General features: G+C 41.0%; 2 protein-coding genes across 4 annotated transcripts in view; one reads left to right on the top strand and one right to left on the bottom strand.

Moving 5' to 3' along the window:
- Positions 1–3,022, bottom strand: part of LOC139459501 (uncharacterized) — a 9,001-nt gene extending 5,979 nt beyond the window's left edge. Inside the window, exon 1 of the mRNA XM_071240956.1 lies at positions 2,893–3,022. Coding sequence (XP_071097057.1) covers positions 2,893–3,022 — 130 coding nt within the window. The remainder of the gene's footprint in view (positions 1–2,892) is intronic.
- Positions 3,023–25,372: 22,350 nt separating this feature from the next.
- LOC139459489 (protein zer-1 homolog) lies at positions 25,373–68,067 on the top strand. Of its 3 annotated transcripts, none has more exons than XM_071240937.1 (17): positions 25,373–25,444; positions 28,096–28,903; positions 31,352–31,558; positions 32,165–32,276; positions 35,798–35,941; positions 43,510–43,568; positions 45,615–45,677; positions 45,992–46,046; positions 47,757–47,810; positions 48,654–48,815; positions 51,529–51,619; positions 53,126–53,196; positions 55,458–55,505; positions 59,224–59,291; positions 60,408–60,596; positions 63,699–63,796; positions 67,488–68,067. In XM_071240937.1, exons 2-17 carry the CDS (start codon positions 28,101–28,103, stop codon positions 67,805–67,807), a joined length of 2,544 nt encoding a protein of 847 aa, XP_071097038.1. In that variant the 5' UTR covers positions 25,373–25,444; positions 28,096–28,100; the 3' UTR covers positions 67,808–68,067. The 3 variants fall into 3 exon arrangements, with proteins under 3 accessions (XP_071097038.1, XP_071097040.1, XP_071097039.1); XM_071240939.1 differs by lacking the exon at positions 25,373–25,444 and adding an exon at positions 25,458–25,516; XM_071240938.1 differs by lacking the exon at positions 25,373–25,444 and adding an exon at positions 26,202–26,497.
- The last annotated feature ends 4,022 nt before the right edge of the window (positions 68,068–72,089 follow it).

Raw genomic sequence — 72,089 nt, 5'->3', positions numbered from 1 at the left:
CCACCCTCTATCTCTACCCTCTACTATATCACGTATTCCCCAAACAGACCAACCTCTATCTCTACGCTCTACCATATCACGTATTCCCCAAACAGACCACCTCTATCTCTACAATCTACCATATCACGTATTCCTCAAACAGACCACCTCTATCTCTACAATCTAACATATCACGTATTCCTCAAACAGACCACCTCTATCTCTACAATCTAACATATCACGTATTCCCCAAACAGACCACCTCTATCTCTACGCTCTACCATATCACGTATTCCTCAAACAGACCACCTCTATCTCTACCCTCTACCATATCACGTATTCCTCAAACAGACCAACCTCTATCTCTACCCTCTACCATATCACGTATTCCCCAAACAGACCACCTCTATCTCTACGCTCTACCATATCACGTATTCCCCAAACAGACCACCTCTATCTCTACAATCTAACATATCACGTATTCCTCAAACAGACCACCTCTATCTCTACAATCTAACATATCACGTATTCCTCAAACAGATCACCCCCTATCTCTACCCTCTAACATATCAAGCATTCCAAACACAGACCACCCTCTATCTCTACACTCTACCATGCAACGTGTTCCCACATAAACCCACCGCCACCCTTGCACCCCATTACGTCACGTAAGCCCCACTTCGTCCGACATCCATCCCTACCCTCTACCATATCGCGTATTCCCCAAACAGACCACCCACTATCTCTACCCTCTACCATATCACGTATTCCCCAAAAAGACCCCCCACTATCTCTACCCTCTACCATATCACGTATTCCCCAAACAGACCACCTCTATCTCTACGCTCTACCATATCACGTATTCCTCAAACACACCACCCTCTATCTATACCCTCTACCATATTACGTATTCCTCACAGAGACCACCCTCTATATCTACCCTCTACCATATCACGTATTCCTCAAACACACCACCTCTATCTCTACCCTCTACCATATCACGTATTCCTCACAGAGACCCCCTCTATCTCTACACTCTATCACGTGATCTTTTCCCTACACAGACCCACCTCTATCTTTTTACTCTACCGTGTGATTTATTCCCCACACAGACTCACCTCTATCTATATACTCTACCGTTTGATCTATTCCCTACACAGACCCACCTCTATCTTTATACTCTACAGCGTGATCTATTCCCCACACAGACCCACCTCTTTCTTCATACTCTACCGTGTGATCTATCACCCACACAGACCCACCTCTATCTTTATACTCTACCGTGTGATTTATTCCCCACACAGACTCACCTCTATCTATATACTCTACCGTTTGATCTATTCCCTACACAGACCCACCTCTATCTTTTTACTCTACAGCGTGATCTATTCCCCACACAGGCCCATCTCTATATTTATACTCTACCGTGTGATCTATCACCCACACAGACTCACCTCTATCTATATACTCTACCGTGTGATCTATTCCTCACACAGACCCACCTCTATCTTTATACTCTACAGCGTGATCTATTCCCCACACAGACCCACCTCTTTCTTCATAATCTACCGGGTGATCTATCACCAACACAGACCCACCTCTATCTTTATACTCTACAGCGTGATCTATTCCCCACACAGACCCACCTCTATATTTATACTCTACCGTGTGATCTATTCCCAAAACAGACCCACCTCTTTCTTTATAGTCTACCGTGCGATTTATTCCCCACACAGGCTCATCTCTATATTTATCTCTACAGCGTGATTAGTTCCCTACACAGACCCACCTCTATCTTTATACTCTACAGCGTGATCTATTCCCCACACACACCCACCATTATACTCCCTTCATGTGTTTTATTCCCCACAAAGACCCACCTCTATATTTATACTCTACCGTGTGATCTATTCCTCACACAGACCCACCTCTATCTTTATACTCTACCGTGTGATCTATTCCCCACACAGACCCACCTCTATCTTTATACTCTACAGCGTGATCTATTCCCCACACAGACCCACCTCTATCTATATACTCTACAGCGTGATCTATTCCCCACACAGACCCACCTCTATCTATATACTCTACCGTGTGATTTATTCCCCACACAGACCCACCTCTATCTTTATACTCTACAGCGTGATCTATTCCCCACACAGACTCACCTCTATCTTTATACTCTACCGTGTGATCTATTCCTCACACAGACCCACCTCTATCTTTATACTCTACCGTGTGAGCTATTCCCCACACAGACTCACCTCTATCTTTATACTCTACCGTGTGATCTATTTCCCACACAGACCCACCTCTATATTTATACTCTACCGTGTGATCTATTCTCTACAGAGAACCACCTCTATCTTTATACTCTACAGCGTGATCTATTCCCCACACAGACCCACCTCTATATTTATACTCTACCGTGTGATCTATTCCTCACACAGACCCACCTCTATCTTTATACTCTACCGTGTGATCTATTCCCCACACAGACCCACCTCTATCTTTATACTCTACCGTGTGATCTATTTCCCACACAGACCCACCTCTATCTTTATACTCTACCGTGTGATCTATTCCCCACACAGACCCACCTCTATCTTTATACTCTACCGTGTGATTTATTCCCCACACAGCCCGATCTCTATATTTATACTCTAGTATGTGACGTATTTCGCAGGGCACTGGCCCTACTCACAACCATGGTAAGAAAAATATTCAGCGTATGTGTGACAATACATTTTGGTCAGAAAGCATTGACAATCGTCTGCGAGAATGTATTAGACATGTTAGAAACCTTGACGATTCTTTACCTCTTCAGTTCCGTTTTATCAAAATGCATCTCTAATCTTCATCAATCTAAGTTATCGACGGGAATGTTTAGACACCGTGTTATGAAATAATTACCATCATCACGTCCATTTTGACCTTGGTTATTGTTTCCGCCTCCATTGCGTCCATTGTCATTGTTTCCATTGCGTCCACGCTGACCGGAAGCCAGCACCAAACACGCCACAAGTATTGTACAACGGAGCATCTGAAACCAATATGGTCTTGCAGTGAATGGTCTAGCGTGGTCCCTCGGATTTTTTTGGAGGTCGTTATTTTGCGTTTTGTTATACAAACAAAGTAGAGATGGTTGCAGTGCATCAATTGTTCCCCGCCATATAATGTCACGTGAAGAGGAAGGGAGTGTAAGCTATGGGAGGGGAGGATTGGTGTAAAGTACAAATTGTTGTTATTAATGTAGTTATCTTTGGAAATCACAATAAAAGAAACAGTGTCTTTAAATGGTCAGCACAAGGAAACCCAAGACAAGGAAACATATAACTGTGCCCGACAGGCAGAACTTAGTATATACCCACTATTAGTTCCAATAATATAAAAAAAAATAATTGAGTACAAGTCCTATATAGATAACATAACAAATCTCATTCTTAAACATGTTTTGACAGCAAATATGATTCTTGCTGGTCAACATGTTGGCTGGGTTAAATAAAACAAACTTTTGAAATAGTAAAGACAAACAAAAGTAATGAATCCAATGTAAATATACTTCAGTCCAAATTCAAAAATGTGTTCACGCATTCATTCCCATTCTCATTTATCCAACAGCAAGTTAAGAACATACAAGTTGGTGAAGGTATCTATAAATATTGAGAATTTACTTACAAATTGGAAAAACAAAGCTCATAGGTCACATTTCTCCAAACTTCGTTAAGTAATCACAAACTAAAAATTATAACTGGTAGATATTCAGAAATACCAACCCCACTGGAACAATGTCTCAGTGAAACATGTGATGTCTTAGAAGATGAGCAACACTTTGTCTTGTAAAAAATACAACCAAAAACATCATTTCTACAAATTATCCTCAGTCATGATAAAGAATTTTAAAGGAACAATTCTCTATAATTTTTACCAACAGTTATCTAGAAACAATTTCCAAGATCTGTTATCATATCTACAATTATAAATAAATTCATTGTATGTGCAACATTACCATAGTTTTGCTAAATTCTCATAGTGTTTCCATATCATTATAATACACTTGTTTCGAAACAAAATTGTTCTAATGTACCTCCTTTGTATGTTGAATGAACCTGCCTGTTTTGTTACTGTGCATATATTTTGTAGTTTTTAGTAGTGTTATATTGCCACCTTTTCTTCATTGAACGTTACTCAATACACATCTCATCTCAAACATCTTTGTTGTATGATAGTTTGTTTCAGTTGTGTACGGGGGCACGGTTGGCCCAAACGCTTGTTAAAGGCGCTGCAATTCTCTATGCAAAGTTGAGTCCCTTGGGCACGTCGGAAACCTATGACAGTATGTTCGAATACCGGTTTGACGCGATTATGTTTCAAGGTTTGTCAGCACCATACCCGTGCTCGTGGGTTTCACCAAAGTGATAAACGTCTGAGACCTGCATTATTTTGGGTTTTCCTCCCACATCAAGCTGAACTGACGCTGTGATATAAGTGAAATACTATTCAAAGCGACGTTAAACCCAACTCAGTCACTCACTTAATACTCTTGTGTTCAGTTCCCTTTGGTTAACTGGGTTTGTGTTGTGAATACTTCCGTTTTAGATTTGAAGTATGTTTAGAAGAATCCTACTGCGTTTAACCCAAACTCAGCGAAAAAGTTAAAGATTGTTCGTTTCAAGATTGGCATGCATCTCTAGGTACCAAGACCCTCTCATTCTATAAACTGCATACATCTTATATCGTTTGTGAAAAATATTAAGCATTGTGAATATAGATGGCTAATAACCGAATTTAGATGTGGACAAAATACTCTTGGTATTCAACTTATTCGTAGGGGTGTTTCTAAAATTGAGGATGATGCCGTCTTATGTAAATACTGTCATGTAATTAGGAATGAACTTTATGTTATATACAGTTGTCCTCTTTATGCAAGTCGGTGGGAAATGTTTATCCCAGAGACAGTAAATCGTAATTAGTTTTGTTTAGAAAGACTCTGTCAACTTTCCAAAAACGATACAAGATAAAATTTGCAAAATGTCTAAGGTCTAACACACACAAAAAAGTATCAATTAGGTAACTCTTAGATAAATATAATGTAAATGTATTTTGTACAATGGGTCAAATGGCCTTTATACAAATAAAAATGTCTGTCTGTTAACCCAAACATCATGAATATTTCATGCAACCGCATTATCTTTTAGGAAAATAATTGCAAGCTACATACCAACCTGTTGATTTCCTATGTACCTAGAGAAGCAAAGAACATATACGGGTGTTTAATCTCTGTCGGGGGTTACAAGAACCGTTAAAGCAATAAACCATGCAGAACCGTAAACCACCGCAAGAAAGGGTATGAATAATACATTTCTTCTTAAAACAATACTGCGCTCAACTATGCACCATACGAAGACAGCTAAATACAAATTTCTCAGATCAAACCCGTTGTTTTACATGTGTTGTTTATTGGAGAAAGTCATAAGCCTGGTATTTAATCGTGTTGTACAATACATGAAAGTTGCAATAGCAGTGTGAAGGGAGACAGATTGAGTGCGTGTTACATGTTTGACCTGAATTCCTCCATGGAACTTTTCTCGCTGTCTGTCTGAATAGCATACGATACATTGCAAAGGTTGTGCGCAATAGAGCTATTCGGTGAGGGAAATAATCACTCACTATGAGTGATACGGCTTGAATAAGATACGATGTACAGCATTGACAAGAATACGAAGAATATATAATAAATAAGATATCCCATGTGTCGAGCGAAATATCATGTTTACGAGTGGCGTAGACACAAGTGAAAATATCCCCTTTTCCCCCCGTCACGAGATATCCTCTAATGTTATTCTCTACCTGGGTTGTTCCATCACCTACCATTGCTAAGGTTCCTTAGCCGTGCATCCATTTGGAAATGTTGTCTTACACATAGGAGGTTATACCTGAATACGTTAATAATTTCAAAAGGACACTCCTCTTGTACTTCGATCAGTACTTCGATCTAAGCCACATGGATTATTACAATCTGCACGTCGTCTACACAATACAATGCTATGTGTAAGGTGAGTGTGCCGAGAATTCGCTACACACAAAATACGTAATACCATGCAATTAGTACACGCAAGTTCTGGTGGTGTTCATATTGACTATTTAAGGAGGGAGCGCCTATTGTTCCGTGCTCACTCATCCATCATAATCATAAACCTATTGTTCCGTCCTCGCACATCCATCATAATCATAACCCTATTGTTCCGTCCTCGCACATCCATCATAATCATAACCCTATTGTTCCGTGCTCACTCATCCATCATAATCATAAACCTATTGTTCCGTCCTCGCACATCCATCATTATCATAAACCTATTGTTCCGTCCTCGCACATCCATCATAATCATAACCCTATTGTTCCGTCCTCACTCATCCATCATAATCATAAACCTATTGTTCCGTCCTCGCACATCCATCATAATCATAACCCTATTGTTCCGTCTTCGCACATCCATCATAATCATAACCCTATTGTTCCGTCTTCGCACATCCATCATAATCATAAACCTATTGTTCCGTCCTCGCACATCCATCATAAGCATAAACCTATTGTTCCGTCTTCGCACATCCATCATAATCATAACCCTATTGTTCCGTCCTCGCACATCCATCATAATCATAAACCTATTGTTCCGTCCTCGCACATCCATCATAATCATAACCCTATTGTTCCGTCCTCACACATCCATCATAATCATAGCCCTATTGTTCCGTCCTCGCACATCCATCATAATCATAACCCTATTGTTCCGTCCGCACACATCCATCATAATCATAACCCTATTGTTCCGTCCTCACACATCCATCATAATCATAACCCTATTGTTCCGTCCTCACACATCCTTCCAGTTGGTTACGGCCATCAATTACCAGATTCTCATCCCCGCTCAGCTTCTCGAAATATCCTGCCTCAGCACATTTCACTTCAGGTGAACGAAGAGAAGATATCAAACTTGGTTAATGAAAATGTGAAATGTGCGTTAAAGCATCACTTGATAGGATGATTTAGCACTTCAATTACGAGGGGCGATTGCATTTCATTCTGACATATATTCTAGGAATGCACAAGGTTTCTGCTCGATGGGTCCCCAAACTGTTGACAGTTGATCAGAAACGTCAAAGAGAGAATCTCTCAAGGGAGAACCTCAAGCTTTTTGAAGGTGATCCAGATAACTTTCTCAAAACAACAGTCTAAACAGTGGAAACATGCCACATCTCCTACGCCAAAGAAAGCAAAGTCTGTGCCTTCAGCTGGGAAAGTCATGGCATCCGTGTTTGGGGATTCTGAAGGTGTGATCATGGTGGACTGGCTTCCTAAAGGCCGTACTGTTACAGGGGCTTACTATGTGGAACTTCTGAGACAGTTAAGATAGAAAATCAAAGTTACGCGACGTGGAAAGTTGACGAAAGGTGTGCTTTATCATCACGACAATGCTCCAGCACACACATCACTGATAGCAATGGCCAAAATCCATGAGTGTGGCTTTGAACTTCTCCAACATCCACCTTATTCACCTGATTTGGCTTCGTCGGACTATCATCTGTTCCCACAGTTGAAACGGCATTTAGCTGGAACTCATTTCCAGTCAGATGACGACGTCATTACAGCGGTCAACAACTTTTTGAGTGACCAAGATGTCGACTTCTACAAAAGTGGCATAATGGCATTGCAACATCAGTGTGTTGACCTTAACTAGATACTCTAATGTGACTCATTTTCTTAGTTCATATCGTACCGTCAAAGCAAAAATAAAAAGCTTTGGTATCAAACTGACTTTGTTTTCTTTATCAGGCTTAGAACTTATCAATCGCCCCTCGTATATGTCCTGTTCCCGGCATTGTCGTAAATGCAGTGATTAAGGTTACTGTGTGTTTTTTCTCGTAAACTAAGCCGGAAATAGAAAACAGCTGTCCACACAGTTTCTCCAAGATCTACGGATGATTCAGTAAACATATGCAGTAATACAACTAAAACACATTTTGATGAAATTGTATCTGAGTCAAAGTATGGCATTTAGGATATATATATATCGCCGTGTTCGATTCCCAAAATGTGTGCAATGTCACTTATGCCATGTTCTTATCCTTAGTGTACAGTTAAGGGAAATATTGACGTCCATCATCAGGGCGTCTCTCTCTCTCTCTCTCTCTCTCTCTCTCTCTCTCTCTCTCTCTCTCTCTCTCTCTCTCTCTCTCTCTCTCTCTCTTCATGTATGAAACAATCTACTCATTGTGAGAGAGGAATGCAGCAGAGGGGAATCTATTCATGCATGAGACAGTCAACTCATTATATATATATATATATATATATATATATATATATATATATATATATATATATATATACAGTCTATGTCAACTAAGGTTCGTTTCAAGGCGCTTATAACGGTAATCTGATCAAGTGGTAGATAACTGTACATAACGGTGAGTTGGTGCGATCTGCCACAGACCACTTAACGGTATATGGTCACACAGTTCACACACGTTTTCGCCTATATATTGTATATTAATATATACAACATTGAACGAAATTGTGTCCAGATGGTACTTTAGTATGGATTTGTTGACATTTTATTTGCGGTGTCAGGCGGTGGAGGTAATGTCAAAACTCTTTGTATGTATGTATGTATGTATGTATGTATGTATGTATGTATGTATGTATGTATGTATGTATGTATGTATTATGTGCACCCTTCTCTACGCAGCTGCATTTTTAGGAAACATGGTGCTCACTACACACAACAAAAATGATCGTGTTCTCCATGAAAAAAATGACTCACGCCTCACTTTTTCACATCTGAGAATCTGGTCATTAATTTGTACCGGCATAAGGGAAGAAATGATACAGGTTCATAATCACGTGACAGGACGTACACCGTGACCGAATGGCCAATGTTCCGACCCGATCTGTCACTAACACACAGACATTGTCGACGTAGTCGTTGGTGATGCGGCGTCCGTAGCCAGCGCCACGACTAGACCTGCAATCCCTCTGCTCTTGTCGATGTATTGGGCCGGTCTCTCTGATTGACGATCAGTCCGCTTTAGTAGATAGGGGATATTATGTTCGTTTTCATGTGATACCATGTTATCGACACGAGTGCCTCAATTCCCCGAACGAAAATAGAACGGTTTCGGAACCAAAACCTAAAGCCCTACACACCCGAAACATTGTACGTGGACCAGCAAGATAACAATCTGTTAACGAAAGGCTTGAGGTACACCAGTATTCTGTGTTAACGAGGCAAGAGGTATACCAGTATTCTGTATTAACGGGGCAAGAGGTATACCAGTATTCTGTGTTAACGGGGCAAGAGGTATACCAGTATTCTGTGTTAACGGGGCAAGAGGTATACCAGTATTCTGTGTTAACGGGGCAAGAGGTATACCAGTATTCTGTGTTAACGGGGCAAGAGGTATACCAGTATCCTGTGTTAACAAGGCTTGAGGTACACCAGTGTTCTGCGTTAACGAGGGAAGAGGTGTACCAGTATTCTGTGTTAACGAGGCTTGAGGTATACCAGTATCCTGTGTTAATGAGGCTTCAGGTATACCAGTATTCTGTGTTAATGAGGCTTCAGGTATACCAATATTCTATGTTAACGAGGCTTGAGGTACACCACTATGATAGGGACCTGTGTTAACGAGTCTAGCGGTATACCAGTATGACAGATGGCAGTATGACGAGTCTAGCGGCGGTATACCAGTATGACAGATGCCTGTGTTAACGAGGCTAGCGATGTAACAGTATGACAGATGGCTGTATAACGAGTCTAGCGGTAAACCAGTGTGACAGATGGCTGTGTTAACGAGGCTGCGGTAAACCAGTATTACAGATGCATGTGTTAACGAGTCTAGCAGTATACCAGTATGACAGATGCATGTGTTAACGGGTCTAGCGGTATACCAGCATGACAGATGTCTGTATAACGAGTCCAGTGGTATACCAGTGTGACAGATGTCTGTATAATGAGTCTAGCGGTATACCAGTATGACAGATGGCTATAACGAGTCTAGCGGTATACCAGTATGACAGATGGCTGTATAACGAGTCTCGCGGTTCACCAGTATGACAGATGCCTGTGGTAACGAATCTAGCGGTATACCAGTATGACAGATGGCTGTATAACGAGTCTAACGGTATACCAGTATGATATATGGCTGTATAACGAGTCTAGCTGTATACCAGTATGACAGATGGCTGTATAACGAGTCTACCGGTATACCAGCATGACAGAAGCCCGTGGGGCTGCTGAGAGGGAGATAGTGAAAGCACCTACCTTGTTCCTGTAGTTTGGGCGACACCGTCAGTAGCACACTTTTATACTGCAACCATGACGGGCGCACTGTTGGAAACATCAGGAACACACAGGCTAATATTTACTTAGGATCACCGTAAAATTATCACTTTGGTTTTTACTTAAGTTGACTTTTTGAAAACCTATAGGAGTGAGAATCAAATGTCATGGTGCTGTATCAATGTAGGTACAGCTCGACGCGGGGCTCTCTTGGAGCGAGCTCTGACATTATCGACAACTGGCAGTCGGAGGTGACAAGTCGACTTCACACAGGACTTCGGCTTACAACAATGCACGTTCATAAGGCTTATCATATTGTACAAACGTGGTCTATGTCAAAGATGTTCTCCAATGTTTCGAATTACCATAATCGTCAAAGATATACTCTGCAGCATACCATATCAAACATGAGTATGAACAACACTACGCCATCGTGGAAACTGTTAAAATAAGGATAATCGTGACACCTACAGCCTTTATATAAAAAAACGATATGTATAGGACTATTTTCAAAATATATTTATCGAGTACTCTATTGCACCCTCACTTAGCAATTGTATGTAAAGAATGTATTCATGTGATTGATAGGATTATGACCTGAACCGCATGTGTATCCATGTCTTCCAGGCAAGTGCCTATTTTCCACTCTTAGTTGCAATATTATGTCTGTGAGGAAAGAGGGGAGAATCTGTGATATAATTTCATTTATATACTTCAACGCTGCTTTACATTAACATAATACAGAAAAAAAACGTTATGACGAACGCGCTTATAACGAACTGACGGATTTCTTTATTTCGAATACGATACTTACAATAGTCATAACAATATAAGAGTCAACCGCAAATTGTAAATTTGAAATTCAGAACCGAAAAGACACTGAATCATTGATTATGTAATATATGTTATGAGACAGACGATGTAAACCCTGGAATAGTTGCTACACCCGAAACATTCCTGACCACGCAACAGTCGACAGACAGTGAGAAAGAACACTACTCGGAAGTCAATATTTACTGTTATCTGACACGCCGGAGGCCCGCCGTGTTCGATTCCCAAAATGTGTGCAATGTCACTTATGCCATGTTCTTATCCTTAGTGTACAGTTAAGGGAAATATTGACGTCCATCATCAGGGCGTCTCTCTCTCTCTCTCTCTCTCTCTCTCTCTCTCTCTCTCTCTCTCTCTCTCTCTCTCTCTCTCTCTCTCTCTCTCTCTCTCTCTCTCTCTTCATGTATGAAACAATCTACTCATTGTGAGAGAGGAATGCAGCAGAGGGGAATCTATTCATGCATGAGACAGTCAACTCATTGTGAGAGAGGAATGCAGCAGAGGGGAATCTATTCATGAATGAGACAGTCAACTCATTGTGAGAGAGGAATGCAGCAGAGGGGAATCTATTCATGTATGAGACAGTCTACTCATTGTGAGAGAGGAATGCAGCAGAGGGGAATCTATTCATGCATGAGACAGTCTACTCATTGTGAGAGAGGAATGCAGTGGAGGAGAATTTATTCATGTATGAGATATTCTACTAATTGTGAGAGAGGAATGCAGTGGAGGAGAATCTATTCATGTATGAGACAATCTACTCATTGTGGGGAGGAATGCAGCGGAGGGGAATCTATTCATTCATGAGACAATCTACTCATTGTGAGACAAGAATGCAATGGAGGGGAATCTACTCATTGTGAGCTAAGAATGCAGTGGAGAGGAATCTACTCATTGAGGGACAAGAATGTAGTTGTTTGGAATTTCTCATTGAGGGACACGAATGTAGTGGAGGGGAATCTACTCATTGAGGGACAAGAATGTAGTTGTTTGGAATCTACTCATTGAGAGACAAGAATGTAGTTGTTTGGAATCTACTCATTGTGAGATAAGAATGCAGTGGAGAGGAATCTACTCATTGAGGGACAAGAATGTAGTTGTTTGGAATCTACTCATTGAGGGACAAGAATGTAGTGGAGGGTAATCTACTCATTGTGGACAAGAATGTAGTGGATGAGAATCTACTCATTGAGGGACAAGAATGTAGTGGAGGGGAATCTACTCATTGAGAGACAAGAATGTAGTGGAGGGGAATCTACTCATTGTGAGACAAGAATGTAGTGGAGGGGAATCTACTCATTGTGGACAAGTATACAGTGTATGGGAATCTACTCATTGTGAGATAAGGGTGCAGTGTATGGGAATCTACTCATAGAGGGACAAGAATGTAGTGGTGGGGAATCTACTCATTGAGAGACAAGAATGTAGTTGTTTGGAATCTACTCATTGAGAGACAAGAATGTAGTTGTTTGGAATCTACTCATTGGGAGACAAGAATGTAGTGGAGGGGAATCTACTCAATTAGGGACAAGAATGTAGTGGAGGGGAATCTACTCAATGAGAGACAAGAATGTAGTTGTTTGGAATCTACTCATTGAGAGACAAGAATGTAGTGGAGGGGAATTTACTCATTGAGAGACAATAATGTAGTGGATGGGAATCTACTCATTGAGAGACAAGAATGTAGTTGTTTGGAATCTACTCATTGAGAGACAAGAATGTAGTTGTTTGGAATCTACTCATTGAGAGACAAGAATACAGTGGATGGGAATCTACTCATTCAGGGACAAGAATGTAGTTGTTTGGAATCTACTCATTGAGGGACAAGAATGTAGAGGAGGGTAATCTACTCATTGAGAGACAAGAATGTAGTGGAGGGGAATCTACTCATTGAGAGACAAGAATACAGTGGAGGGGAATCTACTAATTGAGGAACAAGAATGTGGTGGAGGGGAATCTACTCATTGTGAGACAAGAATGTATTGAAGGGGAATCTACTCATTGAGGGACAAGAATGTAGTGGAGGGGAATCTACTCATTGAGGGACAAGAATGTAGTGGAGGGGAATCTACTCATTGAGAGACAAGAATACAGTGGAGGGGAATCTACTCATTGAGGGACAAGAATGTAGTGGAGGATAATCTACTCATTGAGAGACAAGAATGTAGTGGAGGGGAATCTACTCATTGAGGGACAAGAATGTAGTTGTTTGGAATCTACTCATTGAGAGACAAGAATGTAGTTGTTTGGAATCTACTCATTGTGAGATAAGAATGCAGTGGAGAGGAATCTACTCATTGAGGGACAAGAATGTAGTTGTTTGGAATCTACTCATTGAGGGACAAGAATGTAGTGGAGGGTAATCTACTCATTGTGGACAAGAATGTAGTGGATGAGAATCTACTCATTGAGGGACAAGAATGTAGTGGAGGGGAATCTACTCATTGAGAGACAAGAATGTAGTGGAGGGGAATCCACTCATTGAGAGACAAGAATGTAGTGGAGGGGAATCTACTCATTGAGGGACAAGAATGTAGTGTATGGGAATCTACTCATTGAGGGACAAGAATGTAGTGGAGGGGAATCTACTCATTGAGAGACAAGAATGTAGTTGTTTGGAATCTACTCATTGAGGGACAAGAATGTAGTTGTTTGGAATCTACTCATTGAGGGACAAGAATGTAGTGGAGGGTAATTTACCCATTGTGGACAAGAATGTAGTTGTTTGGAATCTACTCATTGAGGGACAAGAATGTAGTGGAGGGGAATCTACTCATTGAGAGACAAGAATACAGTGGATGGGAATCTACTCATTGAGAGACAAGAATGTATTGGAGGGGAATCTACTCATACTAACTGAGAGACAAAGTTGCAGTGGAGAGTAATCTACTCATTCAGAGAAAAGAATGCAATGGCGGGAAATGTACTCATTGTCAGAAAAGAATAAAGTAAAGCGGAATCTACTCATTGTGAGACAAGAATAAAGTGGCGGGAAATGTACTCATTCTGCAACAAGAATGCAGTCTGATGGTAAGACAAGAATGCAGCGCAGGGAAATCTACACATGGTGAGACAAAAATATAGCAGAGCGGTATCTACGACGCAGAGAGGCACTATCTACTCAACGTGATGCAAAAATTAAGTGGCAGAAAATCTACTCACGGTGAGGCACATGTAGTGCAGTGTGTAGTGTAGGGGATGTCTACAAATTGTGAGACAAGAGTGTAAAAGAGGGGATGTCTACAAATTGTGAGATAAGAGTGTTATGGAGGAGAAGTCTACAAATTGTGAGACAAGAGGGTAAAAGAGGGGATGTCTACAGTTTGTGAGACAGGAGTGTAAAAGAGGAGATGTCTACAAATTGTGAGACAAGAGCGTAGTGGAGAAGAAGTCTACAAATTGTGAGACAAGAGTGTAGTGGAGGGGACGTCTACAAATTGTGAGACAAGAGGGTAAAAGAGGGGATGTCTACAAATTGTGAGACAGGAGCGTAAAAGAGGGGATGTCTACAAATTGTGTGACAAGAGTGTAAAAGAGGGGATGTCTACAAATTGTGAGATAAGAGTGTAGTGGAGAAGAAGTCTAGAAATTGTGGGACAAGATCGTAGTGGAGAAGAAGTCTACAAATTTTGAGGCAAGAGTGTAGTGGAGAAGAAGTCTACAAATTGTGAGACAAGAGTATAGTGGAGAAGAAGTCTACAAATTTTGAGGCAAGAGTGTAGTGGAGAAGAAGTCTACAAATTGTGAGACAAGAGTATAGTGGAGAAGAAGTCTACAAATTGTGAGATAAGAGTGTAGTGGAGGGGATGTCTACAAATTGTGAGACAAGAGTGTAGTGGCGAAGAAGTCTACAAATTGTGAGATAAGAGTGTAGTGGAGGAGAAGTCTACAAATTGTGAGACAAGAGTGTAATGGCGAAGAAGTCTACAAATTGTGAGACAAGTGTGTATAAGATGGGATCTCTACAATTTGTGAGATAAGAGTGTATTGGAGGGGATGTCTACAAATTGTGAGACAAGGGTGTAGTGGAGAAGAAGTCTACAAATTGTGAGACAAGAGTGTAAAAGAGGTGATGTCTACAAATTGTGAGACAAGAGTGTGAAAGATGGGATGTCTACAATTTGTGAGATAAGAGTGTATTGGAGGAGAAGTCTACAAATTGTGAGACAAGAGTGTAGTGGCGAAGAAGTCTACAAATTGTGAGACAAGAGTGTAAAAGAGGGAATGTCTACAAATTGTGAGACAAGAGTGTAAAAGAGGGGATGTCTACAATTTGTGAGACAAGAGTGTAGTGGAGAAGAAGTCTACAAATTGTGAGACAAGAGTGTAAAAGAGGGGATGTCTACAAATTGTGAGATAAGAGTGTAAAAGAGGGAATGTCTACAAATTGTGAGACAAGGGTGTAAAAGAGGGGATGTCTACAAACTGTGAGACAAGAGTGTAAAAGAGGGGATGTCTACAAACTGTGAGACAAGAGTGTAAAAGAGGAGAAGTCTACAAATTGTGAGACAAGGTTGTAGTTATTAAGAAGTCTACAAATTGTGAGACAAGAGTGTAAAAGAGGGAATGTCTACAAATTGTGAGACAAGAGTGTAAAAGAGGGGATGTCTACAATTTGTGAGAAAAGAGTGTAGTGGAGAAGAAGTCTACAAATTGTGAGACAAGAGTGTAAAAGAGGGGATGTCTACAAATTGTGAGACAAGAGTGTAAAAGAGGGGATGTCTACAAACTGTGAGACAAGAGTGTAAAAGAGGGGATGTCTACAAACTGTGAGACAAGAGTGTAAAAGAGGAGAAGTCTACAAATTGTGAGACAAGGTTGTAGTTATTAAGAAGTCTACAAATTGTGAGACAAGAGTGTAAAAGAGGGAATGTCTACAAATTGTGAGACAAGAGTGTAAAAGAGGGGATGTCTACAATTTGTGAGACAAGAGTGTAGTGGAGAAGAAGTCTACAAACTGTGAGACAAGAGTGTAGTGGAGAAGAAGTCTACAAATTGTGAGACAGGAGCGTAAAAGAGGGGATGTCTACAAATTGTGTGACAAGAGTGTAAAAGAGGGGATGTCTACAAATTGTGAGATAAGAGTGTAGTGGAGAAGAAGTCTAGAAATTGTGGGACAAGATCGTAGTGGAGAAGAAGTCTACAAATTTTGAGGCAAGAGTGTAGTGGAGAAGAAGTCTACAAATTGTGAGACAAGAGTATAGTGGAGAAGAAGTCTACAAATTTTGAGGCAAGAGTGTAGTGGAGAAGAAGTCTACAAATTGTGAGACAAGAGTATAGTGGAGAAGAAGTCTACAAATTGTGAGATAAGAGTGTAGTGGAGGGGATGTCTACAAATTGTGAGACAAGAGTGTAGTGGCGAAGAAGTCTACAAATTGTGAGATAAGAGTGTAGTGGAGGAGAAGTCTACAAATTGTGAGACAAGAGTGTAGTGGCGAAGAAGTCTACAAATTGTGAGACAAGTGTGTATAAGATGGGATCTCTACAATTTGTGAGATAAGAGTGTATTGGAGGGGATGTCTACAAATTGTGAGACAAGGGTGTAGTGGAGAAGAAGTCTACAAATTGTGAGACAAGAGTGTAAAAGAGGTGATGTCTACAAATTGTGAGACAAGAGTGTGAAAGATGGGATGTCTACAATTTGTGAGATAAGAGTGTATTGGAGGAGAAGTCTACAAATTGTGAGACAAGAGTGTAGTGGCGAAGAAGTCCACAAATTGTGAGACTAGTGTGTAAAAAATGGGATGTCTACAATTTGTGAGATAAGAGTATAGTGGAGGAGAAGTCTACAAATTGTGAGACAAGGTTGTAGTTATTAAGAAGTCTACAAATTGTGAGACAAGAGTGTAAAAGAGGGAATGTCTACAAATTGTGAGACAAGAGTGTAAAAGAGGGGATGTCTACAATTTGTGAGACAAGAGTGTAGTGGAGAAGAAGTCTACAAATTGTGAGACAAGAGTGTAAAAGAGGGGATGTCTACAAATTGTGAGATAAGAGTGTAAAAGAGGGAATGTCTACAAATTGTGAGACAAGGGTGTAAAAGAGGGGATGTCTACAAACTGTGAGACAAGAGTGTAAAAGAGGGGATGTCTACAAACTGTGAGACAAGAGTGTAAAAGAGGAGAAGTCTACAAATTGTGAGACAAGGTTGTAGTTATTAAGAAGTCTACAAATTGTGAGACAAGAGTGTAAAAGAGGGAATGTCTACAAATTGTGAGACAAGAGTGTAAAAGAGGGGATGTCTACAATTTGTGAGAAAAGAGTGTAGTGGAGAAGAAGTCTACAAATTGTGAGACAAGAGTGTAAAAGAGGGGATGTCTACAAATTGTGAGACAAGAGTGTAAAAGAGGGGATGTCTACAAACTGTGAGACAAGAGTGTAAAAGAGGGGATGTCTACAAACTGTGAGACAAGAGTGTAAAAGAGGAGAAGTCTACAAATTGTGAGACAAGGTTGTAGTTATTAAGAAGTCTACAAATTGTGAGACAAGAGTGTAAAAGAGGGAATGTCTACAAATTGTGAGACAAGAGTGTAAAAGAGGGGATGTCTACAATTTGTGAGACAAGAGCGTAGTGGAGAAGAAGTCTACAAACTGTGAGACAAGAGTGTAGTGGAGAAGAAGTCTACAAATTGTGAGACAAGAGTGTAAAAGAGGGGATTTCTACAAACTGTGAGACAAGAGTGTAAAAGAGGGGATGTCTACAAATTGTGAGATAAGAGTGAAGTGGAGAAGAAGTCTAGAAATTGTGGGACAAGAGTGTAGTGGAGAAGAAGTCTACAAATTGTGAGACAAGAGTGTAAAAGAGGGGATGTCTACAAAGTGTGCTACAAGAGTGTAGTGGAGGGAAATCTATACTTATGCCAGGAAAAGAATGCAGATGAAAAATTGTAAGGGTATTATCTCATGGTGAGATAAGAATGTACTGGAATGGCACCCACATGCACACATGCATAATCTCCATACAGGGTCATTCAAGGCAGGTATATACGGTCATTCAACAGGCATATCAAGACATACAAAACACGTATATGAAGTCATTTAAGAAAAGAGCATAAAGTTATTCAAGACAGTTATATGAGGTCGTTCATGACAGGTATGTCAGGTCATTCATGTAATGTTGATTTGGAATAAAGGCATATGTGTTGCTTGTAATACTCGGTTTTTTCCTGGGTTCTTTTGACACACTAACTTGACCTTACAACATGGCCACACGTCTCGTGAATGACGTCATATTATGACATCATAGTCTTACAGCAATAATAACGTATTACGGGATCGCACATTGACCTATGACCTGCGACCTATGACATGACATCAATACTATTGTAAACACTACATCTCTCCTTATCTGTTGATAATAACTTTGTATATGCTGGTTGGTAATAAATGTACAATCGATTTACACTAACTTCCTGAGCCTTGTTGTAACTACTTTTACTATAAGTAGTTTTGTAAGTATATAAAATAATGAACAGTTACAATTTGAACTATTGAAAGATTCTGAAATATCATATTATACTTAAACTGTATCATAAGCAAAATACAAAGCTTAACCTTAGGAATCTTACAACATTCATAAGAGAGTCTTATGTATAAACAAGAAATAGAACATTGCAAGTTCAAGTTACTGTAGTTTGAGTCACTGTTCACTTTGCAACTGGAGCCTGTAGTCTATGAATGTCACTTGATTGAAGTTCTTTCACTAGTGGAGTCTGATCTAAATCAAAGTCACCAAACACTTTTAAACAGGTGTTAACACATTTACAATTCAAACTTTTAAATCTTCTTCTTGGAGAGTCAGTTTCAATATCACTTATCGTCTCTGAAACGAACTGGAAGTTTTTTCTTGCTATGGGATCCTCTCAAAGAGTTAGGTGATTTGAGACAAGGTTTTGGCTGAGTAACATCACTTGATTCTTCAAAATTAAGCTCAGGAAAATCGTTCTCTCTTCCTTCATCTTCTTCAATTTGTGAGTTGTCCACATACACTTTAACAGGTTTAAAATGTAAAGACTCTTGTTTTTTTCTGTATTCTCCTCGTTGTGCAGTCAGCACACTGCCTTTAGCCTCAGTTGCTGTGTAGGGGCGAGGATCATATCCTGATGTAAGCATGTTATGCTGTGGTTGTCAAACTAGAACTGTCTCAAACTTGTGTTCTTTGTGTGTCTTCTGTTCTCCGCATACCCTTTCATTTTCATTTTCTGTGTCTCACCTCTGTATTTGATTGTTTAAGACTGTGGTCTCTGAGCTTGTTGTATCTGTATATCTGGTAACTGTGTTTTCATTTTCATTCCTGGAAGGGCTTCAAATGGACTGGTATTAGGTCACAATGAGATGTAGCTCTGTATTGCCTCATGAACTTCAATACTAGTAGTTCTTGTTTCCAGTTGAGTCTCTTGCTGTGGCAATACATTTCCTCAAACTGCACATAAACCGTTCAACTTCCCCATTTGCTTCTTGCCATAACGGAGTGAGTCGCTGAGGGGAAAATCCAAGGTAACTTGCAAAGTCCATGAAATCATTACTTCTGAAAAGTGGACCATTGTCACTTCACAGTATGAGGAATGCCTTAGTCTTTACAATTTCTTAGTGTCCAAGGTGTGCAAGATCAACTGCTTGATGTCTGAATAACGATTCGATGACTGCAAAGTACTTCAGGTTAAGAGACTGTTTCAAACCAACACTGTCCCAACTACCTAATTGAATTGCTAATATCACAGATTGCAGTGTGGCATCTGCTCTGGTTGCTTGATGAATTTCCACAAATGTTACAGTCTTTGATACAGTATTCATGCACACAAAGGTAATGTATTCTTTACCAATATTCGACATGGAGTTAGCAACAGGGTGTCTACTCGTGTAGTCTGCAAGGGTGTGTTCATCTTTGTCAGTCTGATAGACTAGTTCCTAATTGTATGGAGTCATGTATATTCTCCAACGTTCTGTTCTTACCGATGCAGTTTTTCGACTCTTGAAGATGCCCAACAATGGTTTGTGATCAGTGAATATCTTGAAGTCTTCACCATATGTGTACAGGTGAAAATGTTCTGCGGCCAATACAACAGTGTCCAGCTTGTGAATAGCTGGCCTCCGTGCCAGATAATGCACGGCTAGAATAACTGAGAACCTTCCCTTCCTGTGTGAGCATGGCGCCTAGAACCTACAGTACTGGCGTCAAGAAATAATTCAATTTTCTTTCTTGGGATCAAAGTAGTCCATGACTTTCGTGGAGGTGAGTGCATCCTTAAGACCTGTGAATACTTGGATTTCAGGTTTCTTCCATTTCCTTGTAGTATTTTGACGTGGTGACTTCCGTAGGTGTTCAGTGATTGTGGCATAGTCAGGGATGAATCTAGCCACATACTGTGCCATACCCGAAGCACGGATTGTACTTCACTCGGGGTGTGTGCTGGTTTTTGATAATTGGCTTGATCTTTTCAGGATCTGGAGACATGCCACTCTTTCCGACTACATGACCAAAACATGTGCTCTCCAACTTGGAAAACTCACATTTTGACTTCAGAGTAACACCATTTCCTTCAAGTCTCTGAGACCTTTCCGCAGAATGTCATCATGTTGTTTCTCTGTTTGACCATGAACAATAATATCTGCAGATATATTCCGAATCACATTCTGAACAAGTTCTGAGGCTGTGTCCAACATGAGTACTGAAAGGGGTCATATATCAGCTATCTGGCTGCAGCTCTAACGGTTGACAACCAGCGTTAAGGTCTATCTGGCTGCAGCTCTAACGGTTGACAACCAGCGTTAAGGTCTATCTGGCTGCAGCTCTAACGGGTGACAACCAGCGTTAAGGTCTATCTTGCTGCAGCTCTAACGGGTGACAACCAGCGTTAAGGTCTATCTGGCTGCAACTCTAACGGGTGACAACCAGCGTTAAGGTCTATCTGGCTGCAGCTCTAACGGGTGACAACCAGCGTTAAGGTCTATCTGGCTAAATCCAGAAATCATCTATGGTTGGTGTGATATTTCTCTCTCTTCGGACTGCGACATTTGCCTCTCTCATGTCACACACCTTCCTGTCTTGGGGTACTACAACAAGTGGACTTTCTCCAATGTTTTTCTATACTATCAAGCTCTTCCAAACGTTGCAGTTCATTTTCAACAACCTTTCGCACATGCGATGTGATTGTCTCACTGGTTGAATATTTTCATTAACATGTAATTTTGACTTGAACATTTTTCACCTTGGCAATGTCAATGAATAATTTAGGGAATTCATCTGCAATGTCTTTTGATGTAATATGTCTTGCAATATTCAAAAGTTTCAAACTTTCTGCTGATTTAAAGCTAAGAAGTCTCCCGATTTCCCACGAATGACATGAAATTCATACTCAATTTATACATCACCATGTATCACTGGTTGTTCAACAACAACAACTACTGGCAATGGTGTGTCCGACCAATACAGGTACAATCTGCGGTTTGGAATCAGTTAGTGTTCCTCAAACGCATCCATCTGGCTTCAGCACATAATAATCCATAAAGTCACATACTGCTCAAGACTCTATAATGACCAGAATTTATTTTCTAGCAATGTCAACAGACGCCACAGGCATGTTTGTGCGACTTTTACCTGCAGCTGAATTGATTAAGAGTTCATCAACGCCAGTTCACAAATAATCTTCTTCTCCATCTGTATCATCAGAATGCGAAGCATTCGTAAAATCACTATCGACAAACTGCCATTGATGCCTGAAACGTGAACGACACACACACGTGAAGATGATTTTGAATTCCACATTCACTACATTTCTTACCTCTTGCGGGAGGACATTTACCATCATGTGGGTACTAGTATATTGAAAGCCGCAAATATAGCATGGATTGTCCACTTGAGACACATTGTTGATTCTGTGCCTGGTGTTGATTTCGTGACGCTTGTGGTTGTCTGTGGGTGGCGATAGTGATGTGATTGACAGGAATTTCTGTTGAATCTGTTCCTTGACTGATTGCAATGATTGAATCTCGGCGAACCACGACCACGTTGTCCTTGAAAATGATATCTAGTTCTACTTCTTCCACGGGAGAGAAAATTTAGAATTCGACTCCGACTTTGCCACATCAGAAGCCTGAAATTCACTAAATTGATTCAAGCGATTTTACTGCACTAATCAAGTCTTTCAAAACCAGGTTATCAGAGAGCCCTTCTCCTTAATCTCTGCGATAAGGAAATTGCTGCACAAATTGTTCTCAGTTGCATATCACATGATGTCGCAAGTTGCCAAAGACAACATACGTATATAATGCGCATCAATTTATGCTCTCTCCGTCACCTTTTTTGCATTTCGAAAATTATAGAGTCCGAATGCAGTATTTGTCGTTTTTGCCTTTATAGATAGGTATTTACGTACCTTCTCTGCACGCACATGGATAGTACTGGGATGCTAGTATTTGATTGAATAGGTGTTTGAGTGTTACTCCAACCGCCTCTCCTCCAAATATTAGGCGCTCTTTTGTGATACCATCAGATCCTGGAGATTTGTTTCTTTTAAGGTTCTTTACTGTCACCGACCTCTTATCTAAATTTTTTTTTCATCTTATTTCTGACATATTCCGTGTACAAAGTTGACTGTACCAATAACTTTAATTTAAACCATGAACAAATGCGCTTATTTCTGTCCGTGGTTTCGATATAAGGTTATGGCAGGAAATCAAAACAGTGGAAATAGAACTTTCCCGTCGACTTACTGTAAATGTACCAGTGCACCTCTTCAGTTATACAAATTACATTTTTTAGTATATCAAGTATTGCACTCAATTTGTTTTATTCATCAAAATGAATAAGAAATACTGACAAAAAACAATATTCCCCAGATTCGATCGACACATGCTTATCCTTAACTCTTTGAACTTTGGTTTTTTAAATAATATAGACAGATAGAAAGCAGAATGAGTGGTGACAGAACTGAAAGTCCATCAGCGTGCTGTTTGATTTATTTCTTAGTCACGTGACACGGCCCGCGTGTCTTTCCTAAAGTTGTATTTGAGCAAGGTGATTAAGTTGCTTTTTTTAATATTTCCGCACAAGACTCAGCTTTGTTCATCATTTTCGGATAAATATTTCTCTCTTCTAATGAAAACGAGCAAAAGTATAATGAGATGCCATCTTGTACGCTCTATAACGGGGAATTGGCGATGTCGCCAGTATATGTGATCTGGTTTCTGAGACTTAAAGAATTGGCTTGGTCTTGGATTTTTTTTATGCCGTTTGATATACAGAACAGTGATATCTGAGGATTCGCCAGGTGCGCGTTAGTCACAAACGATTAATGAGTTATTCCTCTCGCTTTGCATTATATAATCAATGGGTTCATCTTTTTTTAAACATTGTGACCACAGGATGTTAAACTGTTAACTTTATTTCTTCAAGAATTGTAAAAAGTTTTAAAATATAGCCCGTGCCATATGTACACCGTTGCTGGACGATTATCCTGATAATTCTATATGAATAGAGCATTCTTCGCATCTTTATTGTATAATTTTGAGACAAGATGATGAGAAATAATTATATAATAATAGAACAAAAACCTACTTGATTATGTAAAGTTGAAGTTTCAATATCGATATTTGTGTTGGAATAACAAAACACCATGCAAATGTACTGTCCTTACCCACAGCTAATTCTCACCAAGATACCTTAGTTACAAGAAATGAGTGCTAAACATAGCGGAGTTATTTTCTTTGAAGCCTGTAACCTCTCTGTCGCCTTTTGACGTCATTGAGGTAAATCAGTCTTCATCATTTACGGCAGGGTATTTTTGCGTTGAATTTATGTCGTTATACATACGCATATAACTCCATTTGATATATATTTATGTCCTTCCAATATTTGGCGGTATGTTGTTCGCTCACAGTTTCGGTAAAGCTGCTAAATATAAAATATCGTCGCTCAGTACTTTTATCGGTGTTTGCTAAAACGCGGAGAATTTTCATGTTTTTCAACGCAGAATAAATTCTCGGACAAAGCGTAGCAGTGTCTTTTTTCAAACTGGTTTAATATTTACAGTCAGATTTACGCCATCAAATAGGAAATTTAATATTCTCCACCTCTGCGTAATTTTATAGCCGGAGGTAGATTTAGTGCCGCATGAGCGCAATTCTCGCACAGCCTTCACTTTTCCGATCTAAGGCAAATGTCCGTCAGAAAAAAACTCGGCATCCAATGATTACCGTAGTACGGTATAACGTGCGTGTGTCCCTGTGATGACGGTCTTAGACTTAGACTTAGCTAAGGTTTTGCTAAGACCGTTTCAAGATCTAGTCTTAGACCGAATCTTAGCTAAGCAAAATCTTAAAAACTTAAGACAAAATTTGTGCTAAGCAGAATTTGAGCTAAGACCGCTTTCATGATCCGGGGTTTCTGAGTTTTAAATTTCGTCAAAAAGGTCATTCAAGACAGGAACAGAGCAGCCACTCTGATTTTACTTCATTTACAATTTTCTCATCATTAATAATTAAATGTGTCCGTTAAAAGGAACCCTGGCTTCATATAATCTATTAATTAGTGTAATGTATGATTTAAGATTTGAAACAGTGAATCTTTGACATCAATCCCTCTGATAATTTTCTTAGACGAGGCTAGTAACATCCTGCTCTCACTGTCGATGTTGTTTGGAAATAGCTCATACTATTCTGTTATATATGTGAGATACAAATTAAGAGACAAATTACAGGCCTAATCATAAAACAAAAAACAAAAAAACACAAATGTTTTCACTTCTGTTAATAAGTAATTACTTATGTAACCGCATCAAAATAACAAGAACCTAACAAGTAATAAATACAACATTCACTGAAGTTTTGCTATTCGTTCTTGAATCTACTCTCTTAACCATGTTCACAGTTTGGGCATGTATTTCTGGTTCTCCCGCCTGTACTATCTTAGCAGTTTCCCCATTTATTCGGATGGAGATTATATTGATAGAATAATGAAACCTTATTCCGTTAGAAAAGATCTGTTGAAGAAAGAGCTTTGTGGTTCCTGTGTGCCTCTAGACATAATACAGTCAGATACAGTCTTCTGATAACGACCCCAACAGCTATTTCGTATCTTAGATGGAACATAACATACGTGAATATGTTTATCTTGATTGAATATATTTTCCGTTTTAACACAGGCCCATTTCGGACCTGGTCCGTTTTGAGTGCCATCGCTATTACCTCCCCGTCCGACCTCGACCTTCATCAACTTCCGGCTATTGGCATACGACAACACAGACCTTTATGTCCTTGTGTCAAATGGATTTTAGCTGATGTTCATCAATTACTAGGTATCAGGATAAAGTGTACCACTCTCATATCTTTCATACACGCCTGCCTCTGTGATGATAAAAGACGTAATTGTAATACTATCCTAATATTTGGTATTTTCTTAATCCTTACGTTAAAACTTGCTCGGTCAGTCATTAACTTTGTGACAAGTACCAAAGTGCTGTAAGAATTAATCCAGAAACATAAACATATCCGCACGATAATCACACATTCTCCGACAGTAGCAGACATTCGTTCCGTAAAAAATAAATCAAGGAACAATTGATTATTTAAGTTGTAGAGCCTAGTCGAATGGTGTTTTCTGTACCTAAAATCGTTTTATGATGCTAATTCATGACCCCCAACAGTGTCATGTTTTGTAAGTTATACTTAGCCTAGTGTCATGTTTTGTGCGCTGTACTTAGCCTATAAGAGTCTGGTGCAGAGGATTAAACAAGTTCATAAAATGTTGTTCAGTCTCCCGGTTAATCTACAACACAATTTTTCACAAGGATTTTGGGAGCACCTTTAGAATACAGTACCACAACTTCTTGTGAGGATGATCTCTGCCGAAGGTCACATGTCTCAAAGACAAGCAACCAGTTTTTGTCAGAATCCGTCTGATGCGAACTCGCGACCTTCGAATTGTTTGCCAGACAGCTAACCGATTGAGCTACATTCACAATGTAAAACAAAGTGCAAATTTACCTAGTCATGCCTATGACATTACTGAACTGAACCAAAGGGTTGAATAGGTGACGGACACTTACGAAGGTTAAAGGTGGGCATGGTGTCTCGTGAATTTAGTCTACGGACACTTACAAATGATCACACTCCCCCCATTGCGTAATCTACAAGATACCAAGTGGTGAGGAATGAGCCAATATGGCACAAACTGATAACAGCTCCAGGCGTCAGACGTCGAACATGCGGGTACGCATGAATGACATGGTATTTAATAATTCGTTGGGGGATTTTTGTGACAGAAACGTATGGTAGGGAACACTGTAAGGATGATGTGGATAATAGTATGGAACGAGGGAGGCATGAGCATGGCTAGTGACAACACAAGGGTAAGTTTGCTTTCGAATCAGTACTGAAAAAATGTAGCAGGTGAAAGTGGCTGGTTTGAATGTTCCAGGTCAGTTTCCAGTAGCCAAAATATTCAACACAAAACCATTTCATCCTTTTTTCTCGATGGTTTTGTGTGAAGAATATTAGAAGCCACTATATAATCTATAATAGCCACTAAACGGGTACCTAACCCTAATGATCGTAAAGGGGTGATTGGTTGTAAAGGGGATTCAAGGGCTGAGCAACAAAATACTACAAATTACGTCATAGGGTGTTGTCACATGTTTGAAAAGTTTGTGGTACTGTATTCTAAAGGTAGGCCTGATTTTGTTGTTGGTTTGCTAATGTAGTTCTGAAATCATATTTTGGAGAAATATACTGAAAAACATGTATGGGGAGTCAGATGCAAAAATACATATGATGATTTGAACATGTGCAATACAATATTTACCTAAGGTACGTTCTTGTAGAACCTGTGCCAAATTTGGTCCTAGTGTCAACAGCTCTGGTTTGTAATAGATCTCAGAAGATTTTATCCAAGCTTTTCATTCAATGATGCAACAACAGCAAGGAATATTATGTTCCTTTATCATGTTTATGTCAGAAGGCCATGTTTTCAATTTAAAAAATTCTTGACAAAAAGGGGCCACTGGTGACCCAGTCGTCTAAGGCGCCACGATTTGCTGTGCAGAGTTGCGTCCCTTGGGCATTCCAGAAACCTATGATTGTGGGTTTGAATCCCGGTTGACCTGATTATGTTTCTAGGTTTGTCAGCACCATACCTGTGCTCGTGGGTATCACCGAAGTGGTAAACGTCTGAGACCTGCATCACTTGGGGCTTTCCTCCCATATTAAGCTGACACGCCACGATATAACTGGAATACTGTTAAAAGTGGTGTTAAACCCAACTCACTCACTCACTCTTGACAAAAATGAATTGACTATTACTAAGTCAAGATCTTCAAATGTGTTCTTGTCATCAGTCACAGATCAACTTCTTAATACCACTCGGCATGTTAAAAGATTTTGGAATATTTGGTGTGGAATAAAATAAAAAATGCTTGGTTGTTTTGAGTTTCTACCCAGCAATGGCCATGTTGCCCATCCCCACCACCACCCTCTCCGCGGTTTATAAAGCATATATGTTGTGTGTATAATTCTGCAATAGTGTCTCTAAAAATGCTTTTCAGAATTCTAATCAATTTTGTTATTTAAATATTTCTGCTAGCTTATGACACAGCTAGTTTAAGTGTGCAATGGTACATTTCTACTGGAACATTCTGCTGTTTCCACCAAAATACCTAGTCTTTTTTCATGCTTGAGTAGAGGCCATAAAATTGTCACGCTATGGTATTCGAACCACATACCTTCTGATCCAAGGTCAGGCACCTTGTCCATGTGACTATTGGGGTCCTTCTACATACTCCCCAGTCAACAAAAGTCATGTAGCGGAAAGCATAGTATTTTGCTCAAATTTAACTTGAACGTGCTCAGCTAGACTCTGACCTGGGACCAGATTTTGTGTCAGTCACTGCAATGATGTTTGAAGCTAGGCTTCTACTTGATTTAAGTGCAACAGATGTCTTCTGGTTTACAGGCAGGATGGAGAGTTGGCCTCGCAACATGCCGGCCTCACTGGAGGACCTGTGTGTCCAGTACTGTGTGGAGCACCTGGAGACCTTCACACACCACACCACAACCACAGATCACACCACAATGTGTACCCTCTTCCCAGGAGTGTCCCTGCCTAAAACAATCTGTGATAAGATATTTGACTTTTACATGGAGCATGTGGATCATGTACATTGCAATGCAGATGGCTTCCTCAACATATTCAGTAACACTCGAGGGACACAACTCAGTCGGGTAACTTTAGCAAATTCTAATGTGACTGACTGTGGACTAGGTCTAGTGAAAGATCAACCTATTGCTGAACTCGACCTGTCTTGTTGTACAAGACTTTCCTCTGACTGCATCCCATTCATCAATGCAATGGGGAAAACCCTACGATCACTACGGTTAGAAAGCATCACATATATGTTTGAGGGCGTTAGAGATGGAGATTCTATTTTTGCTACACAGAGTGAAGCAGATTCTGATGGGGAACCGTCAGCAAATGTTGAGAAAAATGATGACCCAATATTGAAGTGTCCACACCTCCGTAAATTGTGCATGAGAGATTTCCAGTTGGAAGAGAACTGGCATGATGGAACCTTACAGCTACATGATATATTCCGCTGGTGTAAGCTGCTGACTCACTTGGACCTCACTCAGTGTAATGTTGCAACAGAAACCTTCCCCCACTTCCAGTGCTTACAGCACCTGATGTCACTCAGCCTTGCGGATGTCTACATCCACGACTTGGATGCAGTTATTGACAATTTGTGCCAACTCAAACAGCTGAAGTAAGTACAGAAATGTCATTATCATCAGTAGGACCAATTAAATTTATGGGCCTGGGAAAGTTCCAGGACAGAATAGGCCCTCAGTAATTCCTGTTTGAGAGAGTGTGTTTGTGTGTTCAATGTCTGTTGCATATCTCCATCATGATGTCATCACACCTGTGTTGTATATCTCCATGATGATGTCATCATACTTGTGTTGTATCTCTCAATCATGATGTCATCACACCTGTGTTGTATATCTCCATCATGATGTCATCACACCTGTGTTGTATATCTCCATCATGATGTCATCACACCTGTGTGTATATCTCCATCATGATTTCATCACACTTGTGTTGTATGTATCCATCATAATGTCATTACACTTGTGTTGTATATATCCATCATGATGTCATCACACCTGTGTTGTATATCTCCACCATGATGTCATCACACTTGTGTTGTATATATCCATCATGATGTCATCACACCTGTGTTGTATATCTCCACCATGATGTCATCACACTTGTGTTGTATCTCTCCATCATGATGTCATCACACCTGTGTTGTATATCTCCATCATGATGTCATCTCACTTGTGTTGTATATCTCCATCATGATGTCATCACACTTGTGTTGTATATCTCCACCATGATGTCATCACACTTGTGTTGTATATCTCCACCATGTTGTCATCACACTTGTGTTGTATATCTCCACCATGATGTCATCACACTTGTGTTGTATCTCTCCATCATGATGTCACCACACTTGTGTTGTATATATCCATCATGATGTCATCACACCTGTGTTGTATATCTCCATCATGATGTCATCACACTTGTGTTGTATATCTCCACCATGATGTCATCACACTTGTGTTGTATATCTCCATCATGATGTCACCACACCTGTGTTGTATATCTCCATCATGATGTCATGACAGTTGTGTTGTTTATCTCCATCATGGTGTCATCACACTTGTGTTGTATGTCTCCATCATGATGTCATCACACTTGTGTTGTATATCTCCATCATGATGTCATCACACCTTTGTTATATATCTTCATCATGATGTCATCACACTTGTGTTGTATATCTCCATCATGATGTGATCACACCTGTGTTGTATATCTCCATCATGATGTAATCACACTTGTGTTATATATCTCCATCCTGATGTCATCACACTTGTGCTGTATATCTCCATCATAATGTCATCACACCTGTGTTGTATATCTCCACCATGATGTCATCACACCTGTGTTGTATATCTCCATCATGATGTCATCACACTTGTGTTGTATATCTCCATCATGATGTCATCACACTTGTGTTATATATCTCCATCATGATGTCATCACACTTGTGTTGTATATCTCCATCATGATGTCATCACACTTGTGCTGTATATCTCCATCATGATGTCACGACACCTGTGTTGTATATATCCATCGTGATGTCATCACAGTTGCGTTGTATATCTCCATCATGATGTCATCACACCTGTGTTGGATATCTCCATCATGATGTCATCACACCTGTGTTGTATATCTCCATCATGATGTCATCACACTTGTGTTGTATATCTCCATCATGATGTCATCACACTTGTGCTGTATATCTCCATCATGATGTCACGACACCTTTGTTGTATATCTCCATCATGATGTCATCACAGTTGTGTTGTATATCTCCATCATGATGTCATCACACTTGTGTTGTATATCTCCATGATGATGTCATCACACTTGTGTTGTATATCTCCATCATGATGTCATCACACCTTTGTTGTATATCTCCATCATGATGTCATCACACCTGTGTTGTATATCTCCATGATGATGTCATCACACTTGTGTTGTATCTCTCAATCATGATGTGATCACACCTGTGTTGTATATCTCCATCATGATGTCATCACACCTGTGTTGTATATCTCCATCGTGATGTCATCACACTTGTGTTGTATATCTCCATCGTGATGTCATCACACTTGTGTTGTGTATCTCCATCATGATATCATCACACCTTTGTTGTGTATCTCCATCATGGTGTCATCACACCTGTGCTGTATCTCTCCATCATGATGTCATCACACCTGTGTTGTATATCTCCATCATGATGTCATCACACCTGTGTTGTATATCTCCATCATGGTGTCATCAGACTTGCGTTGTATATCTCCATCATGATGTCATCACACTTGTGTTGTATATCTCCACCATGATGTCATCACACTTGTGTTGTATATCTCCATCATGATGTCATCACACTTGTGTTGTATATCTCCATCATGAAGCCATCACACTTGTGTTGTATTTCTCCATCATGATGTCATCACACCTTTGTTGTATATCTCCATCATGATGTCATCACACCTGTGTTGTATCTCTCCATGATACACCTGAAATAAGTTTTCATCTTTACCATACTTAGAGTCATAATTAATTGTATATGTTGTTTTAGACACCTGGATATATCTCAAGGCCAGTGTGAGACTCCTGTGATGTACCCCCGCCCCGAACAGTATCTCCAGCAGTTAGTTGCCGGCCTCCCTCGTCTCACATCACTTGACATCTCAGGCACCAACTTGGCTGGGTTTGAGAAGGCTGAGATCCAGTCATTCAGACCGAGCAGGAACCACCCCGGGGAGGACACACAACACATGGACAGGTTAATACACATTTCGTACCTGAACACATTTAGGTGTCAAATCAAATAACTGGTTTACAAAGGATAAGACTTGACTAATAATTTATGTCAGAAAGATTTGGGCTCGCACATACATTTGTCAATTTGTAATATGAGGAGCTAATAACATATTGTTAATTTTTGGTTCACCAAATATTCAAAAACCTTTTTGTGGCTATTACTCAGCCATTTGTTTCAGAGTGAAAAAAAATGTATACAGTTGTAAAAAGTTAAGGGAACTCATATTTCATGAAGCCGTGAATGAAGAAAAGTCTCAACTATTGCTGGCTGACTGTAAACTTACGGCTGCAATTAGTGTGACCAAATAATGCAAGCGAAGTATGTGGTGGTGATGTTGCATGTGCCATGCCAAGACGTGAGCTCGGCAGAAAAATGGCAGTTGGTCAGTGTGGTGTAATGACTGTGAAAACTGTAGTCAGTGGTCATGAGTTGAACTTGCAGCAGGTGGTGTAGAGTCCATTATATGTTGCAGCAGGTGGAGTAGAGTCAATGATATGTTGCAGCTGGTGATGTAGAGTCATGTCATATGTTGCAGCTGGTGTTGTAGAGTCATGTCATATGTTGCAGCAGTGCCGATACGTGTAGTATCCCCGGACTAGAGGGACGGACTCTGGAGTTTCTTGGTCTCTTTGGATGTGCCCATGATGCCTGCTACAGAAAAAATATACCTGCCAAACGGGTGAGTAGTGGTCTGTCTTAGATTTCTGTTTCCTCCCAGGGTTTAAGTGATCTCATGTCATTTAAGGATGTCCATCATCTGTATTTCTTACACTTTTACATTTTTTTTGGTCTAATTTCCAAAGCTGATCAAATGGTTGACAGCCATCCTTTTTAGCACACCTTACAGAAAGTCAAGTGAGCTAATGTTGTGCCTGTTTGTCCTGAGGAGAAAGTCATCCATCATAAACATCTTCTCCTCTGAAACCACTGGAGCAATAAAACTGAAAATCATGAAAACTTGCAGCAATCATGACATCCTAATTTGTGTCCGATTTTCAGTATGGCTGGCATGGGATTACTGAGCCATGGTAGAACAATAAATAATGAAAATTTGGTACAAGTGTAGTTTGTAACAGAACTCAAAATATATGTTCTGTTTTTTTGTGATATTTTAAATTTTGATTAATTTGACCTTTGCACTGATATTTCTCTCAGCAATAGGGGACATGGACAGATCAGACGTCCAAGCCACAATTTGCTGGGCAGAGTTAAGTCCCTTTGGCATGCCAGGAACCTATGATTGTGGGTTTGAAATCCTGGTTCACCCGGGTTATGTTTCTAGGTTTGTTGGCACCATACCCATGCTCATGGATTTCACCAAACAGTCTACAACTGATTCCTGCATCTTTTCGATCTTTCCTCCAATATTAAGCTGACACTCCATGATAAAGCTGGAATACTGTTCAAAGTGGTGTCACACCCAACTCACTCACTCACTCATACAGCAGTGTTCTAGCTACATGATGGTCGTCTGTAATTAATCAAGTCTGGACCAGACATTTCAGTGATCGACATCATGAGCTTTGATCTATGTAATTAGGATATGATGACATGCATGAACTAAATCAGTGAGCCTGACCACCCAAGCAGTGTAACAGTGTAGACTATTGCAGTAGTCCAGTCACATGTATATGCTTGTCAGGAGCCTTGTCCTCATTAGAATTGACTACTGCAATAGTCTACACTGTTACATATGCTTATCAGGAGTCCTGTGCTCACTAGAATTGACTATTGCAATAGTCTACACTGTTACATATGCTTGTCAGAAGTCCTGTGCTCACTAGACTGGACTACTGCAATAGTCTACACTGTTACATATGCTCGTCAGACGTCTTGTGCTCACTAGACTTGACTACTGCAATAGTCTACACTGTTACATATGCTTGTCAGAAGTCCTGTGCTCACTAGACTTGACTATTGCAATAGTCTACACTGTTACATATGCTCGTCAGACGTCTTGTGCTCACTAGACTTGACTACTGCAATAGTCTACACTGTAACATCTCAATGTAGCAGTTAACAGACTACATCCTACTCAGAACATGGCATCAAGGATTGTGTCAAGAACCAAACAGTCAGCACAGTTAACACCTGTATTAATCAATCTGCACTGGGTCCCATTAGAAATTCAGGACAAGATCCTGACCTAAACGTACCACTGCTACAACCAGTCAGCACCTTCCTGCTTATCTGACCTTATCCAGGTAGATCAACCTGTGGATCACTCCGTTCTGCTGAGAAACATCTCCTTTGTATACCTAGGACTTAACTGACAAGGTCTGGGCAGAGGTCATGTGCCTACAATGCTGCAGCTCTATGGAACCATCTCACATCACATGTGAAAGAGGGGCGGTCGGGTAGCCTAGTGGTTAAAGCGTTCACTCGTCACGCCGAGGACCCGGGTTCGATTCGCGACATGGGTACAATGTGTGAAGCCCATTTCTGGTGTCCCCCGTTGTGATATTGCTGGAATATTGCCAAAAGCAGCGTAAAACCATACTCACTCACTCACTTACTCACATGTGAAAGAAGCAGAAACTTGAACCATTTTCCAGTCCCATCTCAAGACATTCCTGTTCAGACTCGTCTGACAAATCTAGCATATTCACCTAGTGATTGGGGGCGGTCGGGTAGCCTAGTGGTTAAAGCGTTCGCTCGTCACGCCGAAGACCCGGGTTCGATTCGCGACATGGGTACAATGTGTGAAGCCCATTTCTGGTGTCCCCTGTCGTGATATTGCTGGAATATTGCCAAAAGCAGCGTATAACCATACTCACTCACTCACTCACTCACCTAGTTATTGGAGTTAGGAGCATAACAAATGTTGTTGTTGTTATTATTATTATTATTATTATTATTATTATTAAAATGTTCCGAATTTGGTGACATTTCTCTTTCTTCATCTTCCCGAAGCAAGCGTTTCCACTAGCCTATATCAAAGTCTAGTATCTACCCTTGCAACACCAAGGCCTCCTTCCTTGGCGCGACCCTGGCATCACCTTACGTAGATCACGAATTGTGCCCCGTGTAATGAAAATGCAATATCCAATCAGATTGCTGTTCTTATCTCGCTTAGTTTCACAACAATCTAGTTGACCTAGTCATCCCTGACACAAAAACATTCGTTGGGGGGTTTAAAAGATGAAAAAGACGTGTCAACAAAGACAGGCAGTGGTAAATCACGTTCAGGACAGGTGTTGTGTAGGGTGATCATGCAGTGTGTGGATGCTGGTGTTACAGGTGAACCAGGACAGGTGGTGTGTAGGGTGATCATGCAGTGTGTGGATGCTGGTGTTACAGGTGAGCCAGGACAGGTGTTGTGTAGGGTGATCATGCAGTGTGTGGATGCTGGTGTTACAGGTGAACCAGGACAGGTGTTGTGTAGGGTGATCATGCAGTGTGCAGATGCTGGTGTTACAGGTGAACCAGGACAGGTGTTGTGTAGGGTGATCATGCAGTGTGTGGATGCTGGTGTTACAGGTGAGCCAGGACAGGTGTTGTGTAGGGTGATCATGCAGTGTGTGGATGCTGGTGTTACAGGTGAACCAGGACAGGTGTTGTGTAGGGTGATCATGCAGTGTGCAGATGCTGGTGTTACAGGTGAACCAGGACAGGTGTTGTGTAGGGTGATCATGCAGTGTGCAGATGCTGGTGTTACAGGTGAACCAGGACAGGTGTTGTGTAGGGTGATCATGCAGTGTGTGGATGCTGGTGTTACAGGTGAGCCAGGACAGGTGTTGTGTAGGGTGATCATGCAGTGTGTGGATGCTGGTGTTATAGGTGAACCAGGACAGGTGTTGTGTAGGGTGATCATGCAGTGTGTGGATGCTGGTGTTACAGGTGAGCCAGGACAGGTGTTGTGTAGGGTGATCATGCAGTGTGTGGATGCTGGTGTTACAGGTGAACCAGGACAGGTGTTGTGTAGGGTGATCATGCAGTGTGTGGATGCTGGTGTTACAGGTGAGCCAGGACAGGTGTTGTGTAGGGTGATCATGCAGTGTGTGGATGCTGGTGTTACAGGTGAGCCAGGACAGGTGTTGTGTAGGGTGATCATGCAGTGTGTGGATGCTGGTGTTACAGGTGAACCAGGACAGGTGTTGTGTAGGGTGATCATGCAGTGTGTGGATGCTGGTGTTACAGGTGAACCAGGACAGGTGTTGTGTAGGGTGATCATGCAGTGTGCAGATGCTGGTGTTGCAGGTGAGCGGTGAGAGTGATGAGGAGCAGGTTCTACTGTCCCTGCAGGTGTACCAGGACAGATGTGGTCTGCTCATCAAGGCGCTAAACAGTCTCTTCCATCTCTTCCGTAATTTTGCTGTCAACAGACAGTGTGCAGTTCTTGAGGTAAGGTGACCCAGAGGCACAGGTATATGTAATGCCACATTCCTATGTGTTCTTATGTACATTGCATAGTTATGTTTGTGATATGTTAGGGATATATACTGACATACTTTGAAAACACATCTGATTTTTGTAATTTTGGTCAAAATGGCCTCAAAAATCATATCAAGTTGTGTATTTAGGCATGAGATAATCAAATGCAACAATGTTGTCGTTCAAATCTCATTTGTGTTTTGAGTTGGACCTTTACACAAAAGTAGCTCTTGTCTGATGCTTGAGTTAAATTTGATTATGTGTGAACAGAAGGAAACAGTTGTTCTTGGTTGGGTTGGTATAGCTCGTCCAAATACACTCGATTAATATGGAAGTGCTCGCCCAAACGCACCTGTTGCTCATGTTCTTTTTTTGTGGTAAATCTCGTGCGTGTCATGCTGATGAGACGGACCACTACGTTGAACGGGGTAACATGTGGAAGTTGACATTTTATTCGTTGTGGGACGAAGACGTCCTCAGAGCTCCAGTCAGGAGATTGCCTTTGCTAATACTAGAATTAACTTCCATTATCCACTTTATAACAGAAAGTGGTCAATTATTCACTTTTGATGAATATATAGAAACATTACATTTTGGGGCGATTTGGTTAGTGTGGCAATGAAGGTTTGTGTTTCTGTCTTCTGTTTCTGTTTAATTAAAATGCCCGACATGATATTTTTGACTTGTTGTTTATTTAACGGGGAATAACGTGCCTCATTCCCATATGGTAGCAGAGCGTGGTTTCAAAAGGTAAGTCAAATAAATTATGTCGTATCTGCAGGAGGGAGGCTCTGTAAAGAGCAATGAGTCTCTGGCCCAAGAAACAGAAGGGTCTCTGTTAAAACTGGAGAATATTTTGAAACTAAAACAACAAAAAGCAAATGTTAAATCAACCTTTACAAAAGCGAAAAACAAGCTGTACAGCTTACTAGAATCTTCTGACCAACCATCTCGAATAGACATACGAGATGGTATAGATAAAGTAAATGAAAGTCTGGTGAAAGCAATCGATGTTATGACACAACTCACTCTGGCTTTTGCAAAGAATCAACAAGGTGAAAATGTCGCTAAAACTGAACGAGAGATTAGTCACCTTGAGGATGAAACTAATGCTGTAGTTGAACAGGCACAATTTCACTTAGATAATAGGTCAGATGTGACTTCCTTGTCAAGTAAGGGACGCAATAGATTGTATAGACCTGAACAGGCTGCGGGAAGTGAGCCATGTATTCAGAAAGACATTGGGCATGGTGTTCATAGCATACCACATGAACACACACATGCTTATAAAGCAGAGTCACACAGTTATGCAATAGGCACTGATCTATGGAAACAACTCAAGCGTGTTTCTATCCCAGTATTTTCTGGAGATGTTAAATGCTATGAAAGTTGGAAGGCTGCATTTCTGACATGCATAGACCAAGCACCAGCAACTGCTGAATACAAGCTATTACAGCTAAGGCAGTATCTTTCTGGTGAGGCTTTGAAAACAGTACAAGCTTTGGGGCATAGTGCTATAGCTTATGACATTGCATTAGAGCGCCTAGAAAGGAAGTATGGTGGTAGGAGGCGTCAAGTAGCGTTACAGTTAGAAGAAGTGACAAATTTGAAGCCTATTCGCCAAGGGAATGCTAGAGATGTTCAAAGATTTGCTGATGTCTTGGACATTGCAGTCGTTAGTCTGAAAGAAGCAGATAGAATAGAAGAGCTTGGTAATGGGTTATTTTATGCCACTTTACAAAAGAAAATGACTGAGTCAATGATCGCACAATACCAAAGATGGCTTCATGACAGAGATAGGCAAGAGTCTGTCGAGACTCTAAGAGAATGGGTACTTCAGGAAGCTGAATACCAAACGATAGCAGCGGAAACAATACATGGTGTTTCTGATAAAAACAAAAGACTAGAGTTCAAAAGAAAAGAATCGTGCTCATTTGTTGGTGAGCTGAATAGAAAGTCAAAGAGGGAGGTCATATGCAAGGTTTGTGGTGAACAGCATGTGTTATGGAAATGCAATGTGTTCAAGAATATGAATGTTTCTGAGAGATGGAACACTGCTAAGAAAATGAAAGTATGCTTTCGCTGTCTTGGTGGTAATCATCGTGGCTCACAATGTAGATATGCATATCGCTGTGGGATCAATGGGTGTACGAAAACCCACAATAGACTCTTACATGAGAACATACCCAGAATTGACATTGCACAAGGCAATCTGGATTTTGCAGAAAATAGTTTAGTTGTGGAGAAGGATACTCAGGTAGGTTCTCAAACAAAAGGTCATGACCAGGGCTTTTCTGAAAGAGCACATGCAACTATGCCATTGGAATTTGACCATCCATTCACAGCACTTCGGACAGTTCCAGTAGTGCTGAAGAATGGAACTAAAAGGATCCGTGTCAACGCATTATTGGATGATGCAAGTACCAAGTCATACATTAATGCTGATGTAGCTTCAGAATTAGGGATGCAGGGGTCAATAGAGAAAATATCTGTAAGTGTCTTGAATGGTAAGAAAGAAACATTTGAGACCAAGCCAGTGGTATTTGGAATTGAGAGTGAAGATGGTAGGGTGGATATGGAAATGACAGCACTGACTACTACTAGGGTCACGGGCGACTTGCAAGTGATTGATTGGCAAAAATGTAGACACAGATGGAGTCACTTGAAGAACATAAGCTTTCCAAGTATTGGGCGACGTCCAATTATCGATCTCCTGATAGGTATTGATCATGTGCAATTACATCAGTCATTCGAAGATGTTTGTGGAGATGTAGGCGATCCTATTGCAAGGAGAACGCCTCTTGGGTGGACATGCATAGGCAATGTAAGCAGTCAGGCAACATCCCAAACACACTGTGCATATACATACCACACATACAGCAAAGACAGTGAATTGTGCTCATTAGTGAAGTCATTTTGGGAAATTGAAGAGTTGAAGACTCCTCTCACACGCCTTATACCAGATGACGAGCAAGCTCTTCACAAAGCACAGGAGACACTAGTGTATATGAATGGCCAATACCAGATTGGTATTCCTTGGAAGAACGTTCCATCATTACCAAATGACTATGCCATGGCATTTCGTAGGCTGCTTAGCACTGAAAAGAAGTTATCCAAAGACCAGGACACGGCACTAGCCTATGACAATATCATCTTGCAGTATGTTGAAAAAGGCTATATCCATAAAGTAGATCATGAGGAATCGAGGGAAGATGTGTGGTATCTTCCTCATTTCCCGATATTGCGCCCAGATAAGACCACAACAAAGGTCCGTATTGTTTTTGACGCTTCGGCAAAGTATCAGGACACATCATTGAATGATGTAATCAGTCCAGGTCCGAAGCTTCATAGTGAGCTCTTTGATGTGCTGATACGGTTCAGGAGAAAACCAGTAGCTCTCATTTGTGATATAGCAGAGATGTTCTTGCAGATCAAAATATCACCGGAAGATAGACCTTACCACAGATTTCTCTGGAGATCTATGAATACAGATATGCCTCCTGAGGTATACGAGTTCAGTCGTCTTGTATTCGGTAACACCTCTTCTCCTTTCTTGGCTCAGTATGTTACCCAGGAACATGCTAAGGCACATCTGGTAGATCTGCCTATGGCTGCAGAAACTGTCATAAAATCCACATACATGGATGACAGTATGGACTCGGTAGAGAATGTGGATGAAGGTATAGAACTGTACAACCAATTAACTCAGTTATGGTCCAGTGCTTCAATGCATGCTCGGAAATGGTTGTCCAATTCCCTGAATGTCCTTGATAACATTCCTGAAGAAGATAGGGCTTCTGAAATTGATCTTTGTAAAGGCCATTTACCATCAGTGAAAGCACTTGGGTTAATGTGGGTGGCTGAAAAAGATATGTTCACATTCAAAGTTGGTACGTTTCCTGAAGAAGAAACCACTAAAAGAGGTTTTCTCAGGCAAATTGCAAGACTGTTTGATCCTCTTGGATTCATAGGACCATTTATAATCACTGCAAAGATTCTGTTACAAGAAATATGGTTAACAGGACACGATTGGGATGATGAACTGCCTCAGAACCTGCAACAGAAAATAGAAAAATGGTTAGTACAATGGAAAGAAGTACAAGGTGTTCAGGTACCCAGATGTTTGCGCCTTGATGCTGAGGTTTGTTCAGTCTCTATTCATACCTTTGTTGATGCATCACAGGATGCATATGGCACCGTTGTTTACGCCATCTATACTTACATGGACGGAAAGAAGTCAAGCAGGATAGTTGCTGCAAAGAGTCGTGTAGCTCCGTTGAAAGCCTGTAGCATACCACGCCTTGAACTGATGGCAGCTGTACTTGGCCTCAGACTTGTATCTGAAGTGGTCAAAGTCCTTCAGATTGAGATTGAAACGGTTACCTTCTGGTCAGATAGTAGGAATGTCTTGTGTTGGATAAGAAACAATAGTCGTACTTTCAAACCGTTTGTTGGCAACAGAGTTGGAGAAATACACAGCACTACAAATCCATCTCAATGGCGACACGTACCATCTGCAGAAAATCCTGCAGATCACTTAACAAGAGGTCTGTCTGTTTCACAACTCATACACAATGAGTTATGGTGGTCTGGTCCTACGTTTTTGCTCAGAGATGAAACTGAATGGCCATCTGATAAAGCATTTTCCCTTGACATCATCAATGATGATGAAAGAAGAACGAGCAATAAGCAGGTTGCTCTAGTTTCAATACAGAAACCTGACCTTGCGACGTGGAGACTTGATCCTTCCAGATTCTCCAGCTGGAGAAAATTGACACGTGTGAATGCTTGGATTTTCAGATTCTTGCATAACTGTTCCACGTCAGATGATTACAAAATGAAAGGTGAACTGACGGTAGAGGAAATAGCAGATTCTGAGCACAGAATTATTGCTGATGCACAGGCGGAAGCATTTGCAAGTGAATATGCAACTTTGTTGTCAGGTAAGATGTTGGCTTCCAGTTCCAAACTCCTTGCACTTCAGCCACAACTAGATGAAAATGGGGTCATGAGATTGAGTGGACGCTTAGGCGATGCTGAATGTTTGCCACTTGGAGCACGATTTCCCATAATTCTACCTCGTAGAAGTTGGGTGACAAAGCTCATCATAAAACAGTATCACGAAGATGGTAAACATGTTCTGGGCACAAACCAAACATTGGCTGCAGTGTCATCTAAATACTGGATTATCTCAGCACGAGAAGCAATACGTGAATGGGAGAAAGAATGTGCTCGATGTAATAGGGACAAAGCAAAACCTGCCTATCCAATGATGGCTCCGTTACCAAAAATGAGACTTCGAAAATCCTTCCGTGCATTCAGCCAGGCTGCTGTTGACTATGCTGGACCTTTCATAACAGTCCAAGGCAGAGGAAAATCACGTCAGAAACGTTATTTGTGTCTATTCACCTGTTTGACTACAAGAGCTGTTCACCTAGAGATGGCATACAGCTTGGACACCAGCGCATTCCTAAATGCGTTTTACCGAATGGTAAATCGAAGAGGTCTACCACAAGATGTCATATCTGACAATGGAACAAACTTCGTTGGTGCCGTCAAAGAACTCAAGGAACTTCTTCACATGCTGGATCAAGATGCTGTTCGGCGTTCCATGGCCAATCGAGGAGTGAAATGGCACTTCAACCCTCCATACTCGCCGCATTTTGGAGGGGTATTCGAGACGATGATAAAATCGGCTAAGCGTGCTATCTTCGCTATCCTGGGGAATGGTGACGTCACAGATGAGGAACTGGAAACGGCATTCACAGGAGCTGAAGCGCTGATCAACTCGCGCCCTCTGACATATCAGTCGACTCATCCCCAAGATGAGATTCCTCTGACTCCGAATCACTTCCTGCATGGCCAGATTGGAGGAATGTTTGCTCCGGAATCCGTAGACACAACCGATTATCACCCAAGGAAGCGCTGGAGACGTATTCAGGAACTGATGAGGCACTTTTGGAAGCGTTGGATGAAGGAATGGCTCCCAGGTCTGAACCCAAGACGGAAATGGCGAACTCCAAGCAGAGACCTGTGTATCGATGATGTTGTGCTGGTGATATCTCCTGACACTCCACGGGGACAGTGGCCACTTGGTAGAATTGTCAAGACATACCCAGGAAGAGATGGACATGTGCGTGTCGTGGATGTACGCATCGGACAATCAGTGATTACTAGAGCAGCAAACAAGATTTGTCCACTGGAGTGGTCAACTGTGAACTGTGATTCGGATATTGTGACTTTGGATATTGTGACTTCGGAGAATGTGACTTCGGAGAATGTGACTTCGGAGAATGTGACTTTGGATAATGTGACTTCGTGAACTGACGTCGTGAACAGTGACATCGTGAAACTGAAATGTGTTGTAAACTGTGACTCCTGAACTGTGACATTGTAAAATGTGATATGAGCATTCATGGATATTCAAGGACTAATGGATTGTTATAATTTCAATCATTTTGTAAGTATGGTACAGTTTTATTTCAATTCATTGCAAAAGCTAAAAGTGTTAGTATTGTGTTGATATTGTGTTGATATTGTATGTATTGTGTTGCCAGGAATCTGTCAAGGAGGGGGGTATGAACAGAAGGAAACAGTTGTTCTTGGTTGGGTTGGTATAGCTCGTCCAAATACACTCGATTAATATGGAAGTGCTCGCCCAAACGCACCTGTTGCTCATGTTCTTTTTTTGTGGTAAATCTCGTGCGTGTCATGCTGATGAGACGGACCACTACGTTGAACGGGGTAACATGTGGAAGTTGACATTTTATTCGTTGTGGGACGAAGACGTCCTCAGAGCTCCAGTCAGGAGATTGCCTTTGCTAATACTAGAATTAACTTCCATTATCCACTTTATAACAGAAAGTGGTCAATTATTCACTTTTGATGAATATATAGAAACATTACATTTTGGGGCGATTTGGTTAGTGTGGCAATGAAGGTTTGTGTTTCTGTCTTCTGTTTCTGTTTAATTAAAATGCCCGACATGATATTTTTGACTTGTTGTTTATTTAACGGGGAATAACGTGCCTCATTCCCAATGTGTTTTCATTGTGTCTCAGTCAGTCTATCACGATTGTTTATGAGGATCTGCTTATCATGTTAATAGTTGACTACCACCAGATTTTGTTTCCTCAACTGTGGTAGCCTAGTGGTTAAAGCGTTTGCTCGTCACACCGATGACCTGGGTTTGATTCCCATGGGTACAATGTGTGAAGCCCATTTCTGGTGTCCCCTGCCATGATATTGCTGGAATAATGCTAAAAGCAGTGTAATGCCATAATCACTCACTCACTCCTCAACTGTGAACTTACAACATATATGTTGAAACCTCATACCTAATGTGCCTCAGAATATATATTAAAAGGTGTCAAACTTCAATATGAATTAGATCATCACCTTATTTGCCGAAGTTTTGAATTATGACATGACAGGTGGTGGCCATCCCAAACAGACATGGAGTCATTTGATCAGTTACTACAAATATTACTGGCTCTTATTCATGTCCATATGATCGATGGAAGAATGTGATGTTTCAGGCCATCTTGGCTGGAATGAAGCGCCACCTGTGGGACAAACAGGTGCAGATTGTTGGCAGGTAAGGTGCATATCTTTACCTCACCAGCACCGAATACTCTGAAACGACAAAGCTCAGAGAGCTGGAAGTTTGTGATGGCCCAGTGTAAATTACATAGGGTGTTCCTCCCCTGTTGTGCATAAGTAGTGTTCATGGGTATACAAGTCACCTGGTCCCTGACTGGGTCAGTCTGGATGTGTCTGGATGTGTCTGGATATATATATATAACCAGACTGACCCAGTCAGGGACCAGGTGACATTTACATATTTATCAAGACAAGTAATCATCAGGAAACACTAAGTTGAATTTGTCCTCGGGTATCAAGCAGAGCATGAGCATGACACTTCCCTCATAATAATAAATATGTTGAGTAATTGCCTCACCCTGGGTGTCTGGAGCCATTTGGCAGTTAGATACTGTATATCTGGTATTAGATAGAAGTATGGGAATATGAATGACTAATTCTGGGATAATTCCCTTTCAAATGATATACTTATTGCTGTCTTGATGGGTTTTACCATCTTGATGAATGTTTATGCCTGTGTGATAAGTGACCTTGTTGTTTCAGTGCATCACTGTGTGATAAGTGACTTTGTTGTTTCAGTTCATCACTGTGTGATAAGTGACTTTGTTGTTTCAGTTCATCACTGTGTGATAAGTGACTTTGTTGTTTCAGTTCATCACTGTGTGATAAGTGACTTTGTTGTTTCAGTGCATCACTGTGTGATAAGTGACTGTTGTTTCAGTGCATCACTGTGTGAGAAGTGAATATGTTGTTGCAGTGCATCACTGTATGATAAGTGGCTGTTGTTTCAGTTCATCACTGTGTGATAAGTGACTGTTGTTTCAGTGCATCACTGTGTGATAAGTGACTGTGTTGTTTCAGTGCATCATTGTGTGATAAGTGTAAGTGACTATGTCGTTGCAGTGCATCACTGTGTGATAAGTGACTGTGTTGTTTCAGTGCTTCACTGTGTGAGAAGTGAATATGTTGTTGCAGTGCATCACTGTATGATAAGTGGCTGTTGTTTCAGTGCATCACTGTGTGATAAGTGACTGTGTTGTTTCAGTGCATCACTGTGTGATAAGTGACTATGTCGTTGCAGTGCATCACTGTGTGATAAGTGACTGTGTTTTTTCAGTGCATCACTGTGTGATAAGTGACTGTTGTTTCAGTGCATCACTGTGTGATAAGTGACTGTGTTGTTTCAGTGCATCACTGTGTGATAAGTGGCTGTTGTTGCAGTGCATCACTGTGTGACAAGTGACTGTGTTGTTTCAGTGCATCACTGTGTGATAAGTGGCTGTGTTGTTTCAGTGCATCATTGTGTGACAAGTTACTGTGTTGTTTCAGTTCATTACTGTGAGACAAGTGACTGTGTTGTTTCAGTGCATCACTGTGTGATAAGTGACTATGTCGTTGCAGTGTTTCATTGTGTGATAAGTGACTGTGTTGTTGCAGTGCATCACTGTGTGACAAGTGACTGTGTTGTTTCAGTGCTTCACTGTGTGAGAAGTGAATATGTTGTTGCAGTGCATCACTGTATGATAAGTGGCTGTTGTTTCAGTGCATCACTGTGTGATAAGTGACTATGTCGTTGCAGTGCATCACTGTGTGATAAGTGACATTGTTGTTTCAGTGCATCACTGTGTGATAAGTGACTGTGTTGTTTCAGTGCATCACTGTGTGATAAGTGACTGTGTTGTTTCAGTGCATCACTGTGTGATAAGTGACTGTGTTGTTTCAGTGCATCACTGTGTGACAAGTGACTGTTGTTTCAGTGCATCAGTGTGATAAGTGACTGTGTTGTTTCAGTGCATCATTGTGTGACAAGTTACTGTGTTGTTTCAGTTCATTACTGTGAGACAAGTGACTGTGTTGTTTCAGTGCATCACTGTGTGACAAGTGACTGTGTTGTTTCAGTGCATCACTGTGTGATAAGTGGCTGTTGTTGCAGTGCATCACTGTGTGATAAGTGACTATGTCGTTGCAGTGTTTCACTGTGTGATAAGTGACTGTGTTGTTGCAGTGCATCACTGTGTGACAAGTTACTGTGTTGTTTCAGTGCATCACTGTTCTATATTGCCAAGGGGGAGCAGAAGGACTACATCACCCAGAAACAGAGGAGGTGAGTCACTGACACCTGGTAGTGGCCAAACATACCAACCAACAAACACACTGTCCTGAATTGTTCAGAATCACAACTTCATTGAGGAAAATATCCCAAATGCCAGACTAGAAAAGTCACAAGTCTCGTCATAGAATGAATGCTGGAACATGTCTCCTGGTTCTATTTTCACAGTGTGTCCTTATATGAAGTTAAACTGAATGGAACAAAGATTATATCTTTAGATAAGATTTACCACTTGTGCTTGGGATATGCAAACACCAAGAGAACGTATATGTATTGTACAGTAGGCTGACATTAGGGATGTTTTTCAGGAAGATTATCAGCCTTCTTCTGCGTGCAATGGAGACATACCCCACAGAACAAACTGTGAGTACCAAGAAGAACTCAAGCCTTGTGCTTATCGCATCACAGTAAGTTTATTAGTTAAATAATAATAAAGGGTTATGCCATCATCATTCCTCATATCCAAACACAAAAGAAGTTGCAGTTTCACATTCTTAAATTTCAGTTTGATGTTCATAATGCTACCTTATGTATACATTATGATACATTCAAACACTATGTTACTCAGTTGCGGTGATGTATCTGATATATTCTTAAAAGATGTACATATGTGTAGATGTACATATATCTGATTTATTCATACTGCACCTTGTTCAGATATTGAGATATATCTGATATATTCATCATTGTTCATACTGCACCTTGTTCAGATATTGAAATGTAACTGATATATTCATACTGCACCTTGTTCAGATATTGAGATATATCTGATATATTCATCATTGTTCATACTGCACCTTGTTCAGATATTGAAATGTAACTGATATATTCATACTGCACCTTGTTCAGATATTGAGCATGTTGAGGTACGTCTGATATATTCATACTGCACCTTGTTCAGCTATAAAGATATATCTGATATATTCATACTGCACCTTGTTCAGATATTGAGATATATCTGATATATTAATACTGCACCTTTTTTAGATATTGAGATATATCTGATATATTCATACTGCACCTTGTTCAGATATTGAGATATATCTGATATATTAATACTGCACCTTTTTTAGATATTGAGATATATCTGATATATTCATACTGCACCTTGTTCAGATATTGAGATATATCTGATATATTAATACTGCACCTTTTTTAGATATTGAGATATATCTGATATATTCATACTGCACCTTGTTCAGATATTGAGATATATCTGATATATTAATACTGCACCTTTTTTAGATATTGAGATATATCTGATATATTCATACTGCACCTTGTTCAGATATTGAGATATATCTGATATATTAATACTGCACCTTTTTTAGATATTGAGATATATCTGATATATTCATACTGCACCTTGTTCAGATATTGAGATATATCTGATATATTAATACTGCACCTTTTTTAGATATCGAGATATGTCTGATATATTCTTACTGCACCTTGTTTAGATATTGAGATATATCTGATATATTCATACTGCACCTTGTTCAGATATTGAGATATATCTGATATATTAATACTGCACCTTTTTAGATATTGAGATATGTCTGATATATTCTTACTGCACCTTGTTCATGTTGTTTAGATATTGAGATATATCTGATATATTCATACTGCACCTTGTTCAAATATTGAGATATGTCTGATATATTCATACTGCACCTTGTTCAGATATTGAGATATATCTGATATATTCTTACTGCACCTTGTTCAAATATTGAGATATATCTGATATATTCTTACTGCACCTTGTTGAGATATTGAGATATATCTGATATATTCATACTGCACCTTGTTTAGATATTGAGATATATCTGATATATTCATACTGCACCTTGTTCAGATATTGAGATATGTCTGATATATTCTTAGTTCACCTTGTTCAAATATTGAGATATGTCTGATATATTCTTACTGCACCTTGTTCAGATATTGAGATATATCTGATATATTAATACTGCACCTTGTTCAAATATTGAGATATGTCTGATTTATTTCTTCACTATGTTTTGCACATATCCAGGCATATCTGATAAACTCATACACTATGTTGTTGCACAGATGTTGAGAAATGGATGCCTGACTCTGTCAATCTTCAACATCCCTCATGATGTGGTGAGTACTGTCATGCATACCTCTCACACGGGTAAAGCCCTGGCAAATGTTCAGATGGCAATACTGTAATGCATACCTCTCACACAGGGGTAAAGCCCTGGCAAATGTTCAGATGGCAATACTGTAATGCATACCTCTCACACGGGTAAAGCCCTGGCAAATGTTCAGATGGCAATACTGTAATGCATACCTCTCACACAGGGGTAAAGCCCTGGCAAATGTTCAGGTGGCAATACTGTAATGCATACCTCTCACACAGGGGTAAAGCCCTGGCAAATGTTCAGATGACAATACTGTAATGCATACCTCTCACACAGGGGTAAAGCCCTGGCAAATGTTCAGATGACAATATTGTCATGCATGCCTCTCACACAGGGGTAAAGCCCTGGCAAATGTTCAGATGGCAATACTGTAATGCATACCTCTCACACAGGGGTAAAGCCCTGGCAAATGTTCAGATGGCAATACTGTAATGCATACCTCTCACACAGGGGTAAAGCCCTGGCAAATGTTCAGATGGCCATACTGTAATGCATACCTCTCACACAGGGGTAAAGCCCTGGCAAATGTTCAGATGGCCATACTGTAATGCATACCTCTCACACAGGGGTAAAGCCCTGGCAAATGTTCAGATGGCAATACTGTAATGCATACCTCTCACACAGGGGTAAAGCCCTGGCAAATGTTCAGATGGCAGTACTGTTATGCGTGACAGGTATACAATGGAGGAGATATGATTCTCCACTTTGACATTTGACATGACTTGGTGGATAGATTTTTATTTTGTAGAGTATGTAACAAGATCATGACTTTTGCGGTGGTATTGTTGTTTCTGCACACCAGATGTACTGCTATGAGAAGCTGGTTAACTTTCTACTGCGGATGTTAGAGCGAGCTCAACGAGATGACTACAGTCATCGCATTGGTATCTTCCTCCTCAACTGCTTGGCATGTCAAGTTGATGGCAGAGAGAAAGAGATTGTGGGCAGTCTAGGAGCTATAGAGGTAGGGAAATCCATTTGATGGCAGAGTGAAAGAGATTGTGGGCAGTCTAGGTGCTATAGAGGTAGGGAAGTCAAGTGGATGGCAGAGTGAAAGAGATTGTGGGCAGTCTAGGAGCTATAGAGGTAGGGAAGTCAAGTGGATGGCAGAGAGAAAGAGATTGTGGGCAGTCTAGGAGCTATACAGGTAGGGAAGTCCATTTGATGGCAGAGTGAAAGAGATTGTGGGCAGTCTAGGAACTATACAGGTAGGGAAGTCAAGTGGATGGCAGAGAGAAATAGATTGTGGGCAGTCTAGGTGCTACAGAGGTAGGGAAGTCAAGTGGATGGCAGAGAGAAATAGATTGTGGGCAGTCTAGGTGCTACAGAGGTAGGGAAGTCAAGTGGATTGCTGAGTGAAAGAGATTGGGGGCAGCTTGTGCTACAGAGATAGGGAAGTCAAGTGGATGACAGAGAGAAAGAGATTGTGGGCGGTTTGTGCTACAGAGGTAGGGAAGTCAAGTGGATGGCAGAGTGAAAGAGATTGTGGGCAGTCTAGGAGCTATAGAGGTAGGGAAGTCAAGTGGATGGCAGAGTGAAAGAGATTGTGGGCAGTTTGTGCTACAGTGATAGGAAAGTCAAGTGGATGGCAGAGTGAAAGAGATTGTGGGCAGCCTGTGCTACAGAGGTAGGGAAGTCAAGTTGATGGCAGAGAGAAAGAGGTTGTGGGCAGTTTGTGCTACAGAGGTAGGGAAGTCAAGTGGATGGCAGAGAGAAAGAGATTGTGGGCAGTCTAGGTGCTACAGAGGTAGTGAAGTCAAGTTGATGACAGAGAGAAAGAGATTGTGGGCAGTCTAGGTGCTACAGAGGTAGTGAAGTCAAGTGGATGGCAGAGTGAAAGAGATTGTGGGCAGTGTAGGAGCTATTGAGGTAGGGAAATCCATTTGATGGCAGAGTGAAAGAGATTGTGGGCAGTCTAGGTGCTATAGATAGAGGTAGGGAAGTCAAGTGGATGGCAGGGAGAAAGAGATTGTGGGCAGTCTAGGAGCTATAGAGGTAGGGAAATCCATTTGACGGCAGAGTGAAAGAGATTGTGGGCAGTCTAGGTGCTATAGAGGTAGGGAAGTCAAGTGGATGGCAGAGTGAAAGAGATTGTGGGCAGTCTAGGAGCTATAGAGGTAGGGAAGTCAAGTGGATGGCAGGGAGAAAGATTGTGGGCAGTCTAGGTGCTATAGAGGTAGGGAAGTCAAGTGGATGGCAAAGTGAAAGAGATTGTGGGCAGTCTAGGAACTATACAGATAGGGAAGTCAAGTGGATGGCAGAGAGAAATAGATTGTGGGCAGTCTAGGTGCTACAGAGGTAGGGAAGTCAAGTGGATGGCAGAGAGAAAGAGATTGTGGGCAGTCTAGGTGCTATAGAGGTAGGGAGGTCAAGTGGATGGCAGAGAGAAAGAGATTGTGAGCAGCCTGTGCTACAGAGGTAGTGAAGTCAAGTGGATTGCTGAGTGAAAGAGATTGGGGGCAGCCTGTGCTACAGAGATAGGGAAGTCAAGTGGATGACAGAGAGAAAGAGATTGTGGGCGGTTTGTGCTACAGAGGTAGGGAAGTCAAGTGGATGGCAGAGTGAAAGAGATTGTGGGCAGTCTAGTAGCTATAGAGGTAGGGAAGTCAAGTGGATGGCAGAGTGAAAGAGATTGTGGGCAGTTTGTGCTACAGTGATAGGAAAGTCAAGTGGATTGCAGAGTGAAAGAGATTGTGGGCAGCCTGTGCTACAGAGGTAGGGAAGTCAAGTTGATGGCAGAGAGAAAGAGATTGTGGGCAGTTTGTGCTACAGAGGTAGGGAAGTCAAGTGGATGGCAGAGAGAAAGAGATTGTGGGCAGTCTAGGTGCTACAGAGGTAGGGAAGTCAAGTGGATGGCAGAGAGAAAGAGATTGTGGGCAGTCTAGGAGCTATACAGGTAGGGAAGTCCATTTGATGGGAGAGTGAAAGAGATTGTGGGCAGTCTAGGAACTATACAGGTAGGGAAGTCAAGTGGATGGAAGAGAGAAATAGATTGTGGGCAGTCTAGGTGCTACAGAGGTAGTGAAGTCAAGTGGATGGCAGAGAGAAAGAGATTGTGGGCAGTCTAGGTGCTATAGAGGTAGGGAAGTCAAGTGGATGGCAGAGTGTAAGAGATTGTGGGCAGTTAGTGCTACAGAGGTAGGGAAGTCAAGTGGATGGCAGAGAGAAAGAGATTGTGGGCAGTCTAGGAGCTATTGAGGTAGGGAAGTCAAGTGGATGGCAGAGTGAAAGAGACTGTGGGCAGTGTAGGAGCTATTGTGGTAGGGAAGTCAAGTGGATGGCAGAGAGAAAGAGATTGTGGGCAGTCTAGGAGCTATAGGGGTAGGGAAGTCAAGTGGATGGCAGAGTGAAAGAGATTGTGGGCAGTCTAGGAGCTACAGAGGTAGGGAAGTCAAGTGGATGGCAGGGAGAAAGAGATTGTGGGCAGTCTAGGAGCTATTGAGGTAGGGAAGTCAAGTGGATATAGTCAAGTCACTTATATAAGAAATATATACACTTTGCTGAATCAGTTTACTTTGTTATAATTTATGCTCTTGTGGTGAGAGAGCAGTGTCAGCTTCCTACTGTTGTAACTGTATATGACATGGTGTTTCTCAGCCTAGTCATGAGTGTCAGTATGACTGATTAGGACAGAATTGAGGACATATATTTTAGTAATAAACATATTTTTGCCACAGACGATGTTGAGCATCATTAGACGCAAGCTCCTGGCTGATGTGTGTGATGATGTGATGGAGGTAGCCTGGAGCACCATGTGGAATGTCACAGGTAAGACAGAACAACAGAAGCCTGATGTAACGTTGTAGTGAGTGTCAACAACAGAAGCCTGATGTAACGTTGTAGTGAGTGTCGACAACAGAAGCCTGATGTAACGTTGTAGTGAGTGTCGACAACAGAAGCCTGATGTAACGTTGTAGTGAGTGTCGACAACAGAAGCCTGATGTAACGTTGTAGTGAGTGTCGACAACAGAAGGGCAGAAGCTACCAGGCGACTCCCAGACCCTCACCAGTATTACACTATAAAAGACAATCAATTTCCCAGACCCTCACCAGTATTACACTATAAAAGACAATCAATTTCCAAGACCCTCACCAGTATTACACTATAAAAGACAATCAATTTCCCAGACCCTCACCAGTATTACACTATAAAAGACAATCAATTTCCCAGACCCTCACCAGTATTACACTATAAAAGACAATCAATTTCCCAGACCCTCACCAGTATTACACTATAAAAGACAATCAATTTCCAAGACCCTCACCAGTATTACACTATAAAAGACAATCAATTTCCCAGACCCTCACCAGTATTACACTATAAAAGACAATCAATTTCCCAGACCCTCACCAGTATTACACTATAAAAGACAATCAATTTCCCAGACCCTCACCAGTATTACACTATAAAAGACAATCAATTTCCAAGACCCTCACCAGTATTACACTATAAAAGACAATCAATTTCCCAGACCGTCACCAATATTACACTATAAAAGACAATCAATTTCCCAGACCCTCACCAGTATTACACTATAAAAGACAATCAATTTCCCAGACCCTCAACAGTATTACACTATAAAAGACAATCAATTTCCCAGACCCTCAACAGTATTACACTATAAAAGACAATCAATTTACCAGACCGTCACCAGTATTACACTATAAAAGACAATCAATTTCCCAGACCCTCACCAGTATTACACTATAAAAGACAATCAATTTCCCAGACCCTCACCAGTATTACACTATAAAAGACAATCAATTTCCCAGACCCTCAACAGTATTACACTATAAAAGACAATCAATTTCCTAGACCCTCACCAGTATTACACTATAAAAGACAATCAATTTCACATTGATTATTGCTGTGTTGAGTTGTAAGTGTGGAGCTGTGTTAACTTAGTTATCTGATTTGGAAAACAAATAACAGTTGCCCGAATACTGCTGATGAACTACATGCACTGGTTCAGAGTAAAACCCTGAGAGTTGTCCCTTACACAGAAGATTTCACTCAGAAGACACCTGCTCAGTCTGACAGTTGCAACACAACTTCCCTGTGACAACAACAGATCTGTTTCCACAGTGTGCATCTGTTTGAATAATTCAGCTTCTAGTGCACATATCAGTGATACTTTGAAAGCAGACATAAAAACAACAACATATTTTATAACACACTGGCAGTAATAGTTTAAGACACTCCAAAGTATAGAAGGGTAGCTTAGAGAAAGTTGCAGTATGGGCTGGTTTATTCTGCCTTTGGGTGTGTTACAGATGAGACTGCCGCAAACTGTGAAAGGTTCATGGACAAAGATGGGATGGGACTGTTCTTGAGCTGTCTGGAGGTGGGTTGCCATCCTATTGTTAGGACATGTAAAGTGTACTTCAATGTATGGATATGACAGATTTGTGCAAACCTTAATGTGTTTGTTTCTTATATCTGTTTCCAAGGATTCAACCACAAAATATTGAATCATCAGATACATAAGTCCCCTATCTTTGCTGCGTGACCATAAAGAGTGGTTGTGTAATTCCTGTGGTCAAAGGTCAAGGCCCTTGGTCTAACAATCGGGGTCACCGAAGCAGCGCTGCATGCCTCAATATGACACCCCCTCGGAGACAGACTGCTTTCACCACAATGGAAAGTCAGGGAATCCCAGTGCTAGTTGAGGAAATTCTCATGCTAGTAACCTGCTTCCTACTCACACAGTGACATTCATTGGGTTAAACTGGGTGTTTCACTGAGAACACCTAAGAGATTTCACGTCAGAAATGTTGTTAATCATGATAACCATCCACTCAAGGGCAGGTAATCATAGTTCAAGTGGGAGTTGTTTCCCTTCGTATAGATGCTGTGTGAGTTGATGTTGTTTAGTGTTTTTTGTTCTGATTCTACACCTTCTTTGAGAGGTTCTTGGAACACTGTTGGATGCTACTCTGTTAGATGGCTACTGATGCAGGAGGTGTACCACTTTATCTCATTAAATGAAGCAGTCACCTGATTTATGTCATGTCACAAAATGTGATGCTATGCATGGAATGTTTGTTGTTGTCATCATATGAATCTGTTAGTAAACTGTTGTTGAGAACATAGGTTGTTGTTGTGAAAGTATATTGTGAGGATTGACCGTGTATCGTTTCAGATCATTAATGTATGAATTGACAAACCAAAGTGCAAACTTTTGTCACGCTATGTGGATTTATATGGTTTGCTCATCACTTTTTCGATTCATACCTTAGCAAAAGCATGCATGCACGCTTCACTATGTAACTACAATATTATTCTGGAGCACAACGTTACCCTACTTCACCTCACTTCACCATCTTGAAAGGCAATCCCTTGTGACTGGAACAATGAAAAGGAGACTTTACATGTTTGCTTCTACCAATGAACACACCCAATCTGTTCAAGGTATTCAAATCAGATTTCAATATGGCTGTCATCGCAGCCATATTGAAAAACAGTCCTTTGGCCATTACTCATTAAATTTGGTACATGTGTACCGGTAGTTAGTAGTGGAGCTCAACATATATTTTCTATTGTTCATGATACTATAAATGTAGACCTTGATTGCACCTTTGTATTTCAGCCATATTGAATACTGAAACTTCTGTTGACCATTACTCAGCCATCTTTATTTCAAAATGGGCAGACATTAGGCATATGTGTTGTTAGTAGTTGGGCTCAACACACCTGTTCTGTTTTGTAAGTATTTTAAATCTTGAGCTTTATTTGACCATGCATCTAAATTCTCTCAAACTGGAATTTTCTGTGCTGTAGTGTAATCTCCATGGAAACCACTGGACCAATTAAGGTGAAACTTCATATATATCCTTGTTTCTACCAATTTGTTTAAGATGTTTGGTAGGTGGTTCTAATCCTCCACAGCAGCGTATTGACGAAAAATATTTTAGTTTTTTTCTGTCATTTTTGTTTAAATACAATGACATTTGTGACATGTTTGGGTAGTATTGGGCATCAAGACATGTTCCATGTGTTTTGTGACATTTTGAATTTTGACCTTAATTTGAAGTTTGTGTTCTAAGTTCTCTGAAAATACACTTTAGGCTGTGTAAACATCAACTTTCTGTGCAAATCCTATCCCATCATACATCAATTGCATTTTTGTCAAAGGTCAGGGTCACCTTTGAGGTAATTGTGTAGTGTAATTCTATCATACTCTCTCTTGAATGTGGTGCAAATATTGACAAAAGAGGATACTCTACAATGGACCTACATAATATTATTGTGACCTGTGGTTAGAAGATCACTGTCATGTTTATAGATTTACTAGTATCCACTAGTATTAATTCACAGTATTAATGCATTTATAATTACTCTTAGTAAAGACCTTCTTTAGGATATTAGGTTTGTTCTAATTAAGTCCTGGGTCAAGGTCAACACAGTTGCATCATTAGCTGCCAGTGACTGGAACCCTTTTACTTGGACAGTCCTGCCACAGTCCTGCCACTTACAATGTTGTTTTGATTAAGGTCAAGGTATGGAAGTAATATAATGTAATGAACAGTAGCACACAAATTTGTTTTGCCCTAAGTTGTATATTGACCTTAGTTTGACATTGTAATTGTTCTTATCTCTTTGCAGAAGTTCAAGGACCATGCTGAACTGCTTCGCAACATGATGGGACTGATGGTGAGTGAGGCAAATATCTCTCACAAGGCTTTAAAATTAGGGTCCATGAACACTGGTAACCATATGTGAACATCATAACAGTGAAGTCAGTAGCCATGAATGGGTAGTAATGTTATTTATTGTTGGAGTACTCCTGAGAATGCATTTTAGTAGTGCCTGTTGGGTTTTTTTTCCAAACATTTTGTAAAGTGCAATTTTTGGTATTTGTGACTTGAGTAGTAAAATGATACTGAGCTGATGGTGAAAATGGAAAATTTCCTTTGAATACCTTACCTCTATGACATCATAGCCAATATTATTGTCAAAGAAAGCTATGCAAACTGAGCATGACTTAAAAATACTACCTGCATAATTTTGACGCCAGAATAGTACAATGTATATATGTAGTCCTAAGTGATGCACAACAGTAGTATTTGTGGCGTCATAATGCCTATCATGTAACAGTGATAACAGAGGGAGAAGCAAAACATAGTCCTAGCCAATGTTATGCTTAGCTAGTGATAATAGTGGGAGGCTATAGTCCTAGCCAATGTAATGCTTAGCTAGTGATAATAGTGGGAGGCTATAGTCCTAGCCAATGTTATGCTGCTAGTGGTAATAGTGGGAGGCTATAGTCCTAGCCAATGTTATGCTTAGCTAGTGATAATAGTGGGAGGCTATAGTCCTAGCCAATGTTATGCTTGGCTAGTGATAATAGTGGGAGGCTATAGTCCTAGCCAATGTTATGCTTAGCTAGTGATAATAGTGGGAGGCTATAGTCCTAGCCAATGTTATGCTTAGCTAGTGATAATAGTGGGAGGCTATAGTCCTAGCCAATGTTATGCTTAGCTAGTGATAATAGTGGGAGGCTATAGTCCTCGCCAATGTTATGCTTGGCTAGTGATAATAGTGGGAGGCTATAGTCCTAGCCAATGTTATGCTTGGCTAGTGATAATAGTGGGAGGCTATAGTCCTAGCCAATGTTATGCTTAGCTAGTGATAATAGTGGGAGGCTATAGTCCTAGCCAATGTTATGCTTAGCTAGTGATAATAGTGGGAGGCTATAGTCCTAGCCAATGTTATGCTTAGCTAGTGATAATAGTGGGAGGCTATAGTCCTAGCCAATGTTATGCTTGGCTAGTGATAATAGTGGGAGGCTATAGTCCTAGCCAATGTTATGCTTAGCTAGTGATAATAGTGGGAGGCTATAGTCCTAGCCAATGTAATGCTTAGCTAGTGATAATAGTGGGAGGCTATAGTCCTAGCCAATGTAATGCTTAGCTAGTGATAATAGTGGGAGGCTATAGTCCTAGCCAATGTTATGCTTAGCTAGTGATAATAGTGGGAGGCTATAGTCCTAGCCAATGTTATGCTTGGCTAGTGATAATAGTGGGAGGCTATAGTCTTAGCCAATGTTATGCTTAGCTAGTGATAATAGTGGGAGGCTATAGTCCTAGCCAATGTAATGCTTAGCTAGTGATAATAGTGGGAGGCTATAGTCCTAGCCAATGTAATGCTTAGCTAGTGATAATAGTGGGAGGCTATAGTCCTAGCCAATGTAATGCTTAGCTAGTGATAATAGTGGGAGGCTATAGTCCTAGCCAATGTTATGCTTAGCTAGTGATAATAGTGGGAGGCTATAGTCCTAGCCAATGTTATGCTTAGCTAGTGATAATAGTGGGAGGCTATAGTCCTAGCCAATGTTATGCTTAGCTAGTGATAATAGTGGGAGGCTATAGTCCTAGCCAATGTTATGCTTAGCTAGTGATAATAGTGGGAGGCTATAGTCCTAGCCAATGTTATGCTGCTAGTGATAATAGTGGGAGGCTATAGTCCTAGCCAATGTTATGCCTAGCTAGTGATAATAGTGGGAGGCTATAGTCCTAGCCAATGTTATGCTTAGCTAGTGATAATAGTGGGAGGCTATAGTCCTAGCCAGTGTTATGCTTAGCTAGTGATAATAGTGGGAGGCTATAGTCCTAGCCAATGTTATGCTTAGCTAGTGGTAATAGTGGGAGGCTAATACATGATGGTGTGAGGGCACAAGTACACTTAAGAATTGACCCTCACTTTGTGTGAGTTCATTTGAGTATAACGTGACTGCTAGAGGTGTAACGATACGGGAGGGTCGCGATACGATACGTATCACGATATAGTGTTTACTGGTACAAGCTAAGCCAAGTTGATGTCTTTCTGCTATCTAAAAGATGTGACAAGTACAGTTGAAGAAGATATAAGGTGTTTATTTACTGTTATAGCAAATTGTCAGCAATACTGTTAAACGTATTTCATGGGCGGACCCCCCCCCCCCCCCCCCTTTTTATTTCGAAAAAAATCTTTATTTCTGTATAAATTACCACCAAAGACAATAAATAGATCGTAATTGTGCACCCCCCCCCCCTTTTCAAAAAAGCTGTATCCACCCATGTATTTCATTTATTTTCTTGAGTATAGTGCCCACCAATGTATAATGCGCACGCCCCTCTAGCGGGTTCAATATTTTGGAAAAATGAAATTTGAATATTATGCGCAGGAGTAAAATGGTTCCTCAAAAAGAGAGGTGACATGGGCATATGGATGCACAACTTGCTCTTCAGAAACATCTTAAGCAGCACATGTGTTCAAATCATATCCTCATTAGATGAGAAAGGTCTGTAAAGAACTACCTCAGTAAGTCAGTCACAATGACAGCGCGTCGTAATATATTTACATCAAGTACAAGACGTCAAAATGGCCGACACGATAAACGTGACGGGAGAGATTTCCGAAGTTGTTAATGAACGTGTGGCGGTTACATGATCAACTGGCCGATCATTGAAAGGTGAATAAAGATGCGTCAAAAAGACACTAAGGTAAATTCATAGATTGCTGGAGACGGTCAATGTCAGCCTTGGCACGGATCGAGTCGACACTACGATAGTTTAGATGTGCATTTCATCGTTTGTTCATTAGGATAGGCCGGAGCGAGGAAATTCGTAAACAATCGTGCAGTAGAGCTCTCTTACGTTTCTCAATGTATACTGAATGGGTGAGACCAAGATAAAAGTTTCTAAATGATCAGAAAAAATGCTTATGTGTGTTTTCGTGCTAGGGAAATCCCAGGGGTTTCCCCAGGAATGTGGAAGTAGTCCATCAGTGTTTACGTCATTTCAAGAACACGGTCTCGTGAAAAACGTATGAACGTCAAATTGTGTTGTTCATACACTTATGTACGTCAAGTTCGCTATGATGAAGCGGGCGACCTCTCGTCCAATGGAAAAGCCGTATATCGTGTAAACTTCAAATTAAAAAATTATGTTGAGTTGCATGTTGAGGTTTTGAAAATTATACTTTTTAATTAAGTTTAGGTTTCAAAAACCTAATGAACATCTGTTGTTTAGTTATATGTTATATTAGTCTTTTAGTTGATAACCTAAGATACTTTGGTAATGTTTTTAAGACAAACAAATACATATGCTCAATAACTGAAGCAAATGCTAGTGTTGGGCTTAGCACACACAAGAAAGGAGTATTTAGTACAATATGCAGGATCCTAACGACTGATTAGGATGGCTGACACTGAAGACGATGACTGTGGAATTGTTTTAGTGTGATGTTGACCAATTTGCAAGAATATTGGCTATGATGTAAGAAAGATAGTATTCTTAGAATTATACACCAATGATAACTATTGCTTGATTTCTGCTACTGCAGATTTGTTGGTCAGTGAGGCAGTGGTGGCCATGGTTGTATGTTACAGGGCAACATAGCAGAAGTGAAGGAGTTGCGTCCTCGGCTGATGGTGACAGAATATGTCCAGGTCTTCAGGTACTGGAATCAGTAGCAACATCAGAATACTACAAACAAACATTTCAGCACAGTACATTAGTCTGTAGTGAGCTGCTTGGATGTAGGAACCCCCTAATTGTCTTTGTTAATAAACTACATCCTTGTATTGATTGAGATGTATACAGTTTAGGGTTGCCACTAGGCTGTCTGACTGCTGCTTGTTGGTGGCAGAAACAAATGTGTCCTTCACCTCTGACATCCTACAGTGACTTGACCAGCCGGAGAAACTGGAGGAACATGGGACATCTCATCACACATTTGCCTTGTGGGATGTACAGAGTGTAGTGAAGTACTGTAGTGGGATGTACAGAGTGTAGTGAAGTACTGTAGTGGGATATACGGAGTGTAGTGAAGTACTGTAGTGGGATGTACAGAGTGTAGTGAAGTATGTAGTGGGATGTACAGAGAGTAGTGAAGTACTGTAGTGGGATGTACGGAGTGTAGTGAAGTACTGTAGTGGGATGTACAGAGTGTAGTGAAGTACTGTAGTGGGATGTACGGAGTGTAGTGAAGTATGTAGTGGGATGTACAGAGTGTAGTGAAGTACTGTAGTGGGATGTACGGAGTGTAGTGAAGTACTGTTGTTGGATGTATGGAGTGTAGTAAAGTACTGTAGTGGGATGTACAGAGTCTAGTGAAGTGCTGTAGTGGGATCTATGGAGTGTAGTGAAGTATTGTAGTTGGATGTATGGTAGTGAAGTACTGTAGTGAGATGTATGGTAGTGAAGTACTGTGGTGAGATGTATGGTAGTGAAGTACTGTGGTGAGATTTATGGTAGTGAAGTACTGTGGTGAGATGTATGGTAGTGAAGTACTGTGGTGAGATGTATGGTAGTGAAGTACTGTGGTGAGATTTATGGTAGTGAAGTACTGTGGTGAGATGTATGGTAGTGGAGTACTGTGCTGAGATGTATTGTAGTGAAGTACTGTGGTGAAATGTATGGTAGTGAAGTACTGTGGTGAAATGTGTGGTAGTGAAGTACTGTGGATGTATGGTAGTGAAGTACTGTGGTGAGAGGTATGGTAGTGAAGTACTGTGGTTAGATGTATGGTTGTGAAGTGCTGAGTTGTTCTAGCTGTGGTCTCTTCTTGTAGTGATCTGCTGGACTCGACAAGTGATGGCATTGAAGTCAGCTACAATGCTGCAGGTGTGTTGGCTCACCTGGCGTCGGACCAGGAGGAAACATGGCTGGTGAGTCAACCTTCACGGCAGGAAGTTCTACAGAGAATGGTGGGTGCCATCAACAGATGGGACATCCGTGCCCGACGCAACATCAACTACAGGTGCGTCTCATTTTTGTTCTGCTATTCAAAAAATGCACCTGTAGGTGAACCAGCAGACAAACCAGTCAATGAATCAGTCAATGAATCAGTAGATGAACTAGTTGATGAACCAGTAGATACACCAGTCAATGAATCAGTAGATGAATCAGTAGATGAATCAGTAGATACACCAGTCAATGAATCAGTAGATGAATCAGTAGATGAACCAGTAGATGAACCAGTAGGTGAACCAGTAGATACACCAGTCAATGAATCAGTAGATGAACCAGTAGATACACCAGTCATTGATACAGTAGATGAATCAGTAGATGAACCCGTAGATGAACCAGTAGATCCACCAGTAGATCCACCAGTCAATGAATCAGTCAATGAATCAGTCGATGAACCAGTAGATGTACTAGTAGATGTACCAGTAGATGCATCAGTAGAAGAATCAGTAGATGAACCAGTAGATAAACCAGTAGATGGACCAGTAGATGCACCAGTAGATGAATCAGTAGAAGAATCAGTAGGTGTACCAGTAGAAGAATCAGTAGATGAACCAGTATATGTACCCATAGGGGAACCAGAAGGTGTACCAGTAGACAAACCAGTAGATGAACCAGTAGATGGACCAGTAGATGGACCAGTAGATGAACCAGTCAATGAATCAGTCAATGGATCAGTAGATGAACCAGTAGATGAACCAGTAGGTGAACCAGTCAATGTACCAGCAGATTAACCAGTAGATGAACCAGTAGATGGACCAGTAGATGAACCAGTAGGTGAACCAGTAGCTGAACCAGCAGACAAATCAGCGGATGAACCAGTAGATGAGCCAGTCAATGAATCAGTCAATGGATCAGTAGATGAACCAGTAGATACACCAGTAGGTGAACCAGTAGATGTATCAGTAGATGAACCAGTAGATGAACCAGTAGATGTACTAGTAGATGTACCAGTAGATGCATCAGTAGAAGAATGAGTAGATGAACCAGTAGGTGAACCAGTAGATAAACCAGTAGATGGACCAGTAGATGCACCAGTAGATGAATCAGTAGAAGAATCAGTAGATGTACCAGTAGAAGAATCAGTAGATGAACCAGTAGATGTACCCATAGGGGAACCAGAAGGTGTACCAGTAGACAAACCAGTAGACAAACCAGTAGATGGACCAGTAGATGGACCAGTCAATGAATCAGTCAATGGATCAGTAGATGAACCAGTAGATGAACCAGTAGGTGAACCAGTCAATGAACCAGCAGATTAACCAGTAGATGAACCAGTAGATGAACCAGTAGATGGACCAGTAGATGAACCAGTAGGTGAACCAGTAGCTGAACCAGCAGACAAATCAGCGGATGAACCAGTAGATGAGCCAGTCAATGAATCAGTCAATGGATCAGTAGATGAACCAGTAGATACACCAGTAGGTGAACCAGTAGATGTACCAGTAGATGAACCAGTAGATGAACCAGTAGTTGTACCAGTAGATGTACCAGTAGGTGTACCAGTAGATGGACAAGCAGATGACCCAGAAAATGAATCAGTCAATGAACCAGTAGGTGAACTAGTAGGTGAACCAGTAGGTGAACTAGTAGGTGAACCAGTAGATGTACTAGTAGATGTACCAGTAGGTAAACCAGTAGATGCACCAGTAGATGTACCCGTAGGGGAACCAGTAGATGCACCAGTAGGTGAACCAGTAGATGTAGCAGTAGGTGAACCAGTAGATGCACCAGTAGGTGAACCAGTAGATGTAGCAGTAGGTGAACCAGTAGATGCACCAGTAGGTGAACCAGTAGATGTACCAGTAGGGGGAACCAGTAGAAGAATCAGTAGATGTACCAGTATAAGAATCAGTACATAAACCAGTAGATGACTATCTAGATGTACCCGTAGGGGAACCAGAAGGTGTACCAGTAGATGTACCAGTAGACAAACCAGTAGATGACCCAGTAGATGGACCAGTAGATTTACCAGTCAACGAATCAGTCAATGGATCAGTAGATGAACCAGTAGGTGAACCAGTCAATGTACTAGTAGATGTACCAGCAGATAAACCAGTATATGAACCAGTAGATGGACCAGTAGATGAACCAGTAGCTGAACCAGGAGACAAATCAGCAGATGAACCAGTCAATGAATCAGTCAATGGATCAGTAGATGAACCAGTAGATACACCAGTAGGTGAACCAGTAGGTGTACCAGTAGATGGACAAGCAGATGACCCAGAATCAGTAGACTAACCAGTAGGGGAACCAGTAGATGTAGCAGTAGGTGAACCAGTAGATGCACCAGTAGAAGAATCAGTAGGTGCACCAGTAGATGTACCCGTAGATGCACCAGTAGATGTACCCGTAGGGGAACCAGTAGATGCACCAGTAGGTGAACCAGTAGATGTAGCAGTAGGTGAACGAGTAGATGCACCAGTAGAAGAATCAGTAGATGCACCAGTAGATGCACCAGTAGATGTACCCGTAGGGGAACCAGTAGATGCACCAGTAGATGCACCAGTAGATGAACCAGTTGATGTAGCAGTAGATGAACCAGTGAACAGGTCATAAACAGTGAACAACGTCTTGAAACTGGAAGTGACATCTTTGTACCACAAATTGGAAGTTCTATGATGGGGAAACAGAACATGGGCTTTATGTCTCCGTCTACCCTATATTTCTATTTCACTGCTGACAACTATCTGATACTGATTTCTTAGTTAAGTACAAATTCTAGTATTTTGGGGGTTGAATGCCACCTGGGGTTTGAACCCAGAGTTCTTGGCGAAGAACATGTCTACTATTGTAACCATCTTCTGCTGTTATGTATGTATAAATGATGACAATCAGTAGGAGGCCATAGTGACCCACTGTCAAGGATTTAACATTGAATTCTGCGTTGGCAATTCTTACTGGGTTTATGTGATGTGTTGCCCTTGTATATTATATCTAAGGTTGCATTACTCTCAAGTCTTACACTAAGTATTGTATTATGTTCATGTTCCAACATTTTTAAGTCAGATTAAATTTAGTACATCTTCTCCACATGGGGAAACACCTTCACTTTGCTTTGAGGCATGGGCCTCTCTATGAAGTCACACTGCTTATGACGTTTTCTATTCAACAGGTCTTTCCAACCCATTCTGCGTCTGTTGACAATATTTGCCACCCCTGAAGTACAACACTGGGCCGTGTGGGCTTTATGCAATCTCTGTGGTTTCTGTCGTAAGTACAAATATACTAAGTAGGTATACCGATTTTAGCTGTCCTCTGAAATTCTGTGCTCCTGGGTTGACCCTATGTATTGAGGCTATCCAGTGCCACTACAACTGTGTCAGGAGGATAGTCGAAGTTGAAGTGAGACTATCCAGGTGACACAGTTGTAGTGAGACTATCCAGGTGACACACTTGTAGTGAGACTATCCAGGTGACACAGTTGAAGTGAGACTATTCAGGTGACACAGTTGAAGTGAGACTATCCAGGTGACACAGTTGTAGTGATACTATCCAGGTGACACAGTTGTAGTGAGACTATCCAGGTGACACAGCTGTAGTGAGACTATCCAGGTGACACAGTTGAAGTGAGACTATCCAGCTGACACAGTTGAAGAGAGACTATCCATGTGACACAGTTGTAGTGAGACTATCCAGGTGACACAGTTGAAGTGAGATTATCCAGGTGACACAGCTGTAGTGAGACTATCCAGGTGACACAGCTGTAGTGAGACTATCCAGGTGACACAGTTGAAGTGAGATTATCCAGGTGACACAGCTGTAGTGAGACTATCCAGGTGACACAGCTGTAGTGAGACTATCCAGGTGACAAAGTTGTCGTGAGACTATCCAGGTGACACAGTTGTAGTGAGACTATCCAGGTGACACAGTTGTAGTGAGACTATGCAGCTGACACAGCGGTAGTGAAACTATCCAGCTGACACAGTTGAAGTGAGACTATCCAGGTGACACAGTTGTAGTGAGACTATCCAGGTGACACAGTTGTAGTTAGACTATCCAGGTGACACAGTTGAAGTGAGACTATCCAGGTGACACAGCTGTAGCGAGACTATCCAGGTGACACAGCTGTAGTAAGATGATCCAGCTGACACAGTTGAAGTGAGACTATCCAGGTGACACAGCTGTAGTGAGACTATCCAGCTGACACAGCTGTAATGAGACTATCCAGGCGACACAGCTGTAGTGAGACTATCCAGCTGACACAATGGTAGTGAGACTATCCGGGTGACACATTTGTAGTGAGATCATCCAGGTGACACACTTGTATTGAGAATATCCAGGTGACACAGTTGTAGTAAGATTATCCAGGTGACACAGTTGTAGTGAGACTATCCAAGTGACACAGCTGTAGCGAGACTATCCAGGTGACACAGCTGTAGTAAGATGATCCAGGTGACACAGTTGAAGTGAGACTATCCAGGTGACACAGCTGTAGTGAGACTAACCAGGTGACACAGTTGTAGTGAGATCATCCAGCTGACTCAGTTGTAGTGAGACTATCCAGGTGACACAATTGTAGTTAGACTATCCAGGTGACACATTTGTAGTTAGACTATCCAGGTGACACAGTTGTAGTGATACTATCCAGGTGACACAGTTGTAGTGAGACTATCCAGCTGACACAGCTGTAGTGAGACTATCCAGGTGACACAGTTGAAGTGAGACTATCCAGCTGACACAGTTGAAGAGAGACTATCCATGTGACACAGTTGAAGTGAGACTATCCAGGTGACACAGTTGAAGTGAGATTATCCAGGTGACACAGCTGTAGTGAGACTATCCAGGTGACACAGCTGTAGTGAGACTATCCAGGTGACACAGTTGAAGTGAGATTATCCAGGTGACACAGCTGTAGTGAGACTATCCAGGTGACACAGCTGTAGTGAGACTATCCAGGTGACAAAGTTGTCGTGAGACTATCCAGGTGACACAGTTGTAGTGAGACTATCCAGGCGACACAGTTGTAGTGAGACTATGCAGCTGACACAGCGGTAGTGAAACTATCCAGCTGACACAGTTGAAGTGAGACTATCCAGGTGACACAGTTGTAGTGAGACTATCCAGGTGACACAGTTGTAGTTAGACTATCCAGGTGACACAGTTGAAGTGAGACTATCCAGGTGACACAGCTGTAGCGAGACTATCCAGGTGACACAGCTGTAGTAAGATGATCCAGCTGACACAGTTGAAGTGAGACTATCCAGGTGACACAGCTGTAGTGAGACTATCCAGCTGACACAGCTGTAATGAGACTATCCAGGCGACACAGCTGTAGTGAGACTATCCAGCTGACACAATGGTAGTGAGACTATCCGGGTGACACATTTGTAGTGAGATCATCCAGGTGACACACTTGTATTGAGAATATCCAGGTGACACAGTTGTAGTAAGATTATCCAGGTGACACAGTTGTAGTGAGACTATCCAAGTGACACAGCTGTAGCGAGACTATCCAGGTGACACAGCTGTAGTAAGATGATCCAGGTGACACAGTTGAAGTGAGACTATCCAGGTGACACAGCTGTAGTGAGACTAACCAGGTGACACAGTTGTAGTGAGATCATCCAGCTGACTCAGTTGTAGTGAGACTATCCAGGTGACACAATTGTAGTTAGACTATCCAGGTGACACATTTGTAGTTAGACTATCCAGGTGACACAGTTGTAGTGAGACTATCCAGGTGACACAGCTGTAGTGAGACTATCCAGGTGACACATTTGTAGTTAGACTATCCAGGTGACACAGTTGTAGTGAGACTATCCAGGTGACACAGCTATAGTGAGATTATCCAGGTGACACAGTTGTAGTGAGACTATCCAGTTGACAGCTAAAGTGAGACTATCCAGCTGATACAGCTGTAGTGAGACTACCCAGCTCACACAGCTGTAGGGAGATGATCCAGCTGACACAGTTGTAGTGAGACTATCCAGGTGACACAGCTGTAGTGAGACTATCCAGGTGACACATTTGTAGTTAGACTATCCAGGTGACACAGTTGTAGTGAGACTATCCAGGTGACACAGCTGTAGTGAGATTATCCAGGTGACACAGTTAAAGTGAGACTATCCAGTTGACAGCTATAGTGAGACTATCCAGCTGATACAGCTGTAGTGAGACTATCCAGCTCACACAGCTGTAGTGAGATGATCCAGCTGACACAGTTGAAGTGAGACTATCCAGCTGACACAGTTGTAGTGAGACTATCCAGGTGACACAGTTGTAGTGAGACTTTCCTGGCAACACAGTTGTAGTGAGACTATCCAGGTGACACAGCTGTAGTGAGACTATCCAGGTGACACAGTTGTTGTGAGACTATCCAGCCGACACAGTTGTAGTGAGACTATCCAGGTGACACAGTTGTTGTGAGACTATCCAGCTGACACAGCTGTAGTGAGACTATCCAGCTGACACAGTTGTTGTGAGACTATCCAGGTGACACAGTTGTAGTGAGACTATCCAGCTGACACAGCTGTAGTGAGACTATTCAGGTAACACAGTTGTAGTGAGACTATTCAGCTGTTACGAGCAAGTGCACAAGCCCTTATGTACAGCAGTAGTCTTGATTGAAATGCATGTGTGATTTGAATAAGACACATGTTATAGATAAGTATAATAATTTAATATTATAAGTAACCATTTGTCAGCAGAAGTGTAAGGTTCTCTTTCACATCTATATTAGTGTGTAGGGATTTATTTTTACCCTGGGACACTCAGTTATAAATGCAGAGAAATGTCAGCGTATCATAACTAGCTATGTAAAGGCTGGAAGCAACCTATGGCTTGAGTCAATAAAGACTGTCTGTCGGTCTATGTTTCAATTGTTCTGCTTGACCTGACCAAGCTGACTAATGTCATATTTTTGCTGTTGTACAAGCCATGTTATGTGTGTGTGTGCTTTCAGCTGACAAGTACTGCAGCTTGCTAGAGAAAGAGTGTGGAATTGGTTTGTTGGAAAGCATCCAGGCTGACACTCGCCCCTACAAGGCCATACAAAGTCTGGCACAGCGAGTACTTAAACAGGTGCAAGCACGCTCATCCTGGGAGGACCAGGACCAGGAGGATCAGGTGCTTGCAGGAGCTGTAGGGGGCAGAGGCAGTGGAGAGGGGGGGCAGGGGGATGGTCAATTTGGGGAGGAGGAGGATAAACATATAGTCAAAGACAATGATGATGGCGACATGGGTTTCGCTGACTCAGACTCAGATGAAGATATCAGGTTGTAGTATTTAGTAATTATTTTCAAGCACTTCAAGTGTGGACTTTAAAAGTATGCATGTTAAAATAATTCATAACTTGTGAATAGCAAGAAAATATTTAATTTAATTCTTTTTCTCATAGTTTTCTCTCTGTGAATAGTAACTTTTAGAGTGTGTGTAAAAACAATTATGTACATCAAATTCTGGTATGTTTGTATATGGATGCAGTAATGTACGATATTCCTCCATAAACTGGTTAAAGACAGTAAACCTGTTATCACAACCTTGTCTATTGAGACTTCCACACAAGATACTGCTTGCTTGTAGGCAGTGGCTGTAATGTCTGTACATCAGTTGTACTGACATGGTAAGGCCGCTCAAAGGCCTATGTTTAATGCTTCAATATGAAACAGCAATCTTCACACATTGTGGTGCTGCAGCTGTGTGAGTCCCTACTATTGCAACTCTTATTGACACACATTTGTAAGCTATGCACAATGGCGAAGTAATACACAGAATCTGCAGTCACCTCCGTTGATGTGAGATGTGATCACATGATGATGCCCTTGCTGCTGACAGTTCTCGCAACGTTGACAATGTCTGACTGGGATAGGTTGAACAGTCTCATCTTCCCGAGGCAAGAGAGTTAACTGACTATAAAAGTCCAGTTTCCACCCTTGCTGAACTAGGCTGGAATTACTGGGCTCGATCGTAGCGCCATCAGTGGCTTTTACCAGTTATGTCCCTTCTAAACCTCTCCCATGGACCAATCAGATGCCACCTCTCGTATCGATTGCGTTTGCTTCACACAAAATTGTGGCGCCCAGTCAGGACGATATGATGGATAATCAAGATCTATATTGTGATAAAACGTGTCTTACATCGCGAAATGCATCAACTAACGTGAGCACTTTGATTAAAAACATGAAAAGATTTGGAAAATATCTGCTGACAACGAGTTGGCAGTGCACATGTTTTGCAAATCCTGCAATCGATCGAAATCTGCACGACAATTTACGGACCGGATTTCGATGCGTGATTTTGATTGGACTATGCATTGACTCGATAGTCCAGCCAAAAATTAACTCCATAATACCAGCCTAGTTCGGCAAGGGGTATAAAACTGCATGCTCACCCAATGTTGTCTGCTAAACAACTTTGCATGCAAATTGGTGGAAGAGTTGGGATTTGACATTAGCATGCACCATTAACAGAGCATTGGAGCACTTTTAGAATACAGCACCACAACTTCTAGTGCCCACGATCTCTGCCATAGTTAACTGAAAACGGCTCCAGGCGTCGAGATTTTTTGACAGAAGAGTGCATGAGAAGGGGGTACAACCCCATTACACCCCCAGCACAGGCCTATGTTTTCATTATAAACCAGAGCCTACAAAAAGATGTCCCACAGTAGATAGTGTTCTACTGGTGTGGTGTAGATGTGTACAGCTCAATACTTAAGAATTGACTTTTACTTTCTATGAGTTCATTGAAGTATGAACCGTCATAGAGAGAAGGCCAAACTGTTTGAACGTAGGAGCTATAATTTTCATATCACTGTTTCATACCTCGACGGATGCGCTAGATCTATACTTGTGACTTCATGTTTACACTGACAGACACAAAACAACCAGGTGCATCGCGGAATAAAATAGTTCCCGGTAAAGAGTGGTGGCATGAGCGTATGTATGCTCAACTTTCTTTACAGGAACATTTGTTGTAATTTGTTTCCAAGAAATGTATTCAAATAATATCATCATAATCGGGTGAGAAAGGTCTGTTAAAAACTACCTAAATGAGTCAGTCACAGTGACAGCGCGTTTATACATTTACATCAAGTTCAAGACGCCAAAATGACCGACGCGATAAATGTGACGGGAGAAATTTCCGAAGTTGTTATTGAACTTGTGGCGGATACATGTTTTAGTCATCATTGATCAGTTGGCCGATCATTGAAAGGTGATTAGGAAGATGTGTCAAATAGATACTAATGTAAATTCATAGATTTCTGTAGACTGTAGACGCGGATCAAGTCGATACTACGATAGTGGATGTGCATATCCCTGTTTTGTTGACTAGGATGGGTCGTAGCGTAAGTTCAAACTCTGACGTTTCTCAATGTATGCTAAAACGCTGAGTTTAGGATTACAGGGTCTTAATCATCAGAAAGAACTCTTTTGTATGTATTCGTGCAAGGAAAATTCCCAGGTATGTGGAAGTAGTTCGTCAGTATTTACGTCATTTCAAGAATACAGTCTTGTGAAAAACGTATGAACGTCAGGTTGTGTCTGGCTGTATAGCATATAAACTACACATTAAGAAAATATTTATTTATACCTTAAAAAGCTGCATTCCTGTTCATCTCATGAAAAAATACTGAACTGATAAAATGATATATGTAGACATAGAGGTTCTGATATATAATACTTTTAGCCCAACGAATTAAGTTTAAACTGAAATATAAAATATTTTGAAAATAAAAGTGCTTTCATAAACTAGCACTTGCTTTAAAAATGCAAATGCTGCCGAGAAGGAAAAAGTAAAGCAAACTGTAAAAATCTGTGGACATTTAAAAAAATAAATAAAATGCAATATATTTGATAAACAAATTATTCAGTGACATTGCGTTTAGAGATAATAGATCACTGATAGGAGCTATGCACACACTACGACCCAAGCAACTCTATTGGTATGGGTGATGTCACAGTGTGTTTTGTAACAAAATTTCACAAATTACGTCAAAGGGTGTGGCGATGTGTTTGTAAACTTTCGTGGTGCTGAATTCTGAAGGTAGGTCCAGAACATTACATGACCTTGGCTACTGGAAATCTAGCCCACTTATGACTGATACCCATATCGAGAAACACCTGATGTACTGAGGGGATGTTTCACATAAACTCTGTGATTCAAATCGATTCTTACCCGTGAGGATCCGGGATAGAATAGGTCTTCAGCAACCCATGTTTGTCCTAAAATGCAACTAACGGGATCGGGTGGCAAGGCTCGCTGACTTGATTGATGCATGTCATCGTATCCCAATTGCGTAGATCGATGCTCATGGTGTCAATCTCGGGATTGTCTGGTTCAGACTCGATTTATACAGACCGCCGTCATATAGCAGGTATATTGCTGAGTGCGGCGATAAACAACAAACAAAGAAATCGATGCTTTGAAAACAAAACAATACACATTAGTTTTCACGTCGGAAATATTATTGATCGCGATAATGACCTGCATAACTACAACACGGCGAAGTAATCTCTGCTGGAGGGAACGTGAAACCATATACCTTTCGATAATTTGGGAAGGCGAAGAACGTAAGGTGTATGCAAGCTATAGTAATGATGGTGACCTTTTGCAAAACTCAGGGGCATCTAATCTTAGTTCATATGCATAATGGGATCGGTTTCCGCCGATGACCGTGAAACACCTTTAAAGAATAGAGGGAAGCATTTGGTTTAGTCATCAGTCCCTAATGTCAGGTATACTCACAAGCTATAGGATTAACCCTTGTTTCGGGAATTTTTAGGTATATGACATACTTTTGTGATTTTATGCACATATTTTAAAGGATGGGGTACATCAATGACTGCCTTCTTGGTTTTTTAGATGGCCCTGTACCCCAAAATGGGTACAGATTTTCTCGGAAACTACTGCAAATATAAGGATGACATTGTACATTGGATTATGGGAAAATCAGCACAAATCATATCAACTGGCAGTCAACGCAACAGTCTATTTTTTATCCTGTTAAAAATAGGGGTATCTGTTAGGAAACGCGTTCTGAAAAGACCCAGAGTCCCGTACAATTTCCGGCTTAGTTTACGATCAAATACTCGCGGTAATCTTTATTTCTGCAAATAAAACAATGCCTTACAGAACACAAAATGCTATTTAAATGGTAAATCATCATGTTTAGTGATAATTTATCTGAACTTCACATTTGTATTGATCAAGTTTGTTATCACCTGTTCGTTTACCGGAATTCTCTGTAGGGGTACTATGTTGTGTTTTATTGTACTCAATAGTATGTTGATCAATTGCTTAATCCATTCAAGTCGTACATGCACTAATCAACACACCAAAACACATGTCAGTTTGGTTGCAGCTCTTTACTGTACACCTTTGTTACGATATATGGTTTCTCATTCTTCGATACTCCGAAAGGGGAGCGCAGCCAGAATAGCGCCGAACACAAACACAAACCAGTTGAAATTATAGTCCATAATGAGCAAATTTTGAATCCGCGAAGAAAAAGCTCATCAATTTTTCAATATTTTTCGAACTTTGAGTGTTGTACCCTAAATGC

Source organism: Haliotis cracherodii, unplaced genomic scaffold (genome assembly GCF_022045235.1).
Source record: "Haliotis cracherodii isolate W230 unplaced genomic scaffold, xgHalCrac1.p SCAF_13, whole genome shotgun sequence".
Taxonomy (NCBI): Eukaryota; Metazoa; Mollusca; class Gastropoda; order Lepetellida; family Haliotidae; genus Haliotis; species Haliotis cracherodii.
Note: the sequence above shows the minus strand (reverse complement) of the source record. Positions and strands in the feature narration are given on the sequence as shown.

Excerpts from the sequence above, each read along its gene's own strand:
- LOC139459489 (XM_071240937.1), top strand. The coding sequence starts at position 28,101 with ATGGAGAGTTGGCCTCGCAACATGCCGGCCTCACTGGAGGACCTGTGT. Across the intron at positions 45,678-45,991 it reads ATCACCCAGAAACAGAGGAG|GAAGATTATCAGCCTTCTTC; the intron begins GTGAGTCACTGA and ends GATGTTTTTCAG. Across the intron at positions 47,811-48,653 it reads TCAACATCCCTCATGATGTG|ATGTACTGCTATGAGAAGCT; the intron begins GTGAGTACTGTC and ends TCTGCACACCAG.